Below are 67,304 nucleotides of genomic sequence, written 5' to 3'. Positions count from 1 at the left end.
TAGCTTTCCCTCTTCAATTTATTTTTATATTGTATCTCTAAAATTTTCAAAATCAACAATGTGATGGTCAAATATATTATTCATTTTGTAGTATTTACCCCCTCTATCATGTTCTAAAGGGAAACTTTATGGTCTTCGATAAAAAAAATTTGTTTATCTTTTAATGAGACGTCAAATATTAAAATTTTCTTATTTATGTCAAAACCATATATTTTATTGTTAAAGTTGAACAATTTTTTTGAATTTGAAGATTTGAACATGGAACATTTTTATGGTAGTCCTGATTTTAATTCGGACATGTTTACACTTCCATAAATTACTTCCCTTGAGTCATCTTCTGAATCCCCCTTTTGGTCACCTAACGCCACATAATAGTTGTTTTTCTTTTGAGGAAATTGTACAATCTTGTTAACCTTTCTTTTGGGATAGAGAGAGGTGAGTTACTTAGCTACAAAGTTCGGAAAAAAAAATCCAGAGCAATCGGTGGTAGTCGCTTAGCGTAATAACAAAATGGAGATATTAATACAAACACAAAAACCCTTCATATGACTAGTTGATGACCTTCTCTTTCACTCTACCATAACACAAACAGAATGCCATTCAATAAAGTTGTTTGAACTATATTTGTTTATGCAACTGTTGTCTCAACATAAGCAGTTTATAATCAATTTTTGATGTCTTTTTCATCACATTTCTATTGTTATATACTTGTTTTAGGATCAGTGTTAATACTTGGTTTAGTGCATCGACGTGCAGAAGTTATCCGTTGAAATTAACATGAATCAAAACAGGTTAGAATCTTTTATAAACTGTAAGAACCTGAATCAATTTTTTACAAAGAAAACATAATTAATTAAAGAAAACAACGTAGAAAAGTAATTAAACACAACAAAAAAAACAAAACAAAACAACAAAGTCAAAATCATGACCTTAAACACCCTCGAAGCACCTGAATCGCCATTGAACTCAATAAAAGATTAATATATCATAAAAACAAAACAACAAAATCAAAATCATGACAACTAAGTCGGTATTGGGGAACGACAAAGTTAGGATTCGAAACCCTAAGCAAACCCTAACAAAACAAAAATGAAAAACTGAATCAAAAAGGTTACCTTGTAACAAAATCGTGTTGATTTCTTATTGATTCAGCTTTTAAAAACAATAAAATCTTCCTTGTTATGGCCGGTGAGAAAATAAGCTGTTGTGGTTGGTGAGAAGAACGGTGGTTGGTGAAACCCTAAAAAAAAATTTCTCATCATTTTCCCATATACACAAACCCTTCAGAATATATAGAGATAGAAGAAGAGAGATTTAAAAAATAGGTTTGAAAGATCTTACCCAGTTTTTACATATTCAGAACCAGTTTCATCAACAACATCATCATCACAAGCGAGTGAAGAGGCAGAAAGAGAAGACATTGAGACGAGGCGGAGAGGATCGAACGAATACGGAAATAAGATCTCGCCAGAGATGGAGGTCGCGTTGTCGTTTGTGATGAGAAGAGAAGAAGGCCGCCACCACCATCAGCATTCACGATTTTCTCTTGAAGGAGGTAGAGAGTGTTGTTCTCGGGACGGCGAGTGAGGAACAGGTGAGGGTACAAGAGAGGAAAATTAGGTTAGAATGAGGGTATTTATATTTTTAATTTTTTATTAATCTAAAAAAAATTATAAAAGAAAATAATTAAGGAGAGGGAAACTAAAAAAAGAGGGAAATTCTGGCGGGGTATATTTTTTTGGGTTTGGGCCACAGTTTGAAGTGAAAATTATAATGTCGCGGTTTTTATTTGCGGCTTAAAATATCTACAGTTTGTTAACTGTGGTAAATGAAGAAAAGGCCACACTTTCACACTCCAGATTCAATGTTTTAAAACATATGTCTATGCTTTCAGAACCCTAGCTAAAGCTTGCATGTGGCCACAGTTTTTAAGTCGTGGAAAAATTTAGCGTGGCCGTGGACCAAAAATATAGTAGTGAGAATTGTTGAATAATTAAGGTATGTATTTCAATTTTTTCCTTACCATTTCTTTTCACACAACATAGTCCAGACCTACAAAAAAATGGGTTATTTGTATGGACAGTATCATCATTCACTTAATCAATTATAGGGTTTGAAGGTATTTTTCACTGAGGTACTTAATCAACATTAATAGGCATATTAATCACTTAATCGTTCAAATTCTTGTTTTGACTATTATTTTGATCTGAAGAGTTGTTAGTTCTTTTTCAAGTTGGATTAGTCATTTTACTATTTCTCAAATGCATAGAATTGCAACAAGTAAAAATAAAGTATCTCTAACTTGACCACATTAGGAGTGTCAATTTGTTGACTGGCAAATAATTTTTCTCAACAAATGGATTTGACGAACAATCTAAGATTCGAGTCAAATTCTTTGGCTTCCAAATTGATAATTTTTTTTTTGAATTATTTGATATTGATGGATTTTGGTTAAATATTTATGAGTGTTGCTCTAATAAAACTAAGGATACTACTAATGATATACAATTATAAATGAAGAAAATGACTAAGTACAACTAAGAACTACTGTAAGAACATTGCTTGAATGAAAATTGAATAACATAATTTATCCACATTATCTCCGAGATTGTAAATCTTAAATGAGTAGATATTGACATCTCATGACAAGTGTTTTTAAATGAAACACTATATTCTAGAGATTAATTCCCCTATAGAGGTATTCTCATTTGCATTGCTTAAAAAAATTGCCTAAACAATCTAAAAAAAACTTCTTAGGCAAGTTGTGGGATGGTTAATGTAGCATATTTCAACCGCGTTGCACTCTTCTGTCTTCAACTTTTTGTCTTTCGAGCCCATATTTTTTCAATATAGATTTTTTAATATTTGAGTTCCATATATAATTATTGTGAAATTGATAGAATAATTAAAAGCACTTTAGAAGAATTATTCAGAGTTCAATCACATAGAGAAATTAGATGGATGGGGACAAAGAACAATAGCAATCAAAATGAATGGTTTTCAGCAAAAACAATTTTCTATGCAATAAGACACCAATTTAACTTGGTAAAAGAGGAGAAATTAAAGACAATAAAAACAATAACTTATTTATGCAGTTTGATCAAACAATCTACTTTGGGAGAGAGAGAGTAACTCTCATATTCAATATACTTCCAAGAGTTCTTACAAAATATTACGAATGAGTTACAATAAAATGGTCTCCCAAGTTTCCAAGAACAAACTGTATTTTCTACCCAAGTATTTCTCAATCTCTTCAATTCTCTATATATGAATCACAAAAAGTGCAAAGCGTTTAGAAGTGTTTCCCGATTCCCCATAGATATCTCCAAGGTTTTCCTAAATTACAAGAACACACTCATAGAAACTTATCATTGCCTCTCTAAGATTACCACTGATATTTCAAACCCTTTTCTTTGTCTCCAGCTCTAAAGTCATTAAGTTTGTAATAACAAGAATGTAAGAGATACATATTTATAATTGCTAAAATACTGTAGATCTATAACAATCTCAAAATGCAACTTACTAAAAAAACAGATCTACAACCAAACTCATTGTTGCATCGCCGCCAGGCTGAGTTTTGGTTTTTGCAACTCAAAACATGTTTTCTTTCTCTTTATCTCTTAATGTTTTTAAGTCGTACTTCAAAAATTTCCATTAGTACTTGAAAATGTGGTAATGCCAATTTATCCAACAACCACATTATTGAATCGCCTGAACCTTGATCTTGCCACTTTCCTCCAATCATGTATTTTTGCTTCAGTTATCTAACAAGTCCATAAGTATGGTTCTTCAACCATTTTTTACTTCACCTGCTTTCAAATGTCTCCTTGAAGGTCCCTATTTTTAAACTTTGCAACCCTTCAAACATATTCAATGTATAAAACCCAAGGTCCGCATAATTGTCCCTTTAATTTGGTACAATCTTCTTCCTTACTTTATCACGAGTCAAATGGTAATTAAAGCGTCTGTAATCATTCTCTCACTACTACTAGTATCCATAGTAGGAACCTCTTCCTTAAACTGAGTCTTCTCTGCTATAGTTTCTAAAAGATTCATTCTCAGATCTTTACTCTTAGTTTTGTGATAGGACTCATTAAAAGTAATACACCTGCAATTGATGAACTTAGATCCTTCCGGTTTCATTTAAAATATCTCATAACCATTTCTACATCTTGGATAGTCATTGAAGACACAGGCCATTACTTTATCATCAAGTTAATTAGCTTAATTTGTATAATAGACAAAGTTTCGATAACCTTAAAATAGAGTAGGTTACAATTATATTATTCCAAACCTCCATAAATGTTTGTAGTTTATTCATGTTAATGAACATATGCCATTTAGGTAAGTTGCTTTGGCACCAGCCTTACCCCATAAATTTAATGGCAATTAAGGGTCACATGCATTTTTATCCATTATTTTTTATAAACTGAATAAAGTGCACTAAAATAACCATCAGTCGTCCACCATGTGTTGACCTCAAATGACACAAATGTTATCCACCATGCGTTGACCTCAAATCACAAAAATTATTCTTGAATGAAAGTCTTTGTTAGCTGATGATGAACGAACAACAACTTTGAAACCTTCTAAAATATATAAACCACATATTTTATATTCCATTTGTCTCATAAAAAGTGTCTCATATGCGTTTTTTCTTTGTCTCAAAATAATTATCTTTTTACGTTACCAATGCAACATTTATTATTATTTTTCCACTATTATACCCCTATTTATTAACTTTTACTTTATTCAACCACTCTATTCACTACAATTAATAAGGGTATTCTAGTCATTTATATTCATTTTAGCATTAAAACCAATATGTCTAATCATTTTCTTAAGAACCACGCATTACTCAAATAAGACACTTTTAATGAGACGGAGGGAGTACGATTTATCTATGATCATTTCACCATACAAAATCTTTAACACCTTGTGTTCAAATCTAGTGCAATAGCCTAGATCATCAAACATGCTTATGGATGACAAATTTCTCATGAGCTCAAGAACATTGCTCACGATGTGAGGAACAAACTCACGATCATTGAACATTTTAATTTTAACCTTACTAATATCATGGACCTTGCAAACCTTATTGTCACCAAGGAGAACTATTCCATCTTGATCCATCTTCAAAGTCTCAAAGTATTCTTTTCTTGGACACATGTGATAAAAGCTCTGAGTCTATGACTCAATCCTCTTCTATCTTTAAGCTCGACATCACTAATGCACGAGCACTCTCATAATTATCCTCATTGGAGGAAACTGTAATATGAATAGGATCATCATTGCCCATCTTCCCGGGACAATCCCTCATGAAGTGACTTGTTTTCTTACAAGTGAAGCATTTTACCCTTGATTTGTCAAACCTATTAGATTAAGACATCCCTCTACACTCACTTACTTCTCTTGAAAAACTCAAGCCTTCACCCATATCGTAAATCTTAAAATCTTTCACATTTGAAAATTCTATAGATCTCACAGCGATCAGAACTTCATCCAAAGTAAAATTACATTCCTTACCCTAAATAAGGGCATCCTCAAAGTGCTCAAAGGATCTAGATAATGAGCTCGAGAAGAGTAGAGTCTTGTATTTATCTTCAATATTCACCTCAATATTCTCAAGATCATCAATAATCTTGGGAAATCATGTCAACTGCTCAAGTATGGATTTGTTCTCAACCATTAAAAATGAGTAAAATTGTTATTTCAGACACAGCCTGTGAGCCAAAGACGTGTTCATATTGGCCAAATCAAAGCCTTAGTCTTCTTATGGTGACTTTCCTTAGAACATTATCCCCAAGACACAAGATAATAGTACTTTTGTCCTTATCCATCATCTCTGTCTTGTTTGCATGTGTTAGGCTTGCAAGAACCAAAGACTTACCCTTCAATTCTTTAATGCATCTATTAGGCTTGAGCTAAGATTTCTTGCATATTTACTTTCCACATTCCAAAAACGCTGTCTCTGGAAAACGTCTTGACCTGCCATTTAGAACCTATGATGCTCACTTGATAGAATAATTAAAAGTACGTAAGAAGAGTTATTTTGAGTTCAATCACTCCAAGAAATTTGATGCGTGGGGACAAATAATTGTGGCAACCCAAAAAATGGCCTTTAGTAAAAATAACTCTCTATACATTAAGACATCAATTTAATTTGGCAGAAAAAAATAAAGTAAAGACAATAAACACGATAATTTGTATACTCAGTTTGATCAAACAATTTATTCTAGGAATGAAAGAAGTTCTCTAATTCACTGTACTTCCAAGAGTTTTTACAAAAGATTAAAAATGAGTTTCAAGAAAATAGCAACCCAAGTTCCCAAGAACAAGTCATATTTCCTATCTCAGGTTTTTCTCAATCTCCCAAACACTTTGTATAAGATTCACACAAAGTAATGGTGTTTAGAAGTATTTCTCAATCCCTCATAGATATCTATGAGGATTTTCCAAATCCCAAGAAAACACTCAAATGAACTTACACTTGTCTCTCTAAGAATATAACACACGCACGCGCACACACACACATAATTGTTGAAACTCAAGGAATTGACAACAAGATAAAAACATAACTTATTAACGAACAAATCCACAAATTAAAACACTAAAGTTCAATATATACAAATCGAGAAAACTAGACTTAAGCTCCCACGAATCGAACTGCTTGTCGAAACCGAATCCATTGTCGCGTCATCGTCGAGTTGGTTTCTGATTTTTGCAATCTCAAAATATTTTTTTTCTCTTCACCACTTAAAGTATTAAAGCATATTTCATTCTATATAAAACAGACATCAATAATAATGTTACTTGATCAAATCTTAATTTGATTGATCTATAAATAACAAACCATGGTTTAAAATGAATGAGGAATGACAATTCATGTTATTTTCATTACTAAAACACTTTTATAAAAAGGATTAGTCGGAGATTATTATTCTAAATGATGAAAAGGTTTTTTATAAAAATAATCGGAGTATTCTCCAATATGTGGATCGTATTTTTTCTGTATTATAAATGCGTTGATTAACTGGAATGCAATACAGAGACATGCTTGAAAATATAGACAATTGCTTTTTTTCTTAGCACTTTCCAAAAGCTCCCCTATGGTCTAATATCTTTGACTTGGTTTAGAAATGATTCGAATTGGATTCGATAGAGATGTGCATCCCAACTTTCCATTTTCTCAATGCAAGTACATAAGATCAAGACATATTCTTTATTGATAATGACTTTCTATATTGATTTTGATTCTCCATTCCTCTCCAAATGTAATGTCTCTGTATATTCCCACTAACATTGTCAAGAATATGTTGATCTTCAACAAAGCTTGTCATAACATGTTAATAATATCAATAGTTATTGCTCTATGAATGAGGAACTAGACACGAGAAAAGAAAATTCAAATATATATAAAAAAAAAAAAAAAACACAGTAAATTAGATAAGAATGATGATGAATTCTTTTCTCACAGTAAATTAAAAACAAAAGTAATAAAGAAAAATAATTTTACTATAAATAACATGTTACAAATTTTAAGTTCAATCATAAAATAATTGACCTCCGAAACTCGCACTCACATCCTTATATACTCCAACATGAATATCTGATACAAAACATTGACACTGCTAATAAAAATAATATAGGACATTGACATCAATTCATATATATTTATTTATTTATTTATTATAACAAAATAAAATATCAATTGAACAATTTGTGCTTATCACAAATGTTAAAATATTAGAATCAAATTTAATGAACTCATGTAGATGTGTTTAAGATATGTCCAGAAAATATATAAAAGCTGTGTCGAAGCAAAAAATGAAACATCTTGTTGGAGCACTAATCTAAATTGTTCGGCATATATATATATATATATATATATATATATATATATATATATATATATATATATATATATATATATATATATATATTCAAAGAATGTCGAAATAATAGAAAAATATTTTTAAAACTCTTGTTTGAACTTTCCGTCATGTGTTGTGAGAGTAGACATGGCAACAAAACCCATATCCGCGGGTACCCACCCGAACCCGTCCCGAATTTGACGGGGAAACCCTGCTTTGACTGGGTTTGGGTTCAAGTTTGGGTTTTCCCCGATCACCAAATATGGGGACGGGTCGGGTAATGGGGACACTATTACCCACCCCGAACTCGCCCCGTTTATTTTATTATATAAATTATTATTTATTTATGATAAATTATAATATTAAATATGTGGTAAATGTTTTAGTAATTTGATTTGTATTTATTATTATTTAAAATATTTGAAATGTATCTATAGAATATTTTGAGATTATTTTATTTTATCATTTATAATGTAATTTGATTTTGGAAAAAATAAATATTTCAATTAAAAAAATTGATTTTACTAAATGGATGGTGGCGGGGCGGGGATACCCGAACCCGTTTGGGACGGGTTTGAGTTTTATTTCTTCATCCCCGTTTGGGTTTGGGGCAGGGAACGGGGATTGTTTGGGGATTCGGGTTTGGGTTTGGGGAGGTAAAAACCGTCCCCGACCCGCCCCGTTGCCATGCGTATGTGAGAGGGAATAAGATTGTCTCTGGTGAAGTTTTCACTAAGGCAAGTTTTTAGAAAAAGGAATTGATGAGATTTCACTGAATTCTTTTTTAACTCCCCATTGTAAGAGTGTCAAACAATGACGCATGAGAGATACCACTGTGACACAGCTAATACTAGAGGTGTCTATGTTTTATACTCCAGATAGGGTGATTCTTGTCGGATCAATTGTTGGGCTTATATTAAAGCCCATAAATTGAACAGATTTCTAGTCCAAAACAAGACATAGACGTTCTTCAACAAAAATAAGACGAATCTATAAACTATTATGAAGTGTTTAAACACACATGAAAATCATTTATGCTGTTTCACTTGATTTCCTCCTGAATGGGACATCGCAAACCTTAGCTTAAACTCAATGGCGACATTGTAAACATTAGCTTAAACTCAATGCTATTTCTACCAACTTCATAGTACAAAATTGTAATCAGTTTTTATCTTAGTATGTTTGATTTTATAGTGACTTCTGAATGAACGTTATGTGGGACAAAATGTACATATGAGGAATTACTCAATCTATTGTACAACAAAATTTGCAACACGTAGCAAGTTTCAACAGTCACAGTAGCACCATAGCTATCTAGGTAAAACTAATTGTCTACAAGCTTAAGGCCCCAGCTCATATCCTCGCAGTGCCTTACATGTGGAACAAGTGCACCAGTGTCAGTTCCTCTCTTAGCCTTGCAGTCATAAAAAGGAGGAGCATGAAAACATGGCTCCATTGACATGGCACGTTGACAAGGCGGATTTGGGGCCGTTCGATTCTCTGGTTTGTAAAGTATCCATGGTTTCAAACCTCCAAGCCCCTGAGCGACGTAGCCGAAAGTAGACCATGAGCTAGTAACTAACACATCAGTTAAGCTTAAGAGATACATTTCTGCCCAAGCTTTTTGGTTGTGAAACTGCTTCTGAGTTTGTTGATAACCTTCATGACTTGGCTGGTAAACGCCAACGACTTCTCCCGTTTCTGTAGGATATTCCCAATACATGTCTCTCACCTTTTCAAAGTAACCAGAACTTAACGATGTTATCAGTACAGCTTTTGACTTTGGTGTTCCTGATGAACTATTAATATTCTGCTCGCGGTTAACATCAGGCAAAATACTCTCCTTCAAAGTACAAGCTAAGACCTGATCCAGTACATGTTGAAATGGACCGGGATCGGTGTCGAACACTCTGATTTGTATGCCTATTCTTTCATCAACTTTAGCTAAGTATGCATTATAGTATCTGACAACAAGTCCCCACACATTGTTTGTGGGGTGTAACAGATATCTACCCAAGAAATGGAAAACTTTTTCTTTCTTTGGAAAGAGATCATTCAACTCCTGCTCGAAAGATGGCATCAAGAACAGAGATGGGATGAAATAATTATCTGTTTTCATGATTAACCAGGGTACATTTTGGAGAAAAAGTTGCTCTTCGTCGCAGAAGAAAAGCTTGTCATGATCATCATAATCATGGGCTAGATGAAGATAAACAAAAGATGGCACAGTGGAATTTGTAATTGATTTCGTTTTCAGCATTTTCCCGTGACACTGATTCGATTCCTGGTTGAAATTATTCAAATGACTGTTAAGAGGAAAATCGGGAGGGACAAACCAGGAAGCATCGGGAAAAGGTTCACAAAATAGATCAGTCATATCCACTCCAGGGTCAACCAGTAGAACACGATCAGTGAGGAGAGCGTAAAGAAATGCTGAAACTAGGGTCAATATCCTATTTCCCAAGCCACTAAACGAAATCCATACTACATATTTACAATCCAAGGACTCGGAAAATTGACCAGAACCGAGTTCTTTCACCGTTTTGTTGTAAGATTCGGTATAAGGGCCACATTGTTTGTGTCGAGCTTCATATTTTTTCAATCTAGAAATAAGATAAGAAGAAGGTTTTCCTGATAGTCCTTTGCCGAAAATGGCCGACTGATACCTGCTGAGACAAGATTTTTCGTCAAATCCATCAGTGAGAAGGCCACCAAGCAGTTTATCGTTTAGCAACTCAACAGAATCAAAGTCGTCATCACTGCCCAAACCTACAAAGTAACAAGCCAGAGAAGATAAAAATCCATGACTCGGCAATGAGATGCAGTTGCAAGAAAAGCAAATACCATTTTTTTTAATGAAAGCTAACGAATTTAAGAATAGAGATGTTAAACAAGTGCATCGTTTGTCAGTCATATATGCAGTTGGACCCTTTCCTGCCGCTCTTGCCTTTTCAGCAAAATACCAGCCGTTGGACTAATCTAACACAAAGACGAATACACTTAGTCGTCAGATCAACTCAACAACTTAGATTTGGTTCGAGGATACGGAGGAACCGGAGAGAATCCAAATCCGCACATGTCTAAAATAAGAATCTCTTCTCAATTTTAACTTTTTAAGGTTGTCATTAAATCACACCTTAAAGCCTAAAGAACCTAACTTATGACTATAATGCAGTGCAGACATTCCATCAAACAAAGCTAAGAACAAACAAAAATGCAGCAAGAGTAAAGCACCAATTTCATCCTTAAATTCACACCCTCAATCTTAGTTTGTCCCTCAAGTAAATGAACATATTAGAATATATTAGTGTAAGTTTGGTGTAGCTTTTGAAAGAGGCAAAAGCAATTTTAGATGTGTAGAATTGATTCAAGAATGATTTTGAGGTGTTTGGTTATTATAAAGTAGAATTGATTTTGTCTCCAAAATTGATTCTACTTAAAGTTACAATTTATAACTTGAGTTTAAACGTGATTTTTACACTGAAATTTGTTTTCAATTCACTTTTAGATAAATGTATTCAAATATAAATCACTTTATATTCAACTCATTTTTAACCAAAATCAATTCTAAAAAATCAATTCACTCAGAATCAATTCTACTCATTGTTAAACCAAACATTTACTTAATATAAGAGCCAAAAGCAATTATAGAGGCGTAGAATTAATTTTGAAATAATTTTGAAGTCTTTGGTTCTTCTAAAATAGAATTGATTCTGTTTCCGGAATTGTTTCTATTTTGCGGAACTTAACATACGCTAAGTAGTTCTTAATGACAAAAGATATTGTTTAAGAAAAAGGACAATATTAGAAAGAGCAAAAGCAGAAAGACAAGTATAGCAAAACGGAAAGTAAGTCCTGAAGACAACAAATATTCTAGATTGTGTAACAATAACAACTTCAACTATGCATTGACATATTTATGATGTTATTAATTTCCACAATGCTGATCCGATCTACAATCTTACTGATGAAGTTGGATAAATTGAATTGAGAAATGGAAACAGTTTTGGAAAAGAGGAACATACCTTGATTGACTTGGAAGAGAGTAGTTGTCGAAGAGAGTGCAGCATCAGAGGGAGGATCTCGAAGAACAACAGAGAGTGAGAAGAGAACAGAGAAAAGCATGAAAGAAACAACGAAGAAACCCATTACACGCATCAAAGTCAAAGGAGATGTTGCACATTTGTCGGTGAGGGTTTCCAAATCTGAGAGCTTATTATTATCAGCCCTTGGATTCTTGATTGCAATGACTCTCTTTATCAGCATATTCATCGCTACAGATGCACAACAATTGATTCTAGTTGAGAGTAGAGAGAGTGGTACTTCAAATGGTGTACTTCAATACTTCAAGTCTTCAACTACCGACTGTGAGTGTCTGTTACAGTGATGCTGTGGCCACGGTAAATTGATGTGGCACTTTGTCATTTGATTCACTATGTGATGAAGACCTCTCTATCACCTTTCAAACATGACATGAGTTAGTACTATGAGAAATGCTTATGCCCATGTTTACAAATGTGATATAATAACACATTTATGTCTTTTAAATGCACACAATAATTTCAATAAACCGGTTGCCACCTCTTTCAACAATAAAAATATCAAAACATAAATGTCTTTCATTTAGTAATGTACTTAAGGTAACTCATAAACATATATTGATCTCATTTAAGAATTAGATAAAAACCTTTTGAAGACTTCACAAATAATATTTTTTTTCTTTTGCTAAGACTATATATATATATATATATATATATATATATATATATATATATATATATGGGGACGACTCAAGTGAGAACACTTGGTTATAATGAGAAATAAGAACAGTGAATCACGACCATTAAATTTTGATTTGTTGATTTTAATGAACTCGATTGGTTTCTCTTTCTATGTTGATTTAAAATAAATATTAAGGATCATAGAAAGAGAAACCAATCTAATCCATTAAAATCAACAAATCAAAATTTAATGGTCGTGATTCACTGTTCCCGTTTCTCATAATAACCAAGTGTTCTCACTTGAGTCATCCCTATATATATATATATATATATATATATATATATATATATATATATATATATAAAATAGATTTTAGAGCTTTTCCAACTGTCTGATGTTGCACGTTCTGGTGTGACATCTTGACTCCATCTTCCTTGATCGCCAATTAAGAGGATAAACAATTAAATACTTGTGGAGTTCACAAATAGCAACTGTTTTTAAATTCTCACAAGAGCTTCGTACATCTCATTAAAGATAAATCATTCTCCCTTAATGGCATACACTTACTCACATAACTGACTTATGTTTAACACAAAAGTCAATAGTTTTCTAGCAAAAAGAACATTACCAAAACTATAGATAATTCATCTTGTATTCTTTAGATTACTCAACTCTCTTAATCTTTTCTTATAATATTAACAACATAAGTTACAGTTGATAGAATGAGACTAGACAAACCACCAAAAAACACTTTTACAGCAGTCAAGTGTCTGGAACGGTCAGTGCCAAAATACCAAACATCTTAGTTGAAGTTCTAAGAAAGGTATGAGAAATAAGGCAGATAACACCACCCTGAGTTTTAACCACTGCTTTGTTAACCAATGCTGGTTTTGACTTTAGAGGAAGTCAACAAAAATAATTTGTTAAGTGATGGGTGAGTTTATAGAGTCTAAAATATGACTGCATGTGCATAGCCTATCGAAGTAATATAAAAGGTTGTCGAACCACAGAGACCAAAAGTCAAATCTATCGTTACTGATTGTTACGGTGTTTATCTAAGGCAAATCAAATAAGTATTTAAGAGTAAGAGTGATGAAGTAAATAACTTTAATAAATTCAGATAAATAACAATACTGGAATGTAACTCACATGAACAAACAATACTCTAACTGTCTTTGTTAAAATTTCCTACAGGGTAATGTTTTCGACTTTGAAAAGAATTGATTTAACCGGAACTTGTCGCTTTCGCGTACTAAGAACCGAGTTTACTCTTTAATCCAATCCTTTTATTGTCACTTATAAAAGGTGCTTCAAACCTTAAAGTAGCAAACCTATTTTTAAGAAATCAAACTCTTAACCTAGTTGAAAAGTGTCTTTAACTAGAAAGTATAACTTAAAGAGATTCTTGGCTTTAGGCCAAGAATCAGATTACAAACCTATAAACGCGTTCGATAACAGTTTCAAAATCGTTTTCTAAAAATGTGTTAAAGATTCCTAATTAACTGAACAAACTTCTTTCGCCCTTTTTGATCGGTTAGAAACAAATCAATCTTAATCTTTTATGTCAGACGGCTTTCGATCTTACCCATTGTTTCACTGCTTCACTTTCGTGTAAGCAGATTAAATTAAGTGCAGAAAGATTGTATTTAAATTAAAAACATACCATTTAGAAATCCTAAAGAGACAACATGTAGAGCATCGTCTTTTGACGATCCTCACATCTCAGCACTAGTAAATTATTCGGATATGGTAATTGAAAATAAGGCAATAAAGGTTTTTAATGCAGAAATAAATATAAAAAGCAGTTGAAAGAACATAAAATAAAAGCGAGTGCGGGAATATAAATAAAGTAAAGCAATGCGAGATAAATAAGTGCGGTAAATAAGACAAAAAGTAAAGGCAAGATAATATAAGCGTAAATGCAAAATAAATTAACAACCTCCTCCAAAAGGAGACTTATATCTGGTACAAAGGAAATAAACTTCGGCGAAATTTAAATGGCGGAAAGATAAATAACTTCAAAGTAAATGACCCAAACTTGATACAAGATCAATTTCCATAACCCCCGATGTGAAGGATTGCAACTTTCAAATGGTGAAGTATATGGCTTAGATTGTACTAAGCTTGGATGATTGTCAAATGAAATGAAAACTCCTATTATAGAGGAGTTAAGAAGCGTGCTTTTACAGGAGTTTCCTCCAACTTCTTTTGAGCGGGAAACAAAACGTGAAGTCTGCGCCCGCGGCCTTTGACAATTGAGAAGATTGTGGGATCGTGGCAGTTTGAGGGTCAGTTAAGCTCGGCGCCCGTGGCCCATTTCTCAGCGCCCATGGCCTTCATATTTTTCATGGTTGTATATCTCTGCATTATCTTTCCAACGCTTCGAACGAGGCGTCATTCTGATTTACGGTTTAGGAGTTATGGCCAAAAAAGTCGGACAACGTCTTGCGTGTAAATTGCTCCATTTCTTCCGTTTTTTTGCATGTTTTGCTTCATTTCTTCGCACACGCCTCTAAAATGACTAAGTACCTGAAAACAAACTAAATACCAACATAATAGTGCAAATGCAATTCAATAGTGAGTCGTATGTGTCGACTCATAGAGGCAAAATTCCTTCTATGTGTCGACACATGAAAATAAAAGTTTGAATATGTGTCGACTCATGCAAATAGAGCCTATAGGCTTCAATAGTGATTCACATGTGTCGACACATGGACTTGTTTTTCACTTAGAAGATGATTTTTGCTGCACGAAATATTTTCTTAATACCCAAAGTCTTTTCTAAATGCACTCTAAGAATTTTTTTATGCTTTCTAATGCTAAGATGCACATCATGACTCAGATGATATTGTCCAATGTACAAAAACGCTAAAGATCCTAGTTTTGACATCATGCAACACATCTAATTATGAAAATGCACTCACATCCTTGAGTCATCTTGAAGATTTTCCGCTTCAGATGGTGGCAATCGTTGGTATGTTGGCCCCATATCTTGTGATATTTTCACCATTTTTATCTGGATTGTTTCCCATGGAATTCCTTAGGGTGGAGTTCAGGAATGATCTTGGTGTAATAGACATCTTTAATGATTCAGTTCTTCCTTAGTGGTGGGTAAAGTGCTCTGATGGCTTTTGGGCAGGCTTGAAGACAACTTTCTCGTGAACTGAGATTATGTTTTGATTCCTCTGTTGTCAGTATCTTAAATTTTCTACTACCTCGGTTTTTGACATCCCTATTCCTTTTCTCTGCATTATTATCTTATCTCTTAATATAGAATCAATGTCTAGCCATGATCTCATCCATTGTGGATGCCAACTTTTGTGCCAAGGACTTGTTAAAGTGTTCATCCTTGAGGCCATTCTGGAAGACCCCTACAAATTTTATTAGTTCGAATAGACGACCTTGATGGTTCCCTCGTCAAATCGGGATAAGTATTCACACAAAGACTTGGAAAGAACTTGGCTAACATTAAAAATGATCATAGTGGATACTTTTTTGTGTTTGCTGGTTGAAAATCGACGAATCATCTTCTTTGTTAGGTCCTAATAACTTGTTATTGAGAATCTCGGGATGCTCATATATCATCGGAAGGATGTTCCTTCAACGTTAATGCCATCAGCTTGCACTTATGGGAGTTAATTACCCCGATGATAGCCATTTGTGTGTAGATAGTAGTAATATGCTCCTGATGATCACTTTTGCCACCAAACATCGCCACGAGGGAGGCTTGAAATTGTCATAGACCTAAGCATATTAGATCTCTACTACTAAAGGTTGCGTACGCACCTCCCTGTTGATTGTGGTTGTTGTTGCAGCTCTCTTATGTTGTTCTGAAGTGTCTTGTTCGGATGGCGTAACTCCTCTATAATGGTAAACATCTTCGTTATGGAGGCCCAATCGGCGTAGTTGTTACTGTTAGTGGATACCCTTACTATCGCAAGATGATAAGAGGTTAATGGTTAAGTATGTTTGTGTGGAATGAGATAGTTTTACCGGACCTCATGTTGGACACCAATCTACATGTAAAAGTACACTAATTGTCGACTCTACCAGTGATAGGCCAATTAGGGTCGCAAGATTAGATAGCATGTGTCATTTGAAAATGAGTCTCCCTTTTCTTTTGTGATGGTTTCCCTTATATAACAGTCTTGACCTGCTCCATATTTAAGGCCTATACAGACGACTTAATAACCATCAAAGTCATTGCTCCATATATTCCGACCCGTTATGATTATTAATATGATTTAGACACATTATTGGATACTTTCTAATTCGAATATTCCTTCCGCATTAATCATGGGTTAGCCTAATCAATTTGGCCTGTTTATCTTCTTTTCTCATTCTCGTCCTTGTGAAAAGATTTAACAATTGATTCTATGTCAAAACCTAACCCAGTTTACAAGATTGTACATCAATTCCAACATAATTTTTTACTATATAAAGTGGTTTGAAGAATAATATAGAGTTGAAATGATAAAGATTGAATGTGTTCAATTTTCTTCTCTAGCCAAAATTACTAACAATTACCTACCACTACTCCTTTCATTTTAAAATGCTTGATTCATTTTTAAAAACCCAAAAATGCCCTTGGTTGTGTTGACAAGAACAAACGGGAGGGGAGAAGAGAAGTAGAGCGCCAACGAACCAACCATTTCAGATAAGCACATCCCCACCAACCAACTCAGCACGAGTCATCCACACGACTTTCATTTCTTGATTTTCAACATCGTTCATTCATTCATTCACTATTACATAATAACAATAACAACAACAACTTTATTCAAAACCTTCACTTAATCGATACACTCTGCGAAGGTTTGAGGCACAAGATGGCTTCAGCTACATCTTCTCTATGCTCATCTACCCTCCAATCTCAGATCAATGGACTCTCGCTCCGCAAAACCTCTCTTTTCCACCCCTCTTCTCTCACTTTCTCCAGGTATGTTTTTTTTTTCTTCTTAATTTTCAAATCTTATTACAATTCAACTTTTGCGGTGTTCAATTATGTGCAATTTTTCATTAGTTCAATTCTATAACTCTTGTTTTTACTACATGCTAAATGTAAGGTGATTTATGTTGAAGGGTACATTTCAAAGTAAAAATAAAAATTATGTTTAAATTCAAAAAGCTACATATTCTAGTTCCTTAAAATCTATTCTACACTGAAATTGCTTTTGACTCTTTCATAGGCTTAACCAAACATACACATGATATCTATGCCAATCATATATAGGTCAAAGTAGTACCTAAAAGATTTGGGTAGCCTTTTACCCTACTAGTTGATTTTGTAGGGTTGAGTAAAGTCCCAGGCCCAAATTCTATGACAGAAAGATTTGTCATTGCCCATTGGAAATGGTTATTGCTGTTGTTCAAGAGATTTGGAAATTTTATCCATAGGTTAAGAAATGTTAAATTGTGAGCTTCATTCTACTGGTCAACTTTTTGATGTATTTGTTTGTAGCTTATGTTCATGTTTAATTTTGAAACTACTACTTATAAAATCATTTCATATTTACCCTGAATGCTGCGCATGTGTGTGCTATAAAATCACAAAACGTTCGGTACATCTTTCATCACACACACACGACACACACAAACACACACACACACACACACACACACTTGTTTTATAAGGCTTGTGGTATTTGAAAGCATAACGCAGTCTGCTTAAATATCATTTTTGGTTTTTGTTTTTTGATTTTTTTGTGAATGCAGGAGAAAAGTTTCAACCGTGGTTAAGGCTTCGTCTCGTGTGGACAAGTTTTCAAAAAGCGATATCATTGTTTCTCCATCTATTCTTTCAGCTAACTTTGCAAAGTTGGGAGAACAGGTTTGATAATATATGCTTTATTCTGTAATCAGTAATTCAGTGTTCTGCTCTGCTGTTGCACAACATGAAATTAGCCCAAGTTGTTTTTTATAATGTATAATATATTCAAAATTGTTTTATCAAGTTTTCTATTTGCTTGTAAACTTGTCTTTTTTTGTTTTAAAGTCATATTACTGTGTTTTCTGATTGTCAGCAATCATGACTGTTGGAGTTCTCTTGTTATTCTGCCTAGGTAAAAGCAGTGGAGTTGGCTGGCTGTGATTGGATTCATATTGATGTTATGGATGGTCGCTTTGTTCCAAATATTACAATTGGACCTCTTGTGGTTGATGCGTTACGCCCTGTGACAGATTTACCTTTGGATGTGCACCTGGTATTCATCTTGTACATATATATTAATTTAAGCTGATTTCGAACGATGATTACTTTTTCTGACTCTTGTTAAAGCATTGTAGATGATTGTAGAACCAGACCTGCGCGTGCCAGATTTCATCAAAGCAGGAGCTGACATTATTAGTGTTCATTGTGAACAATCTTCCACTATCCATTTGCATCGTGCTGTTAATCAAGTAAAATTTTCTTCTGAATTATCTCAATTTTGAACACTCAGAGTGGATATCAAGAAAACATTACTTAATCAAGTAAGGTTTTCAAGCCATTTTATGATTATCAAATACAAACTTCAGAATCTAGGTATCAAAATAAAAACAAAATTACAATATCAGAATCTCGTTAAGAATACAGTAACCATCACATATATATGAATGCGTAAGGCTTAAATGTTAAGTAATGTCTTAGCCTCTAAGTATAATAATAACTCAATTTATATTTGTTTTCAGTTTAATATATCTGATTATGTTATCTTGATTTAGGTGAAAAGCTTGGGAGCTAAAGCTGGAGTTGTCCTAAACCCTGGTACCCCACTAAGTGCAATAGAATATGTCCTTGAAGGTGAGCCTTTGCCTTTCTTACTTTGTTTATTGTATAAGCTTTCAAGAAGTTTAAATTTTCATTCCACTAGTAATTACATATTTATACAGTATTTACTAATTAGCTTACCGTCAAATTCGGTTTCCTTGAGTCATTGTAAGTCAGAGTACCACTCTTTTGTTTAAACTCTGGTGCTAAAATAAATTGGCAAAGTAGAGGAGTGTAAATTTTAAATTTCTTTTTCATTTCGGACTGATGTCTATTGTTAAGTTATATTTTTTTGAGGTTCTTTAGTGATTGAAAATTAAATTCTCATAATCTTATTATGATGTTGGCAGTGGTTGATTTGGTCTTAATTATGTCCGTAAACCCTGGCTTTGGTGGCCAAAGTTTTATTGAGAGTCAAGTAAAGAAAATTTCTGATTTGAGAAAATTGTGCGTGGAGAAGGTATGCTGCAATCATTTGTTTGTGTATGTGTGGATTATTAGGTTTTGTGTTTCCCCGTGTTTATTCCATACATACTCTAATTGGTTCCTCTCTCTCTCTAGGGTGTGAATCCATGGATTGAAGTTGATGGTGGAGTTACCCCGGCAAATGCTTACAAGGTGTTGTATACGTTATCACACCGTCTTCCATCCCTTATAATTTAGAATGATCTGTAACAAGTCTTTTTTGTGCTGAACATAATTAGATGATGCTCTCGATGATTTTCTTTTTCAAGAGGGTATTCTCAGCATAAAACATTGGGAAACAACTGATACTGCATGCGTTTCTGGTCATGCACTTAATGTTTAAGAGTTCTATTGGCCAAATGCTCCATATTTTGATCATAACAAATGAGTAATTACAAACCAATAATGAGGGGAAGCGCATACTTTGCTTATTCATTAAATTTGAACGCTTTCTAAAAGGCATAGAAAACCATAGAATCTGTTTGAGTTTGTAGGTTCCGATTTTCAGTATTATCTTATTTGGCAGGTGATTGAGGCTGGAGCTAATGCACTAGTTGCTGGTTCTGCTGTGTTTGGAGCTAAAGATTATGCTGAAGGTACCTTTAAAATAATATTCTGAAATTATACGAGTTAGAGCTATACATCGTGTAATGCGTGGAAATTTAATGTGATTCTGATATTTGTCATGGTTTCAACTTTCAATTCTCTTGTAGCTATAAAAGGGATCAAAGCTAGCAAAAGACCTGAACCAGTTGCTGTGTGAAATCCCTCCGTGGTATCCTATCTGTTTAAATCCAATGTAAGCTGCATGTTTGCACCATCAAGGTTTCTCAATTAAATTTTGACATTTCAGTTTTTCGGTTGGGAGGTTGCACTCTTGTAATTGGCTGTCAATATAAGAAATAATGAAGTAAAATAATTGCAGAGATTTCCTGCAAAATATAGTTTCAATTTTGATTGTATCATAATGTTAAACTTCCAACTCAATTTTTGCATGTATCTGACATAAATACTCCGTACTATTGGAAATTTTACTCTTGGTTGTATGGAAAAATGAGTTTCTGGAAAAACAAATGGGAACAATATTATCACGATGTCGATCTAATTCTTGCGGTTGATTTTTGTGTTTGAATCTGTCAGACAATGTTCACTGTAAATTAAGCACGGCTTGCTATCACCACCAGCAATTGCTTCTCTATGGAATTAACTCGAAATCAGCCAAGTAATGCTTCTGCTGTGATGCATATTTGTGTATAATCTCTTGGAATAGAACATCTTTAATTCAAGTTAAAGCAATCTACCGTCTGTAAGCTTGTAGTTTACGGTTGTGGTCAACCATATTGTAAAGAAGTTTGTGTTTTTTGACATTACATAAGGTTGAAAGAAAACAAGCTATAATTTTTCTGTTTTTTCTCCAAGTTAATTTCATTTGATTTCATCTCTACATCTAAGAGTGTCAATAGAATATTCCATAACCTCTTCCTCGCCTGCAATTCAAACTGTATTGTCTAAACATGAATCCAAAAGGACCCTATGCAAGATGAATAATGACTAAGTGCATGTGATAAGTGAAAACTGTGTTGAAAAAAAACCTCGATACTCCATTGCCAAGTTCTTCTTAACAGCAGAAATCCATTGCTTAATGATAGAATACTGGTGTTGGGCCTCATTCTAATATAGAATCAGTTATAACTACTTATGTTAGAAGGGAGAAAGATAGTTATATAAGGACACGAAGGAAGAAAGATAGTTATATAAGGAGACAGATAACAAGGGAGAATTCATTATATGTATTTTCAGATAAAAACTTTTTGGGTTGAGCAGAGTGAGAATATCTCTGAATATCTCTCCTGTGAGGAACACTTTGCTATGAGATTGTAGAGATTTCTCGCTGTAATAGTTTTAATTTCAATTAGTTATACATTTTTCTTATCTAAATTTTGAGTTTCTAACGTTGGTCCGACATATCGGATCTCAAGACAGAGCTAGTGAATTGCTAACAAGGTTGTAAAAATCGGGATCTTGCATAAGATCGGGAGGGGATAGTAAGATCGTAAATCATGAGATCGTAACTAAGATCGCAAGATCCTACTCAATTATTTTTGTAAGATCGAGAGTGGGTAGCAAGATCGTAAAACATAAGATAGTAACAAAAATCGTAAGATACTACTAAAAAATAAAATAAAACTACATATTTGAAGTATTTCTACATGATATTTTCGTAGGCAATTGTATTTGTAGGAAAATGGACGCCACCGAACCATAATTTTTGTGCCTCATATCTTGTAATCCTTCTCGGCCTGTAATGGTGGTGGCCGGAAAATGGCCGATTGTGGCCGAAACTGGCATAGATCGCACATAATCAATGTTGTTACCATTTTTTTTATGATTTGAATACAACACACGATTCTACTTAACATCTAGATTGTTGGGGGTGAGTGAGATTGTAAAATCGTTAGATTTTAAGATTTAAATCGAGATGTTGATAACCATGATTGCTAATATTGTGTAACTGCCTAAAACTACCGAATAACTTTCGTATAGTTGTCTGAAACTGTCAGACAATTGCCGAAAACTATCGTGTAACTTCCAAAAACGGCTAGATACTGCCGGAAACTCCTAGAAAAGTGTAGGAAACTATCAAATAACTTCCGGATTAGTGTCGAAAATTGCTAGTTAATTGTCTGAAACTATTGGGTAACTATGGAATAACTGTCGAAAATCGTCAGAAACTGCCAGAAACTGAAAGAAGTGCTAGAAGCAGGAATGACTATGAGAATAGACGCGGTAGAAGCAAGAATGGGAAGATTGGAAGAATATCTCCAATCCTTTGTGTCAGAGTTTCGTCAATTGCTGAAGGCAAAGATGGCAAAGCATTTGGGGTATGTTTCCACAGAAAACATCGGTTCTAGTTGGGACGTGTTGCCGGTATCGGATGTGTTAAAGAATCATTGGAAAACTGAGTTCCAAACAAAGGTAATTCCAAAAAAGAAAGATGCGAAAGAGGAGAAGTAACAAGTCATGAAACCAAACAACACAGGGGAGGAACAAGTCGTGCACAAATTGCAACTTTTGTTGAGTATGTCGCTATCAAATCCACTCCCAACGATCCTTTTCGAATTGAAACCACAGAACAATGGTCCATTTATGGTGGATCTTCCTTGGTGCATGTTACCTCCACTAATCGTCCAAAGGTCAGCATTAGAGAAGACTATGAACGAATGAAGCACAATGGAACTTCATATTTGCATATACAACTGGGCTAAAAGTGGAAGAAAATTGGACACAATTATAGATCTAGTGGAAGAGCAACAACCTCCGTCGGAGCCGCCAAATTAACCTTCGTCAGAGCTATTGATTTTGCCTCCACCAGTGATGGTTTCGTTTGAATCACGCTCGGGTATATTTGTGAGAGACCTTGCAACGATCCCACCACCACCAGACGACGATTTACAAGGCACGACCCTCTACAATCGAAAGCGACTATCCTCCTTCCAGTTGGGAACAAAATCATCTCCACTCAGTCCCTTTGTTTCAAAGCAAATCAGAACTCAAGTAGTGGGTCAAGTAGTGGGTACAAGACGAAATCAAGCTTCAGAGGTTTCTTTCAGGGCATTTGCCTATTGTCCTAGTTACTTTCTTTCTGTCCATTGTAACAGGAGCTATGTTGTTGAAATTGTTATACACAAGTCTCTGGTGACTTGCAAGCTGCTCATGCTAGGGTTACAAAAGTAGCTAGACATGATCAAATTTATTCAAGTCGTTTTTCTTATATCATTAAGTACAAGACTATTTTTCTAGCGGTCGGTAGTGATAAGATATTGGTTTTGGGCCTTATGCCAATAGAAACGCCTAATAGAAAATCAATTATAACTATTTATGTCAGAAAGGGGAAGGGTAGTTGTATAAGGACACCGATAGGAAGGAAGAATATCTCTCCTCGGAGGAGAATAGTTTTAATTTCAATCAATAATACATTTTTCATTTATCTAAATTTTGAATTTCTATCACTTAACATGCAAAGTGAATTGCCTGCTGTATCAATAGCTATTCTTTAGAGTTTTTCTGACAACTAACTCAATAAAACTCTCTTCAAAATATCAGAACTTGGATTCCAATTCAAAATCAGAGTTTCTTACTTTGTCTAGGATTCTAATATTCAAATGATATCAAATAAATTGAAAAATAAACATTTTAGTCCTAGAAATTGGAAAGTTGATTAATTTAGCTCCTCAAATTTGACTATCAATTTCTCATTGAAACATGATAATTAAGCATTTGCTTTTCTACCCACATGACATTATTGGGACTAGATCACAAAATGAAAATGTCAACTGTACAAAATGAGAGTTTGCACATATATAAACAGCTAATAATACAACATATCTGCCCATAAATATACACGCAAAATACTACCAAGGAAAAAACTACACATTCTGTCTGCAAATAGGACATGAATCATTCTTCACAAGCCATTTATCCACACATATCAAGTGAAATGTATGGTAACAATGAGGTAAGCTTCTTGCAACTTCACCTACTTCCATATCCTGTAAATTATAATCCTCAGTGTTAACATGATTACATTAACACTATCATTGTGGTCATTAAATCATGTAAAGAAGAATCACCTGTAAACATATTGCACAGAAAGTATCCTCTGCCTTCATGTCCTTCAAGATCGTATGGTGCGGTAGCTTACTCAATGAATCTCCTGACAATCCTCTGGATGCTATTAAGCTATGAACATCGTGAATCTCATCATAACCAGCGTTATTAGCGATTCCAACCTGCTCAAACTAAAACAAATGATAATACGTTAAAAACTATATATTGTGCTACAAATGACAAAATAATTAAATACCAGCATGTGATTCCTAGACGACTTCTAATACGGTAAAAATCTGGAAGTAATGCTAATAATCACATGGAAGTACAGAACAATCAACATAGTGAACATTCTCAAAAGTTCATAGCTGCATGTAAATAAAACTTAAAATGGTCTGTGTAAAACATGCTTTAGACTGTTTCTAGTTTTTTCCTTACCATATGTTATACTTGCATGGATAAATACTCATCCATGTCTTCAGTTTCATGAACTCTTATTACTAGCATTCGTAATATTTTGAAATTTGTGTTCACATAAATATATAACTAAAAATTTCGTTTTCTTTAGTTTCAGAATTTAAATATGAATATATGATATAAGTTCAAGCCTGGAAGAAAAAAACCGGGTGCAATGAAAGAAAATGAGGCTAAATTCTGTTTCTTATCAGGAAGATGCTAAGATAACTAGACAAGAAGAACAAGAACAGATCATTTGCATTTTGCAGGCTTTCATACTGTAAAGGAAAAACAAGTGGCATTATTCACTGATCTTATATGCAAAGTTCGTAACCAGTTGAGTTGCCCATCTCAAATTGGCCATGACCAACAGCTCTTGATACTGCCAACTCAGATTGCACCATCGCAACTAGACTATTATACGCATCAACAGACACAAATCTATTGCTTTTAAAAGGCAAAAGTTGGGGGAGAGATATAGAGAAGGATGTTACTTGCAAATTGTAAGCAGTTAAAATAGCAGGAGTAAGCGATTCTTCTACAAGTCTTCCACGAACAAGTTCCTCTATGAAATCTGCCTGGATTTAAACGTTAAGAGAACCAGTTTAAAATTATGCATTATGACTGTCACTCAAAAAATACACTCTTAAAAATACGTCTTAATAAACAAGCAAGCACAAACAAGTTCAACGCGTAAATCTCATGTATATATGCATTTCAAGATCATACAATCATTGTAATTATAAAAAAAAAAAACACAAGGTATATTGAGATCATACAATCACCAACCATAGATGACGTTCCTCGCGAACCAGTTTGCTCCATACACCAGTAGGCCCGGGAAGCTTCCAATACCTCGACCGAGAGTATAGCCCCGGCAATGGCCCCTAATGAAACTCCCCGGAGAAAACCACTCTTTGTAGCCTTAGCTGCTAAAGCACCAGCTATAGCTCCTGTTAAAGCCCCAGCTGCAATTAAAAAACACAATCCATAAGAATGAAACCAACAAAAACAACCTCAAAAGAATACCTATTAACTAGGTGAAAACAACATTAAACACCCCAAAAATTCTCCAACTTCAATAAACAAAAATTCCTCATATTTAAGCTTCAGAGTTAAAATAAAATAAAATAAAATCATATTCTAATTCTATTTCTACCTAACAGAGATCAAAACCTTAAGAAAGAGATTATGGAAAATACCAACGGCAAAACATGCTGTAAGAGTTCCAGAGATGGCGCATAATAAAAATTTAGAGACAAAACGAAAAACCAAAAAGGGTGTTTCGTTTCGTCCAGTTTCCATGAATGATATAGGCAAAAAAGAACAACAAAGTGGTGATGTTGTGTCAGAGACAGTGCAAACGTGGATGGGCCATTCGAGCGTCCTTGTTTATAGGTGTATCAGAAGCTTATTTATTTGATGATTGAGATTGAAATTGGAAGGATAAGGAGGAAGATAGATTTTGTGGGAAGAAATTCTACGCCGTCAGCAAAGAATGGAAAACGAAAGCTTAATGCGTTGATGGGTCGTTTTCGGGATGATAATCAATCATAAACGCAACGAAAGAAGAGGCAAGAATTAACATTGACTTGAGAACGCACCCAACTCTTTAATAAAATGGGAATGTCATTTAAAATATTATAATGCAATGTATATGTTGAAAATGTCACGCTAACAAATGTGTTACATAGCATTTGGTATGAACTTTTGATTCTTATAAGATGATTTTCTCCGCGTCGATCTTTGTTGGTTTCATCCTTCTCTTCAATTTTGATGAATGAATAATAAAATAGAAATATTATTATTAATATAAAAATAATAATAAAACAATATCTTATAGAGAAAAAAATAGTTCACATTAAATAGCGTAATCAATCAGGGGCGTATATCTAACTAAGTCAAATTTTTAATTTAAAAATCTTGATATAATATTGCAAGATGTTATAATTTTATTGGATGATGGTGTAATTTATATTGATAGTTACTATCTTTAATCTCTATTCTATTAAAATAGTATATATTTAAATATTAAAAAATGACTTGAAGAAATTTTAAATGTAGATGGTGGTGATCTTTGTCAGGGGTTCACCTTCAATCCCCTTGTGAAATTGTTCACAATTATTATAAGAAATTTCACTGCTTCGGGGCAAATGAGAATGATTCTAGAATGTCTATGTATCACTAGAAGAAAGACCATGGAGCAAATAAGGTGCTGAGTTTGGTGGGAGGTCATATGTGAATGTTTATGTGTTTTTAGTGTTAGGGTCAACATACATAAAGTTTACAGGGTTGAATTGTTACATTTCTCTTGTGAATAGATTTTTCAAAGTAAGATTGATTATCTCAATTCCTTTAGAATTGAGGGCAGACGTAGCCATAGCGAGGACGATTGATGAACTTCCTAAACAAATTCTTGTGTCCTCTCGCTCTATCTCTCTATCTATCTCATTTACTTTCAATAGAAATTTATCAAATTCTGAAATTATGCAATCGATACGATTATATTGATTCGTTATTGTCTAAAAACTGTTTCGCAGTGTTGATTACAATCTTTGTGATTGTAATTGGACTTCATATTAATAAGACCTTAAGAAAATTGTGGTCAAAATTGACTGCACACTAAGTGTTCAATAAATTGCTTCACTTACTTTTATTTAAATCATTTCATTGAAAATTGATTACTTATGTGTTTTAATTCAAACGAATTGTGGTGATCGTTGAAGTATATTGATTCAATAACTTGTCATTATCAATGCACGTTTTAGAGGTTTTTAACGCATATATGATTTTTCTGATAGCGGTTCGAATTAGACGATTTGATTCGGGCGTGTTCCGCTGTTCATAGTTAAAAACGTTTTAAAATAGTATTTTCATCAAAACTTTTAATTGGGGATCTATTCACCCCCTCTAAATAAGTCACCTTCATCTAACAATATGTTGAAAAAAATTAGTTTATACCACATTCCTTGGATTTCTGATGATAAAAAAGTGTTAGTTCCATGGTTTTTGTATTGGCATAATTTCGCTAAAACATGGTTCTTAACTGATGTAAAACAAGATGTTGTAACATCATGTTCTGTTGTCATAACAGGTTTTGTTGTTATGTGCGTGGACAGATGTTGTGACATTCTACACCAGAACATCCTGACAGTTCAAACTATTTTTTTAAACCTTGAAAGATTTGATTGAAAAATATTAGAATCGGGAATATTCAGATGATTATTACAGGTACAGACAATCAGGGGATGATTAGGACAAATGTTGATTAATCAGATTAGTCTCTGTTTTTAGAAAAAGAATCTTTGAGATTTTTTTTGAAAAACTAAGATTTGATATTATTTTTATTTGTTCCTAATTTGTAAAAAGATCTTGCAACTATTTCAAAAAAGAGAAGATTGGATTCAAATTGAAGTCCAAGCCCATTCTGCAAGTATTTATAAAAAGAAACTTGGAAAACCTAGTTCACCAAGTTTTCTTGTAAGGAAACCCGTGGGAGCAACAAGGGTTGCTGTTTTGGGAATTCGTAAAGTTCTTCGTGTTTTCTGTTTATTTGAGTCACTCATGTATCTTCTAATACATTGAGGTGGACTTGTGTTCTTACTCTTGAAGATTTTAAGCAAGAGAGTTAAGTGTTGTTCTTGATCAAATCTTTTAAGCAAGATCAAGTATTATTCTTAGTTAGGGTGCTTAACTAGGTATTTTGTTTATTAGAAAGTGTAATCTTTCTACTTAGGTTCCCTTGGTCACGGGGTGTGTGACTGTTTTATCACTGTGGTGATTGGAAGTGGGATGACAATTTCTCAGGTCTAGATATCGACTTCTAGGAAGAAGTAGCGGTAGGTAATGATTAGGTGAGAAGTTATAAACGGGATGTTCAACTTTGAACTAATACTACTAATAATGGACTTCCTTCCTAGCTTGGTAGCCCCCATATTAGGTGTTGTTTGCACTGAACTGAGTTAACAATTCATTATGTTATTTATCATTCTGTCATTTAATTTCAGTTTTGATAAGTGTGTTGTAAGTCAGCAGATGTTATAACATTTGTCTTGACATTGTGTGTTGTTAGAACATCTGACTTGACATCTGTTGTAAGTGCTAGAATTTCACAAAGTATTTAAAGAATAATTGGGTATTCTAATGTTTGTTCAAGTGTGCAGGAACATAGATTAAAATTCTAATTTGAAATCAGTTCTGAAACAACATTGAACAATTAAAGAGAAACTTAAAGTTGCAGATTCTGAAGATCAGACTCTGAAGAATAAAATTTTGAAAAAGGCCAACTTCTGATTAGGTCATCATCTGAAGATCAGAACCTGAAGATCCTAGACTATTATCAGGTTAACATATGTAGATCAAGTCAACCTCTGAAGACTCATAGTCAGAAGGATTAGAAGTTGATATTTGTCTTCTGAAGGATCGGAACCAGAAGCCAGTCAATGTTCCGAGATCAAGAAAGTCTAACAAGTCACTATCATACTCTAAGGTCAATTTGTCTTCTTCAGATCACCTGAAGACTTAGCAGAATTCTGTAGAAGCTTGAAAAATTGCAACTAATAATTCAATTCGTATCAAAGTATTTTCAAATGGCATTGCAACGATATTAACCATATCTGAAAGCTTTACAATGGATCTAATGATGCTTCCGCCAAAGACTCTCTTCTGCAATCTCTCCAACGACTTTTTCCTTCTCTATATAAGAAGCTGAAGATTTGAAGAGAAAAACAACAACATAACATTGCGCCTTTACAAGCAAAGACTTATTACTCTGTCAAAATAATTGCACAAGCTTAACTTAGGATTTCTTAGCTCTTGTATATTCTAAAAATCTCTAAGTCTTAGAGCCTTTTTGTGTTGTATTCAGTGTACACCTATGATTATATATCAAGTGTAATTTATCACAATCTCTTAACTGTTTTGGATATAGTCTGAAGTCTCTTGCTTATGTGCTTGAGAGTATCTAGAAGTCTCTTGGTTGTGTGGTTGAGCATTAAAGTCTCTTACTTGTGTGTTTGAGCAACTGAAAGTCTCTTGCTTATATGTTTGAGCATTTGTAATCAGATTTAGTTATAGTGGAAATCCCTTAGAAGTGCAAGGGGACTGGAGTAGTCGGAGGAACCAGAATATGTCAGATACCACCATAATTAAATTTATATAGTAAATAATTTGTATTGAACATGAGACTCCGTACAAAAGATGGTGTAAATTGCAAAGATTTTAAAAATGTTGGTTGAAAATAAAATCATTTGGAAAATTAGAGTTTAAAAACATTTTGTGAACCAAACGAGCAAATAAGCAACGACAAATCAAAGGAAAGAAAATGATCAAAAAATAAAAGAGATAAGGAAGAAGAAAGAACACCACATAATTATTCTTGAGAATGTCCAAGAAACTTGAGAAATTTTAAAAGTATATGCCCACAAACCTCCTTATACAAGGAAATAAAGTTATAAGGCTAACTTCGAACCAAACATCGAACAAGGTTGATGAAACTCTGTCATTACATAATTTTTATGAGCATTTTTTATGTAATCGAGTTGTTTTCGAGAAAATATGGGTTAAATTGAAGAATAAATGTGAAGAAAATAAGTAGAGAATTAAAAAATAAGAATATTTGGACTTAGGAAAAAAACAAACAAAACAATAAATTCCTCCATGGAATAATCGTGGCAGCATCATGGCCAATATGTGACCCCGTCGTGGCGCCATGTAAAGCGTCGTGGCCACGATCGTACCTTTTCCAACGCATCATAGGCACAATGATGATGATGATGATGATGATAGTGGCCATTATGGGAAGCTCTTTTGACATGTTTTGAAGATTTTAAAAGGCACAAAAGGCACAAAGTGATATTTTTTGAGGGTTACGGATTTGGGAGATAGAAAGTGATGACGAGGCAATTTTTTACCAATGAATTTATAGTTTTCAACCATTGGAGACCATATTCTTCGTTGATTTTCATGTATTATTCTTCTAAACTCATGGTATTTACTTGTATTATTATGAGTAGCTAATTTACTCTTGATTAGGTTTTGTAAGACAAAGTTGATTGGATATGTTAAACTATGTAGCTCGCTTTGTACTATTTTTATTGATTTGATATTCTAATTATTAGTCAGTTATTCTTGATCGTAATGCTTTTTTGTTTGTTGATGAGCATATGAATTGAACTTAGGATCATAGCGATTACTGGCTCTAACGTTGTGAACCTGAAATAGGATAATTGTTCAAACTTAGTAATTAATTTAAAAATAAATAATTGTAAGTTTGTGATTTGGAAATTAGTGAACGTTGTTACCTATTTTTACTTTGAATTCGCCTAAGGAATTTGGGAGTTGCTGTTAAGAAGAGTGAGTTATACACCAATAAATTATGTATAACGGGCGTTCTAATTTATCATAATTCTATAAAATCACTTTGAGAAAATAGACGCAGTTACCAATAGTGATAATCAATGGACTCAAAACGAAATTTGGTCTTTTGTAAATCTTGTATCTTTTATACATTTTATTTGCACAAATTACTTTTGCAAAAAAAATTGAAAACCCACCATATTTACTTTTAAAGCACACTAATCACCTTGTTAAAATAGCGCAATACCTATAGAGATAATCTTATATTTTATTACTTCGACACAATTAATACACTTGCTCATTTGTCAACAAAGGTCTAGAGTGGTTATCCCTTAAATCAAATATAGATTTTCCAAGGGCAGATCCCGAATCAAAAGAGAGCTTTTTCTTCAAGGCAAAACTCATGAATCAAATGGAGACTTCCTAAGATATTCCCTTAAAATACAAGAGCTTTTACTAGATTAGCTCCAAACTAAACAATTTTCTATGAAAGGATATTTTACACTAGAGATTAAACATTCTTAATAAATTATAATTTAACACTCATCCAGAACAAGAACAATGATTCTCACATACTCAATAATACTCCCAAAACACTATGATTAAATATATCAAAAAATGAGAGATATAGAAAAAGTGATGAGAGAAATGTATGTGAGACTTAATGAATTTTATTGAAATTTTTGCAAATTCAATCAAAACTAATCGATATAATTTTAATCGGTTTAAATATTAAATTCTTTCAAAACCGGATTCCCGAATACACTATGTTAAGAGTCAAAATCTTGATACAATGGTGGTGGTTAGTACCATTTGTGTATTTCCAAAAAAGAAAATTGCTACCGGGACCGAACTTTGTTTTTTTATTAATTAATACGATTGTTAGTGGTGAGTTAGTGCTATTCACGTCATGTTGTTAGTAGTTAATGCTAATCACATCATGTTCCAACTTGTATTACTGAACATAATAAATAACGCAAAGTTTCCATGTAGAGCAGGATGGTTTATTTAGGGAAGATGCTAGCTTGTGTTTTAAAAACATATTATAAATAAATAAATAAACAAATAAGCATTAAAATAAATTTTTTATACTAGGTTCCTTAACTTATGTCTTTGAGATACAATATGTTCCTTTATTTATTTTGAAAGGTTAGTAAACTCTATTATTTTTCACATAATCTTCCATGATCTGATAACGTTTGATTATTAATATTATCCTCTTCACCATAAATCAACAATATTTTAATAGTAACATTAGTAGAAATAACTTATACATTGTACTTGTATATGGATGCAATTTGTTGTGTTGGGGGACGTGGAATTCATCAAACATTTCAACACTTATTTGTGTACTGTGCGGTTTTTCTAATATTTGAACTTTGTTGTTGAATTTATTGAATATTAGTAGTAATAGAATAATTTATTTTGCGGTCTTTGTTTGAATGGTTAGATGGAAATGTGTTAATGTGCATAAGGTATTTCCTTATGCATGGTGCATAAATACTCAAATATTATTTATATTACTCAAAATATTATATTTATTATTCAAAATAATATATAGATTACTCAAAATAGTATAAATATTATTCAGAATAATGAATATATTACTCAGAATAGTATATTCATTACTCACAATTAATAATTACTCATAATTAATAGATGTGTACAAATAATGCATATATTATTCATGGATTATGATATTATTACTCGTTTCTAATTCTAACTAAAATGTTACTCGGAACAATTTAAATATTACTCGTACGAGACTTATGCACCGTGCATAAGGATATACCTTATGTACATCAACCTGACCCGGTTAAATGTATTTAGGAGTGAGAAAAAAATAAGTTTGCATGAACCAAATTGAAAAATCTGGGGAACAAATTTAAAAAGCTCAGTCTAATAACATAAAATATGACCCAACCCATTTTATTAGGGGATTGTTAAATACACCTTATGAATTATTACCACACTTTATTGAAAAATTTAAAATACTCTTTGATTTTAAAGATTAATCTTCAAATGCACTCAAAAACACAATTAGTATTTGTTTTTGATAACACCCAAAATGATATGTTGTATTTATTTCGAAGATTTATCTCCAGAAAATACTAAAACACATATTCAAGAACATGTATGTAAATTAGATTAAGTTAAAATTAATAAATAAGAATGAAAAAGAATGGTGGTTCCAACAAATTCAAAGGAAAATTTGACAAGACTCGGGGCAAGAGGCTTGGTCGAACTCTCACAAGTAGCAGGTCGAACATAGAACTTCTGAATCCTCGAAAGGAGGAGGAAACTATCGAAAGTACAAAGAAGATAAGAAAGGTAAAGGTGTGCAATGTTATCACTGTGAGAAGTGGGGTCACTTGTCTAAACATTGTTGGTACAAGACAGACAATGGATCAAAAAAAGGCAAGGACGAAGGAGCGAACCTTGAACGCCAAGATTCAGATGATGCTGAAGGTATGGTGGTTATGGCTGCAGTTGCAAATAACCATGTCGAATCCAAGATTTGGTTCCTCGATTCAGGCTGCTCGAATCACATGACTGGTCAAAAGGTGTGATTCGCAGATTTTGATGAATCGAAGAAGAGCAAGGTAAAACTTGCTGATAATAGTTCGTTGCAAGTAGAAGGTACTGACAACATAGTTTTCACATGAATGGAGGGAAAGCTATGATCAAAGACGTGCTCTATGTACCTGGTATAAAGTGCAACCTGCTAAGTGTTGGACGAAAAAGGTTTCTCAATTGTCATGAAGATGGAGTTTTAAAATTGTTCCACACCCAGAACAATTTGGTCTTGAAATCTCCTATGTCGAAGAACATGACGTTTAAGACCATGATCAGTTCGACTGAAGTACAATGTCTAAAAATTATTGTCGACCACAAGGATAGTTGTTGTGGCATTTGAGGTTTGGAAATTTGAACTTTCAATCACTCAATCAACTAATTACTCAAGATATGGTTACTGGTATTCCAAGTCTTGAGATGCCTGACAAATTCTGTGAAGGATGTTTAGTCAGAAAGCAATCCAGAAATTATTTTGCTTCGACTATGCCAGGGAGATCATCCTGCATACTCGAAGTGGTAGACTCAGATGTATGTGGTCCATTCGAAGAACATACCCTTGGTGAAAACAGATATTTTGTTTCGTTTGTCGATGAGTTTAGTTGAAAGTTATGGCTCTATGTGATCAAGAGAAAGGATGAAGTATTTGACATCTTATACTTGTTTCCTGTAACTTGAGCTATAACCTTTCACTAATTAATAATACATTCTGAAAGTAATACCTTGTCAATTCTACTTCTAGCTTTTCCATTAGAATTAATCCATATGATCTTGTTCCATATAACAGGTAGATCCATCACCTCCATTAACTCTATAAACTTTGCGAACTCCTCCATTTCTACCCTGTTTGATCGTATTATCCCTTTCCTTTCCTCTTCTAATTTAATTGCATTAAAGTCACCCCTAATTATCCATTCTCCTAAAGGTAGTTTGTACTTTCATTCCAATAATTTCCTCCATAACACTCTCTTTTCAGTAATACAGCATGATGAATAAACATTGACAAAGTAGCGATTTGCACCTTTCCAAACAACTTTAACACCAAGAAACCTTTTTCATTAAAACTGAAAGTAGGCTCTATTATACCTTTTTTCCAAATTGTCAGCATTCCCCCCGACAGATCTTCAGAATCTACCACCGACCATTCACATTCCTCCAATCCCCATATACTTTTTAATATTCTCTCTTCCATATTTTTAATTTTCGTCTCCTAAATGAAACACAAATCCGTCTTTGCCTTTGATAAAATCTGACAAATTCTTCTTCGTTTGACTGAACTGCCACCCTACTTATATTAAAGGTTCTGAGATTCATGGGATACCATCACTTTTCACCTTCCCTACTTCAAAGCAATATCTTTCCCGATCTTCCATGTTCCTCATTATGCCTTCGAATACTTAATCTTCTTCATCTCCTTCAATTCCCAAGTCTTTAATCGATTTCCACCGTTTAGCCGACATACAATCTAAGGACTTCCGGATTCGATGATTACTTTGGTGCATTCTTGAATCCGCAATAGAATCACCACAAAGTAAAGACCCATTCGAACTCTTTGAATTAGTTCCTTCCATTACATTACACGCAGGTGACAGATTCATGGTCAATTGTAAATTAGGGTTGACATGAGAGTGTAATAAGGGAGAGAAATAAGATGGTGCAAAAGGAATTTGGATATTCTCATAAATCTCTAATACAGGTTTTGTCTTCTTGGGCTTTCTCACAGTGCACAACCCACTAGGAGAGCACGAAATTGGGTCTGATATTTGATATCCCCCAATAAGCCCACTAAAATTATCTCCCCTCTGGCCCACTTTTTTGGATCCACCCTCCTGAAGGAAATCCTTGATAGATTTGAACCCGGTCTCTACTTGTCCCATTTTTAATAATCCATTACTAGCATCATCGAAAACCCCAACAACTTGACCCTCATTTATTTCTCCCTGACCATCAACAATTAATGTTGACTTCTCACCAAATACATATTGTACAACATTTGTAGTCTTTTGTATAACATTCTTTTGAATTCTATGAATATCCCCTGGTTCCAGACTTTTATCCTTCGAAAATGATCTAGATATCTCCCTACAGCTATGAACTGTTGCATCACCACTTTTCTTCTGAGCCTCTGAACCCATATCACTCTGGAAAGACCTTAGCCTTTTCTCTGACACACTTTTGTCCACCCCACCATCATCTGCTTCATCCTCCTCGTCGCTCTCCTCCCATTCACCATACTCTGGCTCCGACGAACTGCCATTTTGATCACCTTCCCCCCATCCCTTCGGTATCACTATCTGCTTGGGTCCATGAAAATCCTCCATAAGCTTAATACTATAGACATTATCATTCACTCCCACGTTAATACTTTCATTTAGGACCATTGAGTACTTGGTTGTGATTAAGAATAGAGCTACATCCATCCTAGTATGCTCCCTTGTTTCCTTATACATGCAAACGTAAACACCCATCGTTTTTTATATAAACTAGAAAAATTTCTAGTTCCATACGTGATAAGGTAAACCGAAACAACGCATCCAGGTCAACATTTCAGTATCCACATCAGCAGGACTCCACATATGTATATCCGAGAACCATTTGCCTACCCATTATGCATCTTCTTTTATCAGCATTTTAATCTCCCAATCCTCTAGTTCTTCAAGTAAACACAAATTTGCACCCAACGGCGTAGCTTTGATCCTAAAGTAACCTTCTGCATGTAGCGCTGCTTGTATGCTATATGTCATTCCAGGTTCTTCTATTACTCCAACATACGCCACTTCGAACCTTCTTAGATCACCTTCCTCCATGTCAAATTGAAAATGTGCAAACTTTGGTTTACGTTCTTTCCTATTCCATCCTTGATCTTTTCTATCTTGCAGACCTCCATTCTTCTTCACCACTTGAGCATATGTGACATTGCCCTTAGTTTCTTGATATTGCAAGAGCTTCTTTATATTCCCACCTTCAACAACTTTTGTCTTAGCTCCCTTATTGTGTTCTCCCAGTTGTGGTTACGTGCCTCTTTGGATTCTTGGTGTGTTCGCATGTATCTTTCTGCTGTTAGATTTATTTATATTTTATGGGCTACGATAAATTGTTATTTGGTTTGTGAAAAATGGGTTAATCGTGATTTTGATGGGGGTACATAAATAGGCTCCTTTTGGTTAAGTGATCTTTTTTAATTAAAGCCCGAATATTTGAAACCAGATTGGTGTGGGTAAAAGTATGGGCTTTTAACTCTTGGCCCTTAATGGGTATGGACTAGGGTTATATATATTATTGGGCTAGGTCCCCTCTGTAATCACGAAATCAAAAACATAATTGACGGCTCCACAATTTTCCCATTGAGAGTTGCGAACGGGAGTGTGACATACAGAGGGAGATCAGATCATTTATCTTTTTAGGGATAGCATTAAGGTGACAATAACGACAATTCTTATTCTCAAATCATGTCTAGAACAAGTAAGTAATGGTGTTCTAATTTCATATAATTGATCCACAAAATTATTCCGCTTACATTTGATATCAAAGCTAAATTATATGAATTAGAGTTCAATTTCTGTTGTTAAAGTATAATTATGATTTATGAGTTCCGATTCTATTTCTGCGGTATTCAATTGACATTCCAATTTTCTTATGAAATCGATTAAAACTGAAATTAAAATTAAATAACAAAGTATGTTTCTTGCCGTCACGTAATTAGCTCTACAATTGCAATACCCAAACCGATATTGTTATATATATGTTGCGACACAGTGTACGTTATCACTTTTCCAATTAAAAACAAGTAATAATGATACCGTAGTGTGTAATTTTGTTTTGTGGATTCAATTGGTATTAGGAAAACGTGAAACATAACTTTGTCAAATATTTTTATGAGACATAAGTATTGTTTTTGTATTATCCTGGATATTTTATTAAACAAATATTAGTTTATACGAATTCATGATATATTTGTTTGTGTTAAATATTCTAAAATATTAAATAGTCTCTTTATTGAAGTTGACACGGTTGGAAGACAAAATTTACTGGGAATGCTATACAATCCAGTTCATGACCGGTTCATGATTTTTTGGTAAGAAAAATTTAATTCCTATGCAAGAACTTTTATAAACTAATGTGTGTCACTCTCTTAGATTTATAAAAGTTTCTTTGTAGTTTTAGGAATGGTTTTAAGTCATTATTATGATTGACTTCCCAAAGGAGGACAATTGTATGTAAAGGATTGTGGTTAATTATGGATATAACTATTTGAGGTGCTTTGGTCTAAGGGATTTATCTACCCAAAGGAGATAAATTCTTAAATCCAATGTATGCTTATTAAATAGATTATTCTTGAAATTTGTGGATGGAGTTGTTGGAGGTGCTTTGCTTAGAGAATTTATCTACCCAAAGGAGATGGATTTTCAAACCTAATGTATGTTCATTGAGTAACTCATCTAAGGTCCTGACTCTTGTTGTAACATGGGTTTACGCATTCCACCCAAAGGAGATTGCGTGATAATGTTGGCCTATTCGTGATAGCTTAAAGCTATATCTTGCCTTTATTATTTGTTCTAATGCATTCTTGTTTTATCTCGACAGTGACCTTCTCTATGAACAATTGTTCTGCTTCTATTAAGATCCTGAAAGGGTCTAATTTTAAGAAATGGAAGAAAGACTTAGAGTTTTTATTAGGGATTGCTGATCTTGACATGGTGTCATACCCTAATTTTGACCCCCCCTGAGATGTCACACTTCCAGATATTTCATCAACTCAAGACAAGTACCCAGAGCAGTCACTTGTTTACCTAGTACTCAATCGAGGGTGTTCAAGAACAAAGAAGCTCAGGCAAATGATCAATCAATAAAGAAAATGACCTCTAATACAATCATGGGACTCAAATGATTCATTTATCCACCTATGTTGAGTAGACAACAGTCATCAGGACTCAGGATTGCCCAGGTCACCAGACTAGGGTTTTGAGCCCATCAAGGACTGAAATCAGGGACCACATTTCGGAAACCCTAAAAAGCTCTAGGACATCACTCAAAGGGTTCAATCATCTTCTAATGATCCATATGACAATATCCACTGGGCATTGTACTTCAATTCAAGATCTACAGTCATCAGTTTCATCTGGTTTACAATTAGGGTTTTTGACCCAATTCACATGGACAATTGACTTTTAATCAGGACATGGATCCACAACTCAAAACATGGCTCAAGAACTTCTATTACCTCAATATAATCCATTCATACCATTCATTTGAGGAGGAGAGCTTGATTCATCACAAAAGTCCAAGATTTCACTTCATTTGGAAAAAGTCAATTGTACAAGATCACCTTTGACTTTTAGGGTTTTGGGTCAAACCATGACTTTTAAGAATCAAAATCATCAATATATGATTATTGAAGTCATTTGACCAAGAAAAATCAAGAAAATAAATTAAGAATAAAAAAGTCAAAGATTGACTTTTCATACTTAGAAATTTTTCTAAGTGTTTAAAGGTCTTTTTTTTTCAAAACTTTGGAAGGAAATATCTCAAAATTTCAAGCACAAACTGAAAAAAACTCCCAACATCAAAGTTGTAGATTTTGATCCAATGAACAACTTTGTCACATATGATTTTTTGGCTAGAAATGAACCATTGAAGAGTAGGGGTGATCAAAACCAAACCAACCCAATAGAAAACCGCAAACCAAACCGAAACTGCAAAAAACCGCATTTGGTTCGGATTAGTTTGGGTCAGTTTTTACAAAACCGCACGGTTCGGTTCAGTTTGCGGTTTGTATTTTGTAAACCGAACCAAACCGAATCAAACCGCACTATGTTACAACCTAAATTTTACTAACTCACATTCAACCCAAACTTAAACTTATTATACATTAGCAATATGATTACGAACAATTTTCTCATCCTTACACATATAATTTCAGTCTCGATCTTCTAAAATCTCTAATAACATTATCGCACCTTCTTTGCCACATACATCTTCCCTCTTCTTCTATAATCTCTACTCTCTTATATTCTTTCTTTTTCACCTTCTCATTTTTATATAAATGTTCCGTATTTCAGTTTCGTTTTTATCGCATATCTTCTTCTCTAATCTCTCAACACTTTTTTTCTTTTTCACTTTCACTAATCTTTCGTCTCTTCTATTTTTTTGTTTCGTTATAATAATTTTTATATTGTTTTATGCTATTATTTTATGTTTAATATTCCACTTTTGTCTAATTTAATTTTTACATATTAAATGGAAAATTGTTGTCAAAATATGACGAGTTTTGTTGTTATTTGATAGTGTATGAATGTATAAATACAAAATTATGTTATAATCTATATGTGTATGTATGACTCAATAAAATATTTATAAAAAACCGAACCAACCGAACCGAACCAAACCGCATTAGTTTGGTTTGGTTTGGTTCGGATTTTTTTTAAAAGCCAACCGAACCAAACCAAACCGCACTATTTTTTCTCTTGTGGTTTGGATGATTTTTTTCGTCAAAACCGCCCAAACCGCACCGCGAGCACCCCTATTGAAGAGATATGGAGCTTCAAAGTGACTGCCTTCATAAAACTAGCCAAAAAACCCTAGTTTTCTTCAAACTTTAAGCCCATTTTATACATATTTCCCAAATGATTTTGAAGAAACTACAAACTAATGAATTGAAGTACATGTTAAGGGATTTCCAAATTATGCTCAACCTCCTCTAAATTCATTTTGAGCTAGGAGTTATGCTTGTTCAAAGTTAGGCTCATGAAGTGAAATTACAAGTCATGACCAACTTTGGTTTTGGTCATTTTTGTGCAAAGGCCTACACTAATTGGTACATTTACACTTCAAATATATCAGAAGAGATTGGAGAGAATCATTTGCATCATTTGCATCAAGATTCCAAAACATCCAAAAATCAAAGTCATGTGATTATGTAATCATTACATTTAGAAATTTATGGCAAATGATGATTAATCAAATGGAATCTTCTCCTAAGCCAATTAAAAGCCTCTACACATCAAAAATGTCTCCTAAGATCAGAAAAGATCAATGGCTAGGGAGCTTGCTCGGATTGGCCATCATTGCATTTGTGAGATTCCTTGAATTTCTTCATGGCCAAGAAACCAAAGCGAGTTCACTAAGCAAGCTCACTCTCTCCAATTACACTGAACTCTTTGCCTATAAATAGAAGTTTCATCCTCCATATAGTTCACACCAAAGCAACAACAATTCTTGCTTTCTCTTCCTTCCTCTCATACTTAGATTTTTCAAAGTTTCTTTGGCAAGAAGACTCGGGTTCTTCAAACCAGAGCTTTTCCTTTGAAACTAAGCAGTCAAACATCTCAATGAGGTCCATTAGAAGTGATCCAAACCCCTGGAACACTTCTGTAAGTGCAAGAACATCATCTTCACTTTCAATTTGGAGCAAGATCAATTGGAGGTCTGTAGAGCAATTCAGAAGGTGTCAAAGCATTCTAAGCATTCCAACACATTCCTTGGGGTGTAGTGAAGCTATTCAGATAGTCACAACTCCTCTGTAAGTGAAGAATCATCATCAGCCATTCTCACTTGGAGCTTAAGCAAGAGGGGTCGAGCAGAGCATTTCAGAAGCTTTCAAATCAATTCAAGTGCCCAGATAGCATCAACAAGGTCCCATGAAGCTTTTGCAATCATTCATTCATAGCTAGAAGATCTCCACCATCACCACGACCTTCAGTTTCAGAGGTAAGTTTTTGAACTTCACCTCTTTAATTTGTGTACTTTTTGTGTTAAAACTCAATACCATTTCATTCAGCATCATCAGAGGATTAAAAACCCTCTATCATCATCCATTTATTCTTCAGTATAGTCATTTAATTTCATTTTCAAATTTTAGGGTTCTTCACGTATTTTAGATAATTCAGTAGCTATAGTCAATTATAGTTTATGATAGTTACATATTTGAAATCGTGAGAGAATTTAGAGCAAGTTTGATGTTTACATCTTTGCAATTGGTTGAGAATTGAGAGAGTTCAGAAATTCAAAAATGAATGAGCTTGAGGTTGAAGACGAAGATGGTGATGGCGCCATTCTTTTGAATTTTAAGGTTCAAGTTTAAAATATATTTAGTTGAATTTGTTTACTAAACGAATTCATCATTTGCCCTAGTGGCCTCACATGCGCTCTCAATACTCTCTTGCCCACAAGTCTGGGGTTCGAATCCCCCTCGCCCCAGACTTTTTGATTCTTTTATTTTTCAAAGATTTTCAACTTGTTTTGAAACATAACCAATTGGACGCATGCTATAGTGTAATACGGTGAACTGACTTTTTATTAATCGGAATGTCGCGGTAAGCAAGAGTCGCCACCGACTTTTATTTTATCCAAACAAGTTAGAAAGGCTAAAAGAAACAGAAAAAAACCTTTTAAAGAAATCTGAGTTCGGGGGGTAATTTATGCAAAGGGAAGGTGTAAGGCACCCTTTGCATCCATGGTTTTCCATGGGCTCTTAATTGCTTTGCTTGCTCGTTTGTTTAGAAAATGTAGATGAAAGAGATAGGGACTTTAGCTCGTAAATGAGCGTAGCCCTTTTGAAAAATTATGAGAAAGAATATAATAAAAAGGTTTGAGCATTGCAAGGCAATTAGGGGCAATTACCTTAAACTCAGATGATAGGTCTCTTTTTAGCCTTTCAGAATGAAAGGGTCTATCCTTGCCATAAGAGGGCAGGAAGCCTTTCGTTTGGAGGTTGAAGGGTCGTCGAAGCATCCTTTGCCATAAGACTGTCCCATGCCATAGAAGGGCAGGTAGTCTAAGGCAAGGATCAGAATAAGCCATTTCATAGGCAGCCAGAAGATACCTCAGCCTTTTTCCGTGGGCAACTTCCGAGGGTCGAGGTCATGTTAGTGTATCGAAGGCAGCATCATTTTAGGGTCTCATGACCTTTTATCGAGGCAACATGGCTGAGGTATCCTCATATTCGAGGGACTGGCTATTCTGCAAAAACACAAGGCAACAAGGCAACAGACAACAGGCAACAGAGAGGGTTACCCAAAAGCGTGCGTGTGTGCACCAATCACGTGATTATATTCAATTATATTATCTTGTAAATTAGTGAGGCTAATTCAGTTTAATGGTTGTCACTCCCTAAATTACTAGCCACGCAGATAACATAAGGCAAAGAAACAGTAATACGGGGGAGGGGACAATGAAACCAGCGGATCCCTTAATCAGGGTTTGACACAAGTAATAATTAAACAGAAAGAATAAAGATTAGAGTTTAGGGTTACCAAACTCGTAGCTTTGGCGATCAACGAACCCTGAAAAGGCAAACAAACCAAAAATTGGGTGAGTGTATGGCTAATTCAGAGGCGAACGTCTCTAACCCTAAAATAAGAAGGTCGAGACAATAATTTGAAATAAGTAATTAAATAAAGGGCACTTAACTTTTTGCATTTGATCTGATATGGTTGGTGGGGGAAGCCTCGGAGTTAACCCTAAAAAATGGCAAAGGCAGATAATCGGTGAATGTATGCATAGTTCAAGAAATATAAGGGCAAACCCTAAAATCAACGGAAACAAAATAGACTTTTAATTAAAAGAATACTTAGCTTCAGTTGACGAAGGTTGATAGTCGAGGGTTGTCTGAAGCATTGACCCTGACCCTCTGAGGATTGATAGAAAAAATAACAGGAAGCAGTGAGTGTGTGGCTAATTCAATGGCAATTAAATTTAACCCTAATTTGACAAAAAGAACAAGACAAAATAAAATGATTATTTAAAATAAATATGAAGTAGGACTTAGCTTTTGGCTTGACGTGGCGCATAGTCGGAGTATATTGGAAAATCAACCCTGAAAAGGCATAGAAACAAAAGCATAGAAACAAAAGTATTCAGTGTATGGTATGGTCTTCGTAGACCCTGATTAGGGTACGAATTTAAATAAGAAATACGAACGATTTAATTAATTATTGGTCTTGCGACCTAATTAATTAAGTCGGGATAATAAAATTAAATCGAGTGTGAAAATATTTTCCATGAGTTATTATGAATTTTTATACATAAAATAGGATATTTTGAATTATGGAAGAAATTATTTAATTAAAATAACCAAACAAAATATTAGTTATTATAAATAAACAAATCATATAATGTGAGAAAAAAAATGTTTAATATAATATGAATAAAAAATTAAATAAAAAAAAATAATAGTAATTATTTTATTATTATAGAGAGATTTTATATAAAAAACAAAAGAAAAAAAAACAAAGTATATATATATATATAAAAGAACCGGTTGTATAATTATAAAAAGAAATTTAAAAAAACTTAACTTTTAATCAGGTGTGGTGGTGATCTGAGCACCTATGATACACCCGCGCTTCAGGATGCATTGGATGATAAGAGGAGATGATCGAATGGTTGATGGAGGAGCGATGCACCATATGCCTAAAGATGAGTCGCACCGGATTCGTTGGTCCTCCAAAAAACCTGCGCGCCACTTCTCTTTTGAATCCAGCCAATCGCCGACGGCCACGTCACCGTCTCCTACCTCCAGCCGTCGTTTTAGGCTTCCCAACTTCTACCCACGGACAACTTCCATGGCTATAACCCTGCGTCTCTTGATTTTGCAATAACTCGTCAATAAATTACCAAGGACACCATGGTTCTACTCGGTTTATCATGTTGAACTCAATGGTGACTTCTTTTTTTGCCGATTTCACCTGTAAAACAAAACCCTAAAACGAAACCCTAAAACCTAATAATGGTATGTCTCGATTCCTATGGTTAAAATCTAATTAAACAGCCCAGAAATACTTAAAGTTTCATGATAAACACAAATATGCAACCAAATTAAATGAATCATGCTCGAATCGTTGAGATTGATGTTAAAAATATTGCAAACCGTGATGCTCGTTTGGGGTCGATTCGAAGAGCTTTGGACGATGATGATGACTAGTTTGGCTTCAGGGAGCCCTCAGGAATGCGTTCTGATCTTTAAAATGCTATGAATCTTGCTATAACTCTCAAACCGAATTCACCATTTTCTTGGAATTTTTTAGACTTGAAAGTGATCAATTGCCTGCAAATCCTTATGAAAAAAATCCGTCCCTAATGTTTGGAACATGCTGGAATATATAGAGTGAGCAATTAGGTTACTAAAAATATGGATGAATCTCTTATTGAATCAAGACTTGAATTTGATTGAGATTTGATTTTTATTCTTCCAAAAATAGGCCAATATTTGATCTTTCTTCAATCAATCTCTCTTGCACGAATTTTTACTGAATATATGGTTTAAATGAAGATTGGAATTAGTTAGAAACCATAACAAATCAAATCCCTTTCAATCATATGATTTATTTTGCTTTTAATCATTTTTAATATGAATAAAAATTCATAATAAATCAAATAATCTAAGTAAATTCGTGGCAATTGGTTTTTTAGGTCTTGGGTAACTTGTGGATCAAGATTGATTCAACATAACTTGGGCCCATTTGCAAAAACAATTCAATTCTTTCACATTTTTCCCTCCAAAATAGCTCAACTTTGACAAGGCCTATCTCTCTCAATTTTTGAGATATGGAAGTGTTCTAGGATTTTTTAGAAACCTTAGAGAGTCCTCTAACCAGTGTCTTTGGTCTCATATCAAAATCATTTTCCGTGCTCCTTGTATGTCCTTTTGAAAAAAGTGACTTTTTGTTGACTTTTGAAAAGGACCTGTAATGTATGAAGCCATATCTCTTAAACCATTGACCTATGGGCTTTGATTCTTGGACCATTGGATAGAGGAATGAATTCCCTTCAAAATGAGCTTTGGTGGGAATTTTTCTGATGAAGTATGAATATTTGGTGAATTTTCAAAGTTTGGTTGACTTTTTCAGTTCATGCCTAAAATAGTAACTTTTTGACTTTTGACTTTTCTGATCTTTCCTTGCATCATCATGATCAACCCTTGATCAAATGATGATTTTAGGGTTATGAGGATGTTGTTGACCAAATATCTTGTATATTGACTTGAAATGACTGTTTTGCCCTTGAGAGTCGCCTGTTGACTTTCTAAACAATTGAGTGTCCAATTCTTTGAGATGAGCTTTGATACTTGTCATAGAGATAGTGTGAAATGTATTGAGCCATATGAGATGCTTTGGAGCCCCTGATTCACTGATTTTCCTTTGAATAAATCAAACCCTAGTTTAGAACTTCTGTGTGGGAGACTGTGTTTTGGAGCTTTGTCTTATGATTTGGTTTTGTGTATGAAAAATAGCATGGGCAAATTTTGGGGTATGACATATAGTCACCAACTGGCGCTTGGCCCAGTGGTGTTATTTTGAACTGGTGACTTCAAGGGGTTCAAACCTTGGTGGAGACAAAACCATATTTTTTATCACTTTTCTCATTCAATTTCTTCACAACTTTAACCATTTGATTCACACTTCAAATTAACTCATTTTCATTTGATTTTTCACACACTCTTCATTTAATATATCTATTTTATGAATATCCAAAAAAAAACATAAAAATACATTAATCTTAATATATTTTAATTAGGTTTAAAATCACATGTTTTTAAGTATGTTTATTACTTTAAAATATAATTTTCCTTTTGATTTTCACAACCTAAATATCTTTGTAACTATTTTGTGATAAAACCCTAATCATTTAGGTCTTAATTAGGTTTAGATTTTGTCTTTACCTTAATTAAGTTGACTTTTATCAATTTTCAAATTATTTTTCAAATCTCCGATTAAACAAATGATCTAGGTTTTCAAACAACAAAACCTTGTATCTTTCAAAATCTTTCAACAGTAAATCATAAGACCCAACACCTCTTTTAGTTTATTTTTTCAAAACATATTTAAACAGAAAACTCCTCATCTGTTTTCAAAACATTCTTCTCGTATTTGAAGGGCATTATTCCTGGTGAAACTCTTCAGATACCTATGTGACCTAGTGTCCATCTTCACTTCTTCTGTTTTCAAAATAAAAACATTTCAAAACTGTTTTCAATAAACAATTCAACTGTTACCAATAAAAAAACCAAGCTGATGGTAAAGCTTTGTACATACATCTTTCAAAGGTCTCCTCTTCATCCAGGTTAGACTTTATAGCTTTCAATTTACAAGCTTTCATTTAAATTACTGTCAAATATAAACTGTATATATATATATATATATATATATATTGTTTAGAACTACGTCTGAGTACAACCTTAGGACAAATAAACAATATATATATTATAGGACTATGGCCTAGGATTGAGAATGTCTTCCCGCTGAAGGCTCTTTCCTAATTAGAGATCTTTAGTTCAAACCTCAAGATGAATTATTCCTGGTGAAACATCTTGAAAAAGCCTTAGAACAAAAATAGGGCACATCCACCGAAGAGGAATTATTCCCGTGAAACCTCTTACCCATTTGCTTAGAGCCAAAATAAGTTCAAAACCAAATAGCTTTCTCTTATGCTATAACAAGGACCATCGATGACCCTCGATTAGCCTCCTCTTGGGCTTACAATACAAGGACTCACAGGCTTCTTAAAAGCATATACCCAGCTTTCTCTTGAGCTTGTATACAAGGACCCATCAAGTTTCTTATAAACATAGGAACATGTCTTTAGTCACCTTTTAGCCTACCCTGTTGAGATTCTTCTACTCTTCAAACCAGACTTTAAACAAGCTAAGAATGTCTCAATCTCAGTATTGAGTTCACCTTTTGGAATGAGAGACATGGACAGTCTCTGTCACCTTTATTCTCAATCTCCAATAATTTTCCTCCTTAGCAGAGTCTAGGTTCCACATCTGAAATATCCTCAGTCAAAGTCAGCCTTAATCTTGGGCTTTAAACAAGAAGTCTAAAACATTTAATTAAAACCCCTGGAAAGGGTCAGCCTCCAAAAAAATTCAACTTTCAAAAGATAAACTCTCCAGCTGAGAAAACCCCTGGAAAGGGTTAGCCTCCACATCAATCTTTCATTTTAACAAAAACCCCTAGAAAGGGTCGGCCTCTAAAATCAATCCTTCAAATTCAAATCCCCTGGAAAGGGTTAGCCTCCAAAATCATCTTTCAAACCTTCAAAACTCTCCAATAGAGTCTAGGTCAGTTACTCAAACAAATTCCCCAGTAGAGTCAATCTTCAAACCTGGGTCTTTCATTCATCAATCCCTGCTTAACAAAAGCACAATCCCCAAAAGGGTCAACCATTAGTCTCTAAATAACAGAGTAATCCCCTCTGAGTCAAAAGATCCCACATTGATAGATCTTTCCCCATTTAAGAGCCAGCCACAACCTTGGGCTTTGTACAAGGCAGATACTCCCTTTAGAGTCAAAAACCCTACTCATAGGTATTCCCCTATCCAGAGTCAGCCACAACCTTGGGCTTTGTACAAGACAGATAATAGAGTCTCCACAGTGAGTCCTTCCCCATCAAACAGCCACAACCTTGGGCTTTGTACAAGGCAGATAAGTAATCATTTCCATGTGTCAAAGATTTCTAACCTTTAGGATCTTTTCCCTAGAGAGTCAGCCACAACCTTGGGATTTGTACAAGGCACAAAATAGAGTCATCCATACTCAGTTTCCTCAACAGTCAGCCACAGCCTTGGGCTTCATACAAGGCACAAAATAGAGTCTCCCTAGGTAGAGTCAGGCTCAATTCTGGGCTTTGTACAAAACACAAATTTCCTTAAAACAAAGTCAACTCCCCGTGGAGTCATCTCCCAGAGTCAATAAAAAACCATTTAATCCTTAAGCTTGGGCCTCATACAAGCCAGCTAAAAATCAAATCTTTCATACAGTAGATAGACATAACTTATCTCTATAGAGAGATATTTCTCCTATCTCACCACATTCAAACAAACATTTAAATTTTAATTTCAAATATTCTCCCATTTAGGACTTTGAAAGGCATGCTCTGGCACACACACCCAGACCTGTACACTTTCCCTAATTTGGTTGAGAATCTTTCTTTCATTCAAGAGACATGCGACTGGTATACTTGTACATCCAAGTAAGGTCCCTCTCTTATGAAACGAACTTAACTTTTCTGTCACTTTAAATGTTTATGGTGGAATAGTAGAAATACCTCTCTATAAAGATGGCTTCAAGTCTCTTTACTGTAAACAGAGATTTAATTCAAGCTTCAACCTTGAGCTTCAAGCAAGGCACCCAAAAAAAATTAATTTTCCTAATTAGTTCCCCGAACTACAAAAAGCTCTGACTTCCATTAGGGATATATAGGCATGAGATTCACAAGGAATCTCAGCGAGCTAATCAAAAACCAAAAATAGTCAGTTTATCTATCTTTCAATTCAATTCAATTCAATTCTCTCTCCTAACACAAAAGAGAAACTTCTCCAATCAAATTAGCAAACACAAACACATAGACACAGAGAAGGTTCCCGTAGAGTACTAAGGATATGTAGGGTGCTTAAAACCTTCCCTATGTATAACCGACCTCCCAGACTCCAAAATTTCTAGTCTAGGTGAATCCCCACACTTAACAACTCTTAGGATTTATTTGAGATCTTTTTCCCCTTCCTCCTCGTAGGATAATTAAAAAGTTCGTGTGCTATCGTAGGAAGAACTAAAATAAAATTCATCCCACAAGGGAGCTTCTCTCCTTCCAAATTTCGAGTGAAAGGTTTAGCGTGTCGTCCTCCCAAGTGAACGAGGAGGTAAAAAAACGACACCACACATGGCATTGCGTGAAACCAAACCTGTGATCAATGATCACAGTACACCTGAAGAGAAATAAAAATTAGCTAAGTGGGAGAGGAGTGACCGACTTAGCTTATGTGCCATGAAAAGGACTATTTCTGAACATCTGATAAGTGGATTGCCTGAGAAAGAGAATGCTAAAGAATATCTTGCTGCTATTGGAGAGAGGTTTCAGGTATCTGATAATGCTGAATCTGGACATTTACTAAAACAAAACAACTCACGTACATGAGATATGATAACAATGGGGATGTTAGGGAGTTTATTCTTAGAATGGTTCATGTCCAAACCAAACTGAAAACCCATGACATTGGCCTGAATGAGAATTTCATTGTGTCTCATGCCTTAAACTTCCTACCTGTTGAATTCACTCAAATCAAAACTGCCTATAATACCTTTGGTGATAAGTGGACCGTCAATAACCTTATTACCAACTGTGTAGCTGAAGAAGAGAAACTCAAAAAGGAAAGAAATGATTTAGCCCTATTGATTATTCATGCTAAACCTCATTCTGGTAAGAATTCTTGGAAAAATAAGAAAAACACTCATAGTGCTTCTCATAGACATCCTGAGTTTAAGAAACCAGATAATGGTCAACACCATAACATAGGAGGTCCCAAGCCTGTTGCTTTTAAGAAAACCATTTGGTGCTTTTGGTGTAAGGAAAAGGGCATAAGAAAACTGATTGTCATACTTTTAAAGCTTAGTTAGACAACAAGACCAAATCTGGAGGTAATCATTTAACTTTGGTCTATTTTGAGTCTAACTTAGTTGATGTTCCTATTAATTCCTGGTGGCTTGATAGTGGTTCTACAACCCATATTACTGTGTCTTTACATGGGTTCAGAAACCAACAGAGACCAAATCTGAGGGAAAGCAAGCTCAGGATAGGAAATGATCTTGAAGTAACTGTGAGCTAGTGGGAGATGTTAGCTTGATTTTAGGAACAAGTTTTGAACTTGTTTTGAAAGATACATTCTATGTACCTTCATTTAGGAGGAATTCGATTTCAGTATCTTGTTTGGATAAGTTTGGATTTCAATTTTCCTTTTATGATGGAAAAATAAATTTGATGTTGAATTCTCAAATTGTTGGTAATGGTATCTTGTTGGATGGTTTGTATAAGTTGTCTTTGGATTGTGATAATATTTCCTCATCCTTGGATTTTGAGAGCTCCATTGCAAAGAGGTCTAAAATTAGAGAAAAATCTTCTTTGTTGTGGCACAAGCGTTTAGGTCATATCTCTAAAGAAAGAGTTGAAAGGTTAATTTTAGAGAAGATATTTTGCCTTCCTTAGATTTCAATGATTTAGGGACTTGTGTGGATTGCATTAGAGGAAAATATACTAAAACCAATAAGAAAGGATCAACTAGAAGTTCAGACCTTTTAGAAATTATTCATACAGATATCAGTGGCCCCCTTTCTCCTACTATTTATGGTAATAAATCCTTTATCACTTTTATTGATGATTTTTCCCGGTATGGCTATCTTTACTTGATTAAAGAAAAATCAGAAGCACTTGAAAAGTTCAAAATCTTTAAAACTGAGGTTGAAAAGCAACTAGGAAATGTGATAAAGGTGGTACGTTCTGACCGTGTGGAGAGTATTATGGTAGATATGATTCTACTGGACAACATATGAGGCCTTTGCAAAATATTTGCAAGATTGTGGAATTGTTCCACAATACACCATGCCTGGTACTCCTGAACAAAACGGTGTAGCCGAAAGGCGAAACCGCACTCTTAAGGATATGATGAGAAGCATGATGAGAAGATGTAATTTACCATAATTTTATGGGGTGACGCTTTGAAAACAACCCTCTGTATACTAAACAGAGTTCCTAGTAAATCAGTTCCCAAAACACATTTTGAACTTTGGACAGGTAGAAAACCTAGTCTGAACCATCTTCGTGTATGGGGTTGCCCCACAGAGGTTAAAATATATAATCCTTTTGAGACAAGGCTTGAACCCATAACTAGTCGTTGTTTTTTCATTGGATATCCAGATCGAGCTAAAGAATACAGGTTCTTCTGTCCTGGTAGAGGTAATAAAATTGTGGAGTCCATGCATGCAAAATTCCTTGAGCTTGATGTTGCTGAGTGTGGACCTCCGATTTTTTTTTTAATACCGGGCCATACCTCTGATCTGTAGAGATACGTGAACTGACTCTTTTTTGTCGCTTAATGCTTTCGCATTTTTTTGAAAATATCACAGAGTCGCCACCGACCTTTTATTTTATCCAATTAAGGAAAGGTTTATAAAAGAAACAGAAAAAAGACCTTTAAGAAAATTCTGGGTAAGGGGGTAGGTTATACAAAGGGAAGGTGTTAGCACCCTTTGTATCCATGGTTATCCATGGGCTCTTAAGTTTGCTTAGCTCAATTGTTTGTCGATCATTTTTCAATTGCTCTGAAATTGCTCATATGTGGTTTCAAATACCTTTGTAATTTGAATTTTGTAATGATTCGTGTGTGGATGTATACAAAATGCTTGTTTATCTTTCGAAAGATGTTTTGAAAAGAACGTTAACTTTGTAATAACCCGTGTTTGGATGTATACAAAGTATTGTCTTTTTTGAAAGTTTTGAAAAAACAACAGTGTATGAGAATTTTGTTTGTTTTGATTTGAGCAAGCAAACTAGGAGGTCTACCCTGAGTTGTAAGGTCTTTATCCTATTTCCTTTAAAAATCTATCCTTTCACCTGATATAAAAGCAAGGTTCGATTTTGTACTCAAAACAGTTGAATTTGACTTTGATTTTGAAAGAATGAAAAAGGATTACCTGAAGAGGTGCAAGTGTGATTGTGATTGGATTCAGATATTTATCTTTGAAGTTAGTGATCTAACGGTTCAATTTTATCTTTGACATACACGCAGTTTATATTTGCTGGAAATTAAAGTGCGGAAATGTAAAGTGCGGAAAGTAAATCTACGCTATTACATCGATTGTGCAGGAAATGTAAACTAGCCTATTTACATGAATTTGACATCCTATACATTTATCTAGGAATTTTAAATTGCAAGAAAAATAAAAGGCATGTTTTTGGATTTTTTATGATTGATTTTAATTATAATTAATGCATGATTAATTAAATTAAAATGAAGAAAAAAGATGAAAATAGATTTAAACCTAGAAATTAAGTTTAAAATATGTACAAAATATTTGTCAATTAATTTTAAAACAAAACTAATTTTTTTGGAATTTTTGAAATTTGATTTGAAATTGATTTAAGTTAATTTAAACATAATTATGCAAATAATTATACAAATAATTAAAACTTAAAAAGAAAATTATTCAAAATATTTACAAAATTAGTTTATAATATATAAACAATATTTAATATAAAGAACAATTTTTTTGATGATTTTTGATTGGTTAGAATAATTAAAAAGCAAATATATAAATATATACTAATTAATTATGCAAAATATTGAAATTTTGAAGAAAAATAAAATATTTTTATTTCAGAAAATAGTATATTATTTTAGAAGTCTAAAAATATTTTTTGTGTATTTTTTGGATTTTTAAAACTATTTTTAATTAATTTAACAAAGAAATTAAAATAAAAATAGAAAATAAAATAGAAATAAAGGATACTGATCCTGTGTGGTTGTTTGTGAGGGAGCATGGTGCGCATGCGTGATCTGGAGCGTTGGATGAGTCATAAATGAGATCAGATGGTCCAGATGGTGAGGGAACATCACTTATGACACGCCTGCAAAACACTGAAACCAAGGGTTATATTCAAAAAAGCGCGCGCGTCAGAGCCAATAGGGGAGGGACACGTCTTCGTCTTCAACCTTCAGACAAGACTTTTAATAGCGCTTTCTTACCAAAAGCGCTGTAATTGGTTACTTACTAAACCTGCAAAATAGCGAATAGGGTCAAATGCACACATACATTTAGCGCGATGGTACCATTCAATTCGTTTTGTCCATACGAATCTAATGGTGCTATTTAGAACTTCTAATTTTGCCTAATTTGGAAAGCCCTAAATTTGAAGCTATGAACCCTAAAATGGTAGTTTCGTTTATACGTGTCCAAACTTCAATTAAGTTTCCAGAAATGATCTACACCTCAAACCAAACTCAATAGTATGTCTACATCTTGTTAAACATGTGTGAATAACCAGATACGAATTGATTTTAGTTTGAACAAATTTTGACCTGTGTAGCTCGATTCAGTGAGCTTTAAGGCTTGTAATTGATTGAGATAGTTTCAGTGATGTTTAAGGAAGGTGTATGAATGCTTAGTTTGTATTGAAATGGACTGAAATTACAAATTCGAATTTGAGTTTTTCTTTGAATTTTTTGAAGTGATTACAAGTGTTATATGCTATGCTATGCTTCTGAATTCGTGTCTCTTTCTTTGCTGAACTAAGATAGCTTATTTATAAGCTATGTGTGCTTAGAATTGAAGCTAACTTGCAGCTAGTTGCCTTTGTTGAAAACTTGGTTTTTAAATATTAAAAACCTTGAATTTTTGACCAAGTCTTGACTCCATTCAATGCTCTTGCCTTGTGCACCAATCCTCTGCAGAAAATTGAAGGTTCCTTGGGTGAGTCATGCTTAGATTGCAAGCTACCATTTATCCATGCATTTTCCTTTTAATTTTAATCTTAAAGTAAGATAAAATCATGCAAAAAATGGATAAAAAAGGTATGGGCTTAGTCTTGATCGTGGGAGGCCCATAGTAACATGGAAATGATGTTTGAATGCTGAAAACTTGGCCCCATTTGGAAAAAATACATTTTTGAGCAATGTTGATTTCATGCATTTTACCAAAATTTAGCCAACTTCAACAAGGTGTAAATACTTCAATTTTTGTCATATGAAGGAGATCTTGCACTTTTTGGAAACCTCAAAGAGTCCTCTAACCAATGTCTTTGGTCTCATGTCAAAATGATTTTTGAAGCTCCTTGTGTGTCCTTTTGAAAAAAGTGTCTTTTTGTTGACTTTGAAAATGACCTGTAATGTCTTTGGTCATATTTTTCAAATGGTGAATCCAATGACCATGGGATCAATGGCATTTGAAAGATAATTGAATTTCCTTCAAAAAAAGCTTTGGTTTGAATTTTTTGGATGAAGGATAAGAGAGTTATGATCAGTCAAAGTTGAGTTGACTTTTCAGGCAAAAACCCTAATTTTGAATCTTAGGGTTTTGTTGATTTTTGATCTTTCCTTGATGAATTATGATCATCCAATGATCAAATGATGAATCCTTTGACAAAATATGGACTTTGACAAAAAATTTCATTTTTGACTGTCTGTTGACTTTTTTGGTCAAACGGGTCGTCTGTTGACTGTTTGAGCTGCTGACGGTGCGTCTGAGTGAATTGAAGTTTGAAAATTTGTATGATGGTACTTTGAGATATATGGATGTGTATGAAATCCATTTGAGCTCTCAAAAACTTGTTGCCCCTGTAAAAACAAGAAAAACCCTGATTAGGGACTGTTTGTGTAGGAGACAGTTAAGCGTACCTGATTTTTGTGCAGTGTTGAGTCTCTGCTAATCGCGTGATATTCAGAAGACTTCTTGAACAAAAATATTGGAATTTTGAATTGTGAAAGATTGATTTGATTGATGGTACAAAACACTGAGAATTGTACTGCCAGCAGTTTGGCTGTCAACTGACTGTCCCGGTATTGAAACAGCAGTTAAAAGTGAAAAATCAACAGTCAAAGTTAATTTTCTTTTTTTGTTGTTTTTTTTTTTTTTTATGTAAAAAATGAAAGTTTATTTACTTGACTTGTTAGAAAAACACAGACATAATAAATAACAAATGTTTACTGTTACCAGTACAGTCTGAGTTTCCTGATTCTGCGCCTGCAAAAAGATTTAACTCTGTACCAATTGTGTCAGTACTATTTATCTGTAAATAAATAAATAGCATGTGTGAAGTAATAAACAGTATTTGGTGTTTGCGTAAGAATAAATTCAACTGCAAGCCAAATTACTGTATAAGAAAAATTCTAAAAACTAAGTATTTCATATGTCAGGATATTTGTTGAAATAAAAATCCATGATTATATGAGACCCTTAATTTTCAGATTGGAGTTTTCTTGAAAAATATGTGGGCAAATTTTGGGGTATAACACTGAGCATGTCATTGCATCTGATAATGTTGATTCTATAATGCATGATGTTATTACTTTGTCATTGCCTAACTTTGATAATGCTAGCTCATCCACTACTCATGGAGTTTTAGCTCCAAATGAGAATGTGGTTGAACATCCAGTTGAAAATGTAGTTGATCCTCTTGTTATAGTTGAAGTTGCACAACCTACTGAGCCTGTTGAGCAAATTCATGTTAGAAGGTCAGTAAGACAAAAATGACCTGCTATTATTGATGATTTTGTAGTTTATCTTAGTGAGGATGCTTATGATGTTGGTATTGTTATTGATCCTAAAAATTATCTAGAAGCAATTACTTGTTCTCAATCTAGCATGTGGACAGATGCTGAAATCTATGGTAAATAATGATGTCTGGGAGCTAGTGAAGCTACCAAGCAATTGTAAGGCAATTGGCTGCAAGTGGATATTAAAAACTAAGAAGGACTCAAAAGGTAAAATTGAGAGGTTTAAGGCAAGACTTGTGGCTAAGGGCTTCACACAAAAAGAGGGAATTGATTTTAATGAAACGTTTTCTCCAGTTTCTACCAAAGACTCTTTTAGAATTATTATGGCTCTTGTAGCACATTTTGACTTGGAGTTGTATCAGATGGACGTTAAGACTGCTTTTCTAAATGGTGATCTTAATGAGGAGGTGTACATGCAGCAGCCTGAGGGTTTTGTGACAAGTGGTAATGATCATTTGGTCTGTAGATTGAGAAAATCTATTTATGGTTTGAAAGAGTCTTCCAGATAATGGTACTTGAAATTTGATGAAGTGGTGGCTTCCTTGGGTTTTGAAGAAAATAAAGTTGATCAGTGCATCTATCTTAAGGTCAGTGGGAGCAAATTCATCTTTCTTGTGTTGTATGTTGATGATATTTTACTTGCTAGTAGTGATCTTAATCTACTTCATGAGACCGAACTTATGCTAACCAAGTACTTTGATATGAAAGATCTTGGTGAGGCATTCTTTGTGTTGGGAATTAAAATACACAGAGACAGATCATGTGGTGTACTTGGCTTGTCCCAGAAGGCTTATATCGATAGAGTCTTAGAGAGGTTCAATATGCTGAACTGTAAGCCAGGGGATGTTCCCGTCACTAAAGGTGACAAATTCAGTAAAGATCAATGTCCTAAAAATGAGATCGAGCGGGCATAAATGAAGGGGAAACCATTTTATAGTGCATTGGGAGCCTGATGTATGCTCAAGCGTGCACTAAGCCTGACATTTCTTTTTATAGTTGGCGTCTTGGGATGATACCAGTCCAATCCTAGGAATGATCATTGGATTGCTGCTAAGATAGTGATGAGATATTTGCAGAGACTAAAGAGTATATGATTATTTTTAGGAGAGTTGAAACATGGAAATAGTTAGGTATACTGAGTCTGATCTGGCTGGATGTGTTGATGATAGGAAATCTACTTCTGTTTATGCTGGATGGAGGTGCGATATCTTGGAAGAGTAAAAAGCAAACTCTTGTTGCCTCTTCTACCATGCAGGCAGAGTTTGTTGCTTGTTATGCTACTGCCACTCATGCTGTTTAGTTGAGAAATTTAGTGACTGGACTTTGCATTGTTGATTCCATTGCTAAGCCACTAAAACTTTATTGTGATGATAGTGTTGTTGTGTTCTATTCTAAGAATAATAAAAATTCTAGCGGTTCTAAGCATTTGGAATTGAAATATTTAACAATTAGAGATCTTGTGAAGAAAAATGACATTATTGTTAAGTAATTGGTACTGATTTCATGCTAGCTGATCCTCTAACTAAGGGACTTAAGTCCATTGTGTTCAAAAACCATGTTGAGAACATGGGCATAGTGAGTTCTTTTGATGTGCTTGGTTAGTGGGAGTTTTTTCTTTATGCCATTTTCTTATGATGTTATATTTATTTTAGACACTTTAAGTGTTGGATTGTCAAGTACTTTCTATTTTGAGCAACTGATATTGCAATGAATATTATTATTATTGTTTGCCATTGCTTATTTATATGTCAATTGTTAAAATTAGGACTCAGTGTCATTGGGACCACTATACCTATGGTCGACACTAGTTTGGAGTTGAGGTATGATTTTAAGTTCGGTGTTGTCAGGACCACTATGTCGGTGGTCGATGCCATATTGGAGCTGAGGCATTATGGTTTTTAAAACCATGCAATTTCTTTGGCTTTATTGCATTTGAGAGAAATTGTTAAGGACTGACAAAGAAAATAGCAGTTGGCTGTTGGATCACATTGGCATGCTATTTTCTTGCCACACTCCACATTGGTGACTAGTTGACGGGGTCTGTAGTATCTGTAACCTTAGAAGGTTTTATGTCAATGAAGAATATAACAATCGCCATGATTCAATACTGCTTGACTTTTGTTGGATGGAGTCATATTCAGATATTGCACCTAGAATCACGCATTTCCTTAAGATGCGGGCGCATTTTAAGGAATTAGTCATTACCCGAGAGTTGTTTTCAAAATATATTTTTAAAATTAAAATCACACAATTGATTTTGCCCAAGTGGGAGAATGTTAGATTTATTTATATTTTATGGGATACAATCAATTGTTATTTGGTTTGTGAAAAATGGGTTCATTGTGATTCTGATGGGGTGCATAAATAGGCTCCTTTTGGTTAAGTGATTTTTTTTTTAATTAAAGCCAGAATATTTAAAACCAGATTGGTGTGGGTAAAAGTGTGGATGACATACAGAGGAATATCCGATCATTCATCTTTTTAGGGATAGTATTAAGGTGATAATAACGACAATTCTTATTCTAAATCATGTCTACAATAAGTAAGTATTGGTATTCTACGAAATTATTCCGCTTACATTTGTCTCTAATAAAGATACTGTCAAGCTCCACCTCCACCTCCAACAACCTTGCATTCATAACCTTCCTAAATAAGACAAAACCATATCTCCTCCCATTTATCTCTCTTTGGTGGAATTATCACTTCTGCAACCAACTCAAAGTCTACAAATATATTGAACAATTCCTTTGCTCCATACTCCTCGAGAAACTCCGAGAAGAAAAAGCTTGTGAGTTGCTCACAGCTCACCATCTACACTTCCTTCCCCTCTTTGTAAGTTCCAGCGATTTTCCAACCTTCTTGACTTCTATTTTCGTTTTGAAATTAAACCAAGTTTCACTCCTTATTTTCACTCAGCTCTCCTGTCACTCTTTCTCTCTCCTGTTTCTCTCTCATCTCGTGTGCGTTACTTTACTGCCGCCATTGAATAGCACCGCACTGTTGGAGTAAGTCAAAGCTATATAATGTTGTCATCATGCATTCGGTTGGCGTCACATCACAGTCATTTGATTTTAATAGGGCTAGACCATGTTCCTCTTGTACCAATCCCCAAATAAAAGAGAAAAGTCGGAGAGAAAGAAATGAACAACTTCACTTCTTTGTGCCTACTAATAGGACTAGGCTATGCTTTTTATTGTGTGGGCTGTAGATTTGTAATTCAAGACCATAACTAGCATTTGACTGCATGTGATAGAAGCACTGGTTGTCATGCCCATTGTGGGTGCAATAGTGTTACATGTATCTCTTATTGCATTTACTCGTCGTGTTAATCCAGGCCGACTTGATATGTTATTTTTCAAGGCTGACTTGATATGTTATTTTTCAAACATCACTGACATCATATTCATGCTATTCTCATATGATATTTTTGTGGATAGAATTTTTTTCGTTTAGTAGCTAAGCTACCTCTTTTCTGAAATTTATGCAGGGATCATGTGTCAAGCTCAAGAAACTGACTGAAAAACCAAAACTTGATGACAGTAGGACAACAAAGTAAGCTGTTGACTTTTGAGCGCCCACTTGATAAATACAATGATGTTGTGACTGCATTCACACATTCATTATCCTCATGTAATAGATCATCTTGATAATGTGACAAATAAAGTCATAGCTATGGTTATTATCAAAAGCATTATGAAGAATAACACTTACATATCCACTGCCAATATGGTACATTACCTTGTTGTTGGTTAGTCTTAACAATTTTATCTCTATGTAACAATATTCTATGTGCTTTTCTAGGTTGAAGTTTTATTTGAATTAATAAAATGGCTTATAATGGATTTGGATGGAACTTCTAAGGATGAGATATGTCTGATACTATCACTGTTTATTATCTTTTGCTTGTAAGGTACAATTGTTATATCATTATACGAGTTTTTTTTTTTAATTTTAAACAAGAGATTATATATAAAGGAGAGCTAAGGGTTCTCCGGCCTGTTTACAAACGAAGACGGCAATAACCCGACAAAAGAAATTACTCACCAATTACAATTACAACAAGAAGATCATAGGATCTTGGCTAAAATCGTAAAAGGAGTAATTGGCATAAGTAATATCTCTACAAAAAGTCCACCTCCAAATCATAGTTTTGATGTTCCAAACAATATCATTAAAATTCCACCCTTCCTCCCTTTTAGGGTCCGTTTGGTTCAACGGAGGAGAGGGGAGGGGAGGGAATTTAATCGAGGGGAGGGGAATGGAGGGGAAGGGAGGGGAGGGAATTTAACTAAATATATGTTTGGTTCAAAGAAGGGAAGGGGAGGGGAGGGGAGGGATTTTTAACAACATGTTTGGTTCACAAGGGGAGGGGAGGGATTTTAAAATCAATTTACCTTTTTATCCTTATAAATATTATTATTTGTGCTTAGTAAAAATAATTATTAATAAAAACTTGTTCATTCATAAACCATAATATAACCGTAAACAACAACACACATTAGTTGAACTATATATCTTCAAAGCAAATCAAACTATTATCTGATCTTATGATTCATCTAACCCAAAAAAACAATTCCTATAATTAAAAATAAATAAAATAAAGTTAGAATATTAAAAAAATTAAATAAATAATATTAGAGTTAAAATTTTTATTTATAACATAAATATATTATATTATATTTACATATATTGTATAGTGTTATTATTATTATTATTATTATTATTATTAATAGTATAATAAAAAAAGTCTTATTACTATCATATATAAAAACCGATATAAGTATAAGTATGTTATTATTATAAAAATAATAATATAATATCAAAAAGGAACTTCAACAAAATAAAAAGAAAAAAACTCACCTGAGAGGAGCAACGCACCAATAACAACCACACAATAGAAAAAAATAAACGTGAAATAATACGGAGAAAAAATCTAGTCTTTAATAATTCAATAAGGACAATTTTAGAATTAAAAAAATAATTGAGGTTAAAATAGGGAAAATAATATAATTATGATTACTAATTCTTCCCTCCCCTCCGAATCCCTCCAATTTGGAGGGGAGCAAAAAGTGAGTTTATTAATTGCTCAATGTCAACCTAATTTTATTACTTTTTTATCTTACTATTAAATTACCTTTCAACCAGTATGGTACATAGCTGGGCTCAAGTACTTGAATTATATGTCAATGCCTTCTGAACTTGTTGCAAAATTTCATGCAGATAGCACTGATATATTCCATCAAATGCAATCATGATGATCTTTGTTTTATAGTGGAGAAGTATGCTACTCCCTCCGTCTCAAAATAAGTGTCTTATTTGAGCTTTGCGCGGTTCTTAAGAAAATGATTAGATGTGTTGATTTTAATGATAAAAATAATATTATTTACTAAAATACCCTTATTTATTATAGGTAGTGGAGTTGTTGAAAAACGTGAAAGTTAATATATAGGGGTATAGTAGTGGAAAAAAATAATAATTATTGCATTGGTATTTTAAAGAGACATTTATTTTGAGACATAGAAAAAGTGCAAATGAGACATTTATTATGAGACGGAGGGAGTATGAAAATAGAAAAGTCGGAAAAAGACTGTACTAAAATAGAAAGTTCTATTTGCTTAGAGTCAGAATCAATAACTGAGGATATCTTTGGTCAGCTTTCATGAAATTCATGCAGTCCATTGATCTTCTGAAAGGGAAGGTGGAATGTCTTCTCTTCAATCTAGATAGTATGAGACAAACAGTTCTAGACTCTTAGGTGAGCAAGAGGAGGAGCGGGAGAAAGTAATAATAATTCTTAATATTGCTCTAAGTTCATTTTATTATGACGTTAGGCATAGAATGACGAAATTCCACGGGAAACTTAGTTCATTAGAATGTCACAATATCTTCTCTTCACGGCCATGGAGAAGAAGCTCAACAACTTTTCAAAGACATGAAAGCTGAAGGTGTGGAGGCAAATCATATTACCTTTGTATCTTTGTTGTCGGCTTGTAGTCATTCGGGTTTAATCGATGAGGGTAAAAAATGTTTTGATATTATGCAAAATAAGTATGGGATCGAGCCTAGTTTGAAACATTATGGATACAATTGTGAGAAATATAGTACATCCAGAGGCATCCATACGGGGTGCTATTCTCTCTGCTTATGGAATACATGGAAATATAGAATTAGGTACATTAAAAGCTTTAATCCCTTTCCCTTATTGAAAAGTACACAATTGGAAATATAGAATTAGGTACATTAAAAGCTTTAATCCCTTTTCCTTATTGAAAAGTACACAATTGTGCTGACTTTTATATATATATATATATATATATATATATATATATATATATATATATATTACATCCAGACGCATCCATATGGGGTGTGTAACGCCCCAGACTATTTTCGACGGGTCTTTTCAACATGCTTTGACCTCACTCGCACGCTTTCCGGGAAACTTCCCAGAAGGTCACCCATCCCAATACTACTCCAAGTCAAGCACGCTTAACTGTGAAGTTCTTATTGAACGGGCTCCCGAAAAGAAGATGCATCTTGTTGGTATAGGTAGTACCCATCATTCCTTATAAGCCTTCCTTCAACCATGCAGTCACATACCTGCACGGCCTCAGGATCCCTCTCATTCCGATGTGGCGACCACCCTAGCCCCAATTGGCCCCAGGTGTTCCATGCGGTGCAACCACCCCTCGCCTTCTTCGGCCTCGGGTGTTACATGCCCACCAGCTTCCGCATGGTTCGTCCTCGAACCACATCGTACTGGGAGAGGTCTGGCTCTAATACCATTTGTAATGCCCCAGACTGCTTTCGGGATGATCGACTGACCCCACAAACCAACACAGGTCTTTTCAGCATGCTTTGACCTCACTCGCATGACCTTGGCATCGAAGTGGTTGAGTAATTATCCTGGTGCTACTAAGATGTATCAAGACTTGAGAAAGTTATTTTGGTGGTGAGGTATGAAGAAGGATATTGCGGAATTTGTGTACTCGTGTTTGACTTGTCAGAAGTCAAAGATTGAACATCAGAAACCGTCTGGTTTGATGCAACCGTTGTCCATTCCTGAGTGGAAGTGGGATAACATTTCTATGGATTTTGTTTTGGGTTTGTCGAGGACATCGAGTCATTATGAGGAAATTTGGGTCACTGTAGATGGATTGACGAATTTTGCTCACTCTATTCCGATAAGCATGAATTATCCAATGGAGAGACTTGCAAAGTTGTATTTTTGAAAAGATTGTGAGTTGGCATGGTATTCCGTCGAGTGTTGTTTCTGATAGAGATCCGAAGTTTACTTCTAGATTTTGGAAAGTTTTGCAGAGTGCTTTGATTATTAAGTTGGGTTTGAGTTCTGTTTATCATCCGCAAGCTGATGGTCAAACGGAGAAGACGATTCAGTACCTTGAGGATCTTTAGAGAGCTTGTATTTTGAAGCTTTGTATGGTCGAAGGTGTGGAACGCCTTTGTGTTCGTGTGAGTCTGGAGAGAGTAAGTGTAGTTTTGGCGATGAGATGGTTGTGTCGATTGTATTTTCGAGGACGAAAATATTCTAAGTGGGGGAGAGTTGTAACATCCTGATTTTTATTAATATTTTTATTAATTATATTAGTAATTATATTATTTGGTGTTTTTTATAATTACTTATTTATTTATTTATTATGTGATATAATAATTATTTAAGTATTTAATTATGTGAGTGTTTGTGTTGTTTGACTTATTTGAGTTATTAGAGAGATATAACTAAATGGGCCTAAGTGATAGAAACATAATGGATGGATTGGTGGGTTAAGCCCAATTGACATAAGTGAGATAGTAAGAGAAAGTTAGGGTTTTAGAGGTTACTATTTTCATTTGGGGGAAAAGATAGGAAGAAGAGAAAAGAGGCAAAAGGGAAGAGAACAATGGTGGAAGAGAAAAGCTAGAAGAAACCTCATTTTCGCAGCCATGTTTCAGCAAAGAGTCACCTTAGCAAAACGGACGTATCTCTCAATCCAACCGTTGGATCTTTGCGGTACTTGGACACAATGTTCCTGACCCATAGAGGTAAGTTCTGACCAGAGCGATTTTGATTTTGAGGGTTTTAAGTTTGTCTGATAAGCTGATTTCCGAACTGATTTTTAGGTGTGTCTCCAAATGATGTTTGAAAGGATTTCTTTTGGAGAAAAGCTTAGAGCTATGGTGAAAGAGTCCATATTTACCAAGGTAAGGGTGGGGTTCTTTCATGCTAAAGGTTTGTATGATAGTATGTTATGGTGGGTTTGATTCTATACTTTGATATCCATGTTCTTCTATGTTGCAATTGTGGGTATTTGATGATTTGTTGGAATGTGATGATATAAATGTGATAAGTTGTGTGCAATTGATAATCTATGTGTATTAGATTGTTGTGTTTGTTGTGGGGAAACCATTGATAGTGAAATAATGGGTTTTGTTGTAGAATTGGAAAATAATGGAATATAAATATAATAGTTGAATTGAAATTAATATAGTTTGATTATTAATTGGATAATTAAATTATTAGTTGAATTGATTCCAATAAGTCTATGTGATTGGAATATACTTGGACTTGGACCAATTATTTGGTTTATCGGTAAATTACGGTATTTTGAGAAATTGACCGTAATTGTGTTTTGGTTGAATATTCAAGTTGAGAATAATAAATTGTTATGCCAATGATGTTGTTTTGATAATTAACATTATTTCTAATTGATTTAGTTGATGATTGAAAGTCGATTTGATTTACTTGATATATTGGCATATTGAGATTATTTTGAGAATTAACCAAAATTTGTGATTTCGGTTTGGATGCCTTTGTTGCGAATAATGTTGTGATTGCCAATATGATTATTATTGTGCACTGTTATGTGATTAACCTTATGGTATGAATCCTAGCTAACTGTCGTTAGTTTAGTGGATTATGATGATAATTGCGATGACTGTGTTAATATGTGAAATTGAGTAATTGTGCCGATGTGCCAAAACATGATGATAATTGTAATGATCTTGATGATATGCGAATTGTATATTTGTGACGATTTTGTGAATACGTGATGTTGTATATATTTGTGAGAATGATTTTGTGACTAAGTGAAGATGAAACATTACGGTGACGTGAATTACCTCGTATAAATGGTAATTGATTGTGATATAGGCTTATGCCTCGTGACGATATGTGATTGTGATGAGTATGTTGTGTTGTCTTGTTTGTCGAGTCACATTTCATATGCCTACTCTGTGACGGCCTGGATTGGCAAACTAGTGACGAAAGCTTATGCTTTGTGCCTCTGAAAGTCGCATATTGAGTCGCATTTTGAATTCATTTGATATGAATTGTTGATGTGTGTAGATGTGATATATGTAAATGAAACATATATGATGAGAATGCGAATATATATATATATATATATAGAGAGAGAGAGAGAGGAGGGATCAAATTACACCCGAAGAGTTACACCACGAGTTACACTCGTTCAATAACTACATCTCGAATTAATATTTTTTAAATTTAACCGTTGGCTTGAAACATAATATCATATAGATCATACCTATAAAGTTTGAGCTTAATCTATAATCATTTACTATGTCATTGAATTACATCAAAATTAACGTTATATGAAAGCTCATTTTAACGTTAATCTTTTGATATATTGATGATATAGTAAATTATTACAGATTAAGCTCAAACTTTATAGGTATGATCTATATGATATTATGTTTCAATCGAACGGTTGAATTTAAAAAATATTAATTCGAAATGTGGTTATTGAACGAGTGTAACTCGTGGTGTAACTCTTCGGGTGTAATTTGATCCCTCCTCATATATATATATATATATATATATATATATATATATATATATATATATATATATATATATATATATATATATATATATATATATATATATATATATATATATATTTGGAATATATGAACCATGTTTTACCATTGTTGATAGTTGTATTAATTTACGTTGTGATTATGAAGTGTATGTTATTATGTGCTTGAATGACACATACTTGTAAACTTGAATACATTGTTATAGTTGATAGTTAACATTATTGTAGTGATGCAAATTGCTTATATTGAGAAGTGGTGAATTGTGTATGATTTTACCTTTGCTATATGTATTATCAGGTACTCAAGTATATCTATCGAAGTTTGTAGCTTCATCGTGTCCGGTTGGTGTGTCGCTCTGATACCATTTGTAACGCCCCAGACTACTTTCGGGATGATCGACTGACCCCACAAACCAACACAAGTCTTTTCAGCATGCTTTGACCTCACTCGCACGCTTTCCGGGAAACTTCCCAGAAGGTCACCCATCCCAATACTACTCCAAGTCAAGCACGCTTAACTGTGAAGTTCTTATTGAACGGGCTCCCGAAAAGAAGATGCATCTTGTTGGTATAGGTAGTACCCATCAATCCTTATAAGCCTTCCTTCAACCATGCAGTCACATACTTGCACGGCCTCAGGATCCCTCTCATTCCGATGTGGCGACCACCCTAGCCCCAATTGGCCCCAGGTGTTCCATGCGGTGCAACCACCCCTCGCCTTCTTCGGCCTCGGGTGTTACATGCCCTCCAGCTTCCGCATGGTTCGTCCTCGAACCACATCGTACTGGGAGAGGTCTGGCTCTGATACCATTTGTAACGCCCCAGACTGCTTTCGGGATGATCGACTGACCCCACAAACCAACACAGGTCTTTTCAGCATGCTTTGACCTCACTCGCATGACCTTCTGGGAAGTTTCCCAGAAAGCATGCGAGTGAGGTCAAAGTATGCTGAAAAGACCTGTGTTGGTTTGTGGGGTCAGTCGATCATCCCGAAAGCAGTCTGGGGCATTACAGGGTGCTATTCTCTCTGCTTGTGGAATACATGAAAATGTAGAATTAGGTACATTACAAGCTTCAATCCCTTTCCCTTATTGGAAAGAAGTACACAATTGTACTGACTTTTATATATATATATATATATATATATATATATATATATATATATAGCTGTAAACGATTAGGATCTTAAATTATTTTTATGAATGGTTGTAATCATGTGATGTGATTGCTACCACAAAATCAAAAATATTGAAAGTATATCTCTATGTATAATTAATGTGATAATTTATGAAAGACTAAAACTATTTATATTATTATTAAGGGTATGTTTGGTTCAGATAGATATACTTAATTATTGTATTATTTATTGCAATTTGTTTAGGTTAAAGCTTTTACAATTGTGGGTGAAGCTGAAATACTAAACTAGAGTTTAAACTTTCAAAATTACTCCTAAACCAGAGTAGTTCTCCTAACAAATTTTTTAATTAGGGATTATCCTAACTAATTAATATTCCTTTAATTCCATAACAAATTCATTGGTGTTCTATCGTTAATAAATAAATATATTTCCTCTAATATAACTCATGCATATACTCAAAATTTGGAGTCAATTCCACGTAACA

General features: G+C 34.1%; 3 protein-coding genes across 6 annotated transcripts; 1 reads left to right on the top strand and 2 right to left on the bottom strand.

Moving 5' to 3' along the window:
* Window positions 1–9,026: 9,026 nt before the first annotated feature.
* On the bottom strand, window positions 9,027–12,371 carry LOC131635128 (galactoside 2-alpha-L-fucosyltransferase). The gene is made up of 2 exons (XM_058905741.1): window positions 11,900–12,371; window positions 9,027–10,643 (listed from the first exon to the last, which is right to left on the bottom strand). Exons 1-2 carry the CDS (start codon window positions 12,144–12,146, stop codon window positions 9,199–9,201), a joined length of 1,692 nt encoding a protein of 563 aa, XP_058761724.1. The 5' UTR covers window positions 12,147–12,371; the 3' UTR covers window positions 9,027–9,198.
* Window positions 12,372–17,248: 4,877 nt separating this feature from the next.
* LOC131635099 (ribulose-phosphate 3-epimerase, chloroplastic) lies at window positions 17,249–21,253 on the top strand. Of its 2 annotated transcripts, XM_058905716.1 has the most exons (10): window positions 17,249–17,535; window positions 18,312–18,426; window positions 18,659–18,799; window positions 18,882–18,995; window positions 19,299–19,377; window positions 19,695–19,804; window positions 19,906–19,962; window positions 20,336–20,405; window positions 20,523–20,608; window positions 20,950–21,253. In XM_058905716.1, exons 1-9 carry the CDS (start codon window positions 17,426–17,428, stop codon window positions 20,570–20,572), a joined length of 846 nt encoding a protein of 281 aa, XP_058761699.1. In that variant the 5' UTR covers window positions 17,249–17,425; the 3' UTR covers window positions 20,573–20,608; window positions 20,950–21,253. The 2 variants fall into 2 exon arrangements, with proteins under 2 accessions (XP_058761699.1, XP_058761695.1); XM_058905712.1 differs by lacking the exon at window positions 20,950–21,253 and having other exon boundaries at window positions 20,523–20,760.
* A 2,771-nt stretch (window positions 21,254–24,024) lies between these two features.
* LOC131635109 (NEP1-interacting protein-like 2) lies at window positions 24,025–26,506 on the bottom strand. 3 transcript variants are annotated; one of them, XM_058905723.1, is made up of 5 exons: window positions 26,076–26,505; window positions 25,653–25,841; window positions 25,368–25,447; window positions 24,441–24,608; window positions 24,025–24,359 (listed from the first exon to the last, which is right to left on the bottom strand). In XM_058905723.1, the coding sequence occupies exons 1-5, from the start codon at window positions 26,176–26,178 to the stop codon at window positions 24,237–24,239; spliced, it is 663 nt and encodes a 220-aa protein (XP_058761706.1). In that variant the 5' UTR covers window positions 26,179–26,505; the 3' UTR covers window positions 24,025–24,236. The 3 variants fall into 3 exon arrangements, with proteins under 3 accessions (XP_058761706.1, XP_058761711.1, XP_058761717.1); XM_058905728.1 differs by having other exon boundaries at window positions 25,368–25,451; window positions 25,663–25,841; window positions 26,076–26,501; XM_058905734.1 differs by lacking the exon at window positions 25,368–25,447 and having other exon boundaries at window positions 25,663–25,841; window positions 26,076–26,506.
* Between the last annotated feature and the right edge of the window lie 40,798 nt (window positions 26,507–67,304).

This window comes from Vicia villosa, linkage group LG1 (assembly GCF_029867415.1).
Source record: "Vicia villosa cultivar HV-30 ecotype Madison, WI linkage group LG1, Vvil1.0, whole genome shotgun sequence".
NCBI classification, from domain to species: domain Eukaryota; kingdom Viridiplantae; phylum Streptophyta; class Magnoliopsida; order Fabales; family Fabaceae; genus Vicia; species Vicia villosa.
The sequence above is the reverse complement of the archived record's forward strand: the minus strand, read 5'-3'. Positions and strand labels throughout refer to the sequence as shown.

Bases quoted from the DNA above. Each gene is read 5' to 3' on its own strand.
- LOC131635109 (XM_058905723.1), bottom strand. From the start codon at position 26,178: ATGGAAACTGGACGAAACGAAACACCCTTTTTGGTTTTTCGTTTTGTC. The intron at 25,842-26,075 runs GTATTTTCCATA...TTTTAATTGCAG, and splicing joins TACAGCATGTTTTGCCGTTG to CTGGGGCTTTAACAGGAGCT. The intron at 24,360-24,440 runs GTGATTCTTCTT...TATAATTTACAG, and splicing joins TCTGTGCAATATGTTTACAG to GATATGGAAGTAGGTGAAGT.
- LOC131635099 (XM_058905716.1), top strand. From the start codon at position 17,426: ATGGCTTCAGCTACATCTTCTCTATGCTCATCTACCCTCCAATCTCAG. The intron at 18,996-19,298 runs GTAAAATTTTCT...ATCTTGATTTAG, and splicing joins TGCATCGTGCTGTTAATCAA to GTGAAAAGCTTGGGAGCTAA. The intron at 19,805-19,905 runs GTATGCTGCAAT...CTCTCTCTCTAG, and splicing joins GAAAATTGTGCGTGGAGAAG to GGTGTGAATCCATGGATTGA.
- LOC131635128 (XM_058905741.1), bottom strand. From the start codon at position 12,146: ATGAATATGCTGATAAAGAGAGTCATTGCAATCAAGAATCCAAGGGCT. The intron at 10,644-11,899 runs GTATGTTCCTCT...GTTACTTTGTAG, and splicing joins TCTCTTCCAAGTCAATCAAG to GTTTGGGCAGTGATGACGAC.